Here is a 72,089-nt window from a genome sequence, read left to right as displayed (position 1 = left end):
ACATCAAGTAACTCGGAATCCTCCAAGTCAGTAGTAGCCACAGGCACCACAATAGGTTGGTTTATATGAAAGGATGAAACCACTTTTGGCAGAAATTGTGGACGGGTCCGCAATTCTGCTCTATCCGCATGGAAAACCAGATAGGGGCTTTTACGTGACAAAGCCGCTAATTCTGACACACGCCTAGCCGAAGCCAATGCTAGTAGCATGACCACCTTCCACGTGAGATATTTCAATTCCACCATTTTGAGTGGTTCAAACCAGTGGGATTTCAGGAAACTCAACACCACGTTAAGATCCCAAGGTGCCACCAGGGGCACAAAAGGGGGCTGAATACGCAGCACTCCCTTCACAAACATCTGAACTTCAGGTAGAGAAGCCAGCTCTTTTTGAAAGAAAATGGATAGGGCCGAAATCTGGACCTTAATGGAACCCAATTTTAGGCCCAAAGTCACTCCTGACCGTAGGAAGTGAAGGAAACGGCCCAGCTGGAATTCCTCCGTAGGGGCATTCCTGGCCTCACACCAAGCAACATATTTTTGCCATATACGGTGATAATGTTGAGCCATCACGTCCTTCCTAGCCTTTATCAGCGTAGGAATGACCTCATCTGGAATGCCTTTTTCCGCTAGGATCCGGCGTTCAACCGCCATGCCGTCAAACGCAGCCGCGGTAAATCTTGGAACAGACAGGGCCCTTGTTGCAACAAGTCCTGTCTTAGAGGAAGAGGCCACGGGTTCTCTGTGAGCATTTCTTGCAGATCTGGATACCAAGTCCTTCTTGGCCAATCCGGAACAATGAGTATTGTTCTCACTCCTCTTTTTCTTATGGGTATGAGAGGAAGAGGAGAAAATACATAGACCGACTGGAACACCCACGGTGTCACCAGTGCGTCCACAGCTATCGCCTGAGGGTCCCATGACCTGGCGCAATACCTCTGTAGCTTTTTGTTGAAGCGGGATGCCATCATGTCCTCCTGTGGCAGTTCCCACTGACTTGCAATCTGCGTGAAGACTTCTTGATGAAGTCCCCTCTCTCCCGGGCGTAGGTCGTGCCTGCTGAGGAAGTCTGCTTCCCAGTTGTCGACTCCCGGGATGAACACTGCTGACAGTGCGCTTACGTGATTCTCCGCCAAGCGAAGAATTCTGGTGGCTTCTGACTGAATCAGAACCGGTTGGTCGCGAAGCAGGGTCTCCGCTTGACGTTGGGCGTTGTATACGGCCCTTAGTTACAGGATGTTGATGTGAAGGCAAGTCTCCTGACTTGACCACAGACCTTGGAAATTTCTTCCCTGTGTGACTGCTCTCCACCCTCGGAGGCTTGCATCCGTGGTCACCAGGACCCAGTCCTGAATGCCGAATCTGCGGCCCTCGAGAAGGTGAGCACTCTGCAGCCACCACAGGAGAGACACCCTGGCCCTGGGGGATAGGGTGATTAACCGATGCATCTGAAGATGTGATCCGAACCACTTGTCCAATAAGTCCCATTGAAAGGTCCTCGCATGGAACCTGCCAAAGGGAATGGCCTCGTATGATGCCACCATCCTTCCCAGGACTCGAGTGCAGTGATGCACTGACACCTGTTTTGGTTTTAATAGGTTCCTGACCAGTGTCATGAGCTCCTGAGCTCTCTCTATCGTGAGATAAACCCTTTTCTGGTCTGTGTCTAGAATCATGCCTAAGAAAGGCAGACGAGCCGTAGGAACCAACTGCGACTTTGGAAAATTTAGAATCCAGCCGTGTTGCCGTTACACTTCCAGAGAAAGTGATACGCTGTTCAGCAACTGCTCTCTTGATCTCGCTTTTATGAGGAGATCGTCCAAGTACGGGATAATTGTGACACCTTGCTTCCGCAGGAGCACCACCATTTCCGCCATTACCTTGGTGAAGATTCTCGGGGCCGTGGAAAGACCAAACGGCAACGTCTGAAATTGGTAATGACAATCCTGTACCGCAAATCTGAGGTACGCCTGATGAGGTGGATAAATGGGGACATGAAGGTATGCATCCATTATGTCCAGAGACACCATAAAATCTCCCCCTTTCAGGCTTGCGATGACCGCTCTTAGCGATTCCATCTTGAACTTGAACCTTTTCAGGTATATGTTCAGGGATTTTAAACTCAATATGGGTCTGACCGAACCGTCCGGTTTCGGGACTACAACATGGCCGAATAATAACCCCCTCCTTGTTGAAGGAGGGGAACCTTGACCACCACCTGTTGAAGATACAATTTGTGAATTGCAGTTATTTCCCTCTCGTGGGGGGAAGCCGGCAGGGCCGTCGGTGAGGAGGTATCTCCTCAAAGTCCAGCTTGTATCCCTGAGACACAATATCTATTGCCCAGGGATCCAACAGGGAGTGAACCCACTTGTGGCTGAAATTACAAAGACGTGCCCCCATCGGGCCTAGCTCCACCTGTGGAGCCCCAGCGACATGCAGTGGATTTTGTAGAGGCCGGGGAGGACTTCTGTTCCAGGGAACTAGCTGTGTTATGCAGCTTCTTTCCTCTGCCCCTGCCTCTGGCAAGAAAGAACGCACCTCGGACTTTCTTGTTTCTTTGTGATCGAAAGGCTGCATTTGATAATGTCGTGCTTTCCTAGGCTGTGCAGGAATATAAGGCAAAAGATCAGAATTACCAGCTATAGCTGTGGAGACCAGGTCCGAGATCCCTTCTCCACACAATCCTCAGCCTTCCATATGCCTCTTAAGTTGGCATCACCTGTCCATTGCATATTCTACAGGACACGTCAAGCAGAAATCGACATAGCGTTGACTCTAGAACCCAGTAGACTAATGTCTCTTTGGGCATGTTTTATATATATATATATATCTTAAGAAAGCATCTTTAATATATATATCTATATATATACATATATATATACATACTAGGGCCTCAATCTCTGCTGATAAGGTACCTGTCCACGCTGCTACAGCGCTATAAACCCATGCCGACACAATCGCCGGTCTGAGTAGTGTACCAGAATGTGCACGCTATCTGCAGGATCCCTGAGGATAGCTGTTAAGTCAGGGCTACCTTTTGGGCAAACGTGACACCCTAGGGGAAGATTCCCATCATATCCTGGCCCTAGTAGGGAAAGGATACTCCCTGAGAATTCTTTGTGGGAAACTGCAGTCTCTTGTCTGGAGATTCCCGCTCTTTTTTATCATGAGAGGAGGGAAATTTACCTCAGCTTTCTTCCCCTTAAACATGTGTACCCTTGTGTCAGGGACAGATGAGTCATCAGTGACATGCAAATCATCTTTTATTACAATAATCATATATTGATTACTTTCCTGCCATTTTGGCTGTAACTTTGCATTATCGTAGTCGACACTGGAGTCAGACTCCGTGTCGATATCAGTGTCTATTATTTTGGATAGTGAGCATTGAGAGACTCTGAAGGTCTCTGCGACATAGGGACAGACATGGGTAGATTCCCTGTCTGTTCTCTAATCCTTTGTGCAATAAATTCACCTTAGCACTTAATTACACATATCCAAACAGGTGTCGGCGTTGTCGATGGAGACACCCCTCACACACACATTTGCTCCATCTCCTCCTTAGGGGAGCCTTTTACCTCAGACATGTCGACACACACGTACCGACACACCACACACTCAGGGAATGCTCATCTGAAGACAATTCCCCCACAAGGCCCTTTGGAGAGACAGAGAGAGAATATGCCAGCACACACCCTAGCGCTATTAACCCAGGAATAACACATTAACTTAATGTTAACCCAGTAGCTGCTGTTTATATTGATTTTTGTGCCTAATTATGTGCCCCCCCTCTCTTTTTACCCTCTTCTACCGTGTATCTGCAGGGGAGAGGCTGGGGAGCTTCCTCTCAGCGGTGCTGTGGAGAAAAAACATGGCGCTGGTGAGTGCTGAGGAAGAAGCCCCGCCCCCTCAGCGGCGGGCTTCTGTCCCGCTTCAATGTACAATTTTTGGCGGGGGCTCATACATATATACAGTGCCCAACTGTATATATGCTAAACTTTTGCCAAAGAGTTCTCAATTGCTGCCCAGGGCGCCCCCCCCCCCTGCTCCCTGCACCCTTACAGTGACCGGAGTATGTGAGGTGTGTGTGGGAACAATGGCGCACAGCTGCAGTGCTGTGCGCTACCTCAGTGAAGACCGGAGTCTTCTGCCGCCGATTTCGAAGTCTTCTTGCTTCTTATGCTCACCCGGCTTCTGTCTTCCAGCTCTTCGAGGGGGACGGCAGCGCGGCTCTGGGATCGGACGACGAGGGTGAGATCCTGTGTACGATCCCTCTGAAGCTAATGGTGTCCAGTATCCTAAGAAGCAGGACCTATCTTCAGAGAGTAGGGCTGCTTCTCTCCCCTCTGTCCCACGATGCAGGGAGTCTGTTGCCAGCAGAGCTCCCTGAAAATAAAAAACCTAACAAAATACTTTCTTACAGCAAGCTCAGGAGAGCTCACTGAACAGCACCCAGCTCGTCCGGGCACAGATTCAAACGGAGGTCTGGAGGAGGGACATAGAGGGAGCACACCAGAATCTAAATTCTTTCTTAAAGTGCCCATGTCTCCTGCGGAGCCCGTCTATTCCCCATGGTCCTTACGGAGTCCCCAGCATCCACTAGGACGTTAGAGAAATAATAATTATTAAAAAAAAACAAGAAGTCCAGTATCAGCTACCAGAAGTTTGGACTAGCACATGCAATCTCCACTGCCAACATACTCATCATCAACCTCCTCATTAATGATTGCAGGTAGTCCTTCCAAATAATAGTTTGTGGGGGCCCAAATAAACCAAACACAGCCTCAAAGTGACAGTCTATGCCGCTGACATGCCGCTGACGTGCTTTGTTAGACAGTGCATATCCTTTTGAATATACAGATGGAACCGCACTCATCTAGTGTGGTTCCATCGCAGACGTGCACGCCCAGCGGGACTAGGCAATCCGGCGCCTAGCCCCACTACCGGAGTGCACAGAGACGCTCCCATTAAAGTGAATGGGGTGCATGCGCGTCCGAGACGCGCATGCACCCCATTCACTTTAATGGGAGCGTTGGGCTTGCCTAGGCAGACGTGGTGATGGGCTTGCCTAGGCAGCCGCACCCAAGCACAGATGGAGCCACGATTAGCATGGCTCCATCTGTACATCATGAGGGTGGGTGGGTGTGCCCAAGGACAATTCCATCTTGTTATTATTACTCATACTCGTGCAATGGGTGTTTTATGCACACCCATACCCAGGAGGCGGAGAGGCAGTATGGCAGTATGACTCCTTATATTTGTTAGTGTGAGATTTTGCTGATTTAGACATTTCAGCTCTGCAGCACAAATATTAATTTCCTTGGCTTCTTATTCAACCATTGTCAGGAATCCTTGGCTATATTCTTTTATGAACTTCTCTCTTCTCAGATGCTGCAAAGAGACCAAATCAATGAATTTTCTAAATTAATGAATTAATAGATAGTAATTAATCAATTTAAATCAATGACATTTAATAAATTTTAATCAATCAATCCTTTTACCTGCCGCTGCATACTCCACCTTTATTTGCCTGTACTACCCTGGGGACTCTTCTTTTGAAAACATTCCTTCTATGGGGTTGTATAATTTATTTAAATGCCATCCTGTCTGCCACTGCTGTACTGCAATGTTTCATTGATGTGCTATATTTTTAAAGCAACTGCTGTGTGTTTGTGCCGCAGCGCTGTTGCATCACAAACTGGTGACAATATTGTGAGCTGTGAGGTGGTCAAAATTGACTGAAAATGACTGTAAATCAATTTTATTGAGATTAGTAATGTTGTAGAACAGAACAGGCCCAAATTACATGATTTTAACTATTTTTAGCATTTAAAAAAAAAAAAAATAATTCAGATTCAAAACCAAAACATGTGACTGGTTTTGCCAAAATCAGTAACCGAAACCAAACACGGAGATCGGTGCACATAGATAGTGCATTATCACTCACATTGGAGACAATACTCAGATGTAGAATGTGCATCTTGCATGGGGTTGGTGCAAGATTTGATGGTGTGATTGATGGTGGCATCTAAAGATGCACAAAGCAAGTGGGAGTCTGAATACTAGCCAGACCTGGACTGGCCATCTGGTAGTTCTGACAAATGCCAGAAGGGCCAATGGATAATTGTGGCTCCGTCTGTGCCTGGGTGCGCTGGGCAAGGCAGACTGCCGGCAGCGAACATGGCACGCGTGCGTCGTAGACGCGTAGGCACCCCATTCACTTTGAATGGGAGCATCTGTGTATGCTCGGCGGTGGGCCAAGGTACAGGTGCGACTAGGCATGCCGCTCGCCACCGCCTGCGAAATAGGCACACTCAATGATCTAGCCAATGTTTGCTTATTGGCAGGCCATCCTCTCTTGTGAAATTCTTATAGAACAAAGAGAGAGTCTGTTCTTTTGATGGCAGTGGTATGATCCATGGAGATCCTTAGTGCACGAACTACATCTAATGATGCATCTCCCACAGAGATCCAACAATTGGAAGGCTGGAACTACTATTTCTTCATTAAGATGGAACTTTGAGACCACCTTAGGAAGATATCCAGATTTGGTTTGGACAGTGCCCCTAAATCTGATACTCTTTTAGTTGAAGCAATTGTCAGTAGAAAGAGAACTTTACCTGTTAACCATTTGAGATCCACACGATGCAGTGGTTCAAATGGAACAACCTGAAGCACCCTGAGAACCAATCCTAGGTCCCAAGGAGCTGTTGGTGGTACAAACGGAGGCTGAATGTGAAGAATTTCTTGGAAAAAAGTGCAAACATAGGGGTATAATTATTTACTAAAATTCGTATTTTCCCGTTTGAGGTCAAAGTTCAATCACGAATGACATCGAAAGTGTAAATATGCAATTTTTTGAAATTAGTACGACTAATTTACTAAACTGCCGTATTCTGCATTTTCGGTTTTACCGATGTCGATGTCATTCGTTTTTTTAGGCAGTGTTTTACGTGAGTGACTTGTAAAACACTGCCGACTTTAATACAATGAATCTCGGCCGGATCTGAGAGATCCGTGCTGGGCTTCATTGTGCACCTTGTAAAAAAAAAAAAAATCAGTGTTAAAATCCCCAAAAAAATTGCGTGGGGTCCCCCCTCCTAAGCCAAACCAGCCTCGGGCTCTTTGAGCCGATCCTGGTTGCAAAAATATGGGAAAAAAAATGATAGAGGTTCCCCATATTTAAACAACCAGCACCGGGCTCTGCGCCTGGTCCTGGTTCCAAAAATACGGGGGACAAAAAGCGTAGGGAGCACACAGCCAATCAGGAGGGTGCCACAACGGCTATCAGCCTCCCATCCGCAGCCCTTGGATGGGGGGGACAGCCTCGGGCTTCACCCCTGGTCCTTGGGTGGCTTGATTGAAGGGGTCCCCACTCCTCCAGGGTACCCCGGCCAGGGGTGACTAGTTGGTTATGTAATGCCAGGGCCGCCGGGAGCTATATAAAAGTGTCCCCCGGCTGTGGCATTATGTATCTGGCTAGTGGAGCCCGGTGCTGGTTTCAGAAATACGGGGGACCCCTACGCTTTTTGTCCCCCGTATTTTTGGTAGCAGGACCAGGCGCAGAGCCCGGTGCTGGTTGTTTAAATATGGGGGAACCTCTATAATTTTTTCCCCCATATTTTTGCAACCAGGACCGGCTCAAAGAACCCGAGGCTGGTTTTGCTTAGGAGGGGGGACCCCACGCATTTTAAAAAAAATAAATAAACACTTTCCCATCCCCTTCCCACTGATAAACATGCACGGATCTCATGGATCCGTGCATGCCTATCCAAACACGGGATAAAAAAGCAGGTCTGTTTTTTTTTTAGCACTTTTTCACGAATTGTATTTCTGCACGGCAGTGTTTGGCTATTGTCGGCAGTGTTTGTGATTTGCACTTTTTAGTAAATTACCGATTTCTACCAAATTGCAGGCGTATTTGACCGATGGTGTATTGATTCGTGATTTTTTCCTAAGACTTCCAAAATATTACGAATGCCCTCATCACTGCCGAGATTTTTGCTTAGTAAATTACCGAAATGACACTTTGAAGAAAAAACGGCATCTCGGCCAAAATCTGGACCTTAGTAAATATACCCCATAGTGTAGATTTGCAATTTTCCTTTAGTACCAAATAGTTAATGATGATAATTGTACCTTCAGGGAAGTTATACAGAGACCTCATTCCATTCCAGATTGAAGGAACGCTAGAATTCTTGAAACTTATGAAAGATCTTAGAACATATTTTCTGGTATACCACTGAAAATATGCATGCCATATCTGGTAATAGATATGAGCTGAGGATGGTTTCCGTGCTTTATGTATCATTTCAATTACCGCTTGTGAAAAGTCCTTTGCTTTTAATATGGATATTTCAAGTGCCACACCATCAGAGACAGACGATCCAGGTGTTCGTAGAGGCATGGATCCTGAATTAGTAGATCTGGTCGTTAAGGCAGTAGGAATGTCCATGGATAGCTTCTGCAGATATGTGTACCAGTTTTGTCTGGGCCACACAGGAGCTATTAATATCACGGAGCCCCCTTCCTGTTTGAATTTTCAAATCACCCTGTGCAACAGAGAGATTGGTGGGAAGACATATGCCAGATTAACTTTCCATTTTATTGACAGGGCATCTGCGAAGATTTCTTTGGGATCCTTTGTTCTTGACCCGTATGCTGGTACCTTCTAACGTGAATGGCAGACCCCATTTGTTTACCAGAATCTGAAAGACTTTTTAGTACTCTGGGTATGAATACTGCGGACACAGCTGGATGATGAAGTTCTGCCCACCTTAATGTGCGTCTTACCTCCCTCATTGCCATCCGACAGCGAGTGCCTCCTTGATGATTGAGGCACGCTACTGCAATGGCATTGTCCCACAGAATCTGAATCGGTTTGCCGTGAATCCTTTGCCTGGGTGAGTGCCATGTACTGTATATGGCTCGAAGTTCCAGGAAATTGATTGGCAGACAACTTTCCTCCTTGGTCCAACACCCCTGGAGAGAGTATTGCTCTGTTATAGCTTCCAAGCCTTGGAGACTGGCGTCCATTGTCAGAAGCACCCAGTCTGAGATCCAAAAGGATCAACCTTTGTCTAGATGAGACGTCTGTAGCCACCAGGCTAATGACTGACAAACTTTCTGTGGAAGGGTCATTGTCTGACTTTTATTCATCTAATGCTGTCCATTCCATGTGGAGAGAATCAGATGTTGAGGGGGTCTTGAATGGAACTGGGCGTATTATACCATGTCAAATGCCAAGACCATTGATGTCAGAATCTGCATTGCTGCATGAATGGATACTATCCAATTGTGTTGTAATCTGCGAATTCTCATCTGTATTTTGGATATTTTGTCCAGAGGTAGAAAGATTCTCTGAATACTGGAATCCAATACAGCCCCTAGGTGCGTCATCCACTGGGATGGAACTTTGTCCAATTTTATCGGGCAGTACGGATGGTGTAATGGTTAGCATTACTACCTCACAGCATTGAGGTCATGGGTTCAATTCCCACCATGGCTCTAACTATGCGATCGGCATAGGAGGTTACTTCCACAAAATGTGGAGCAGATGATGTTCATCAAAATCAATTCTAAATTCCTCCAGGAAGACCTTGACCAGCAATTGCCTCCAGAAAGTACACAGGGACCTGTGATGGTAGATTCAAGTAGGGAAAAATTAATACTCTGTGAGGATGAGGATGTACACACTGAAATGGTAGAGGATTTGGAGGATGAGGATGACATCTTGCCTCTGTAGAGCCAGTTTGTGCAAGGAGAGATTAATTGCTTCTTTTTTTTGGTGGGGGGATTAATTGCTTCTTTTTTTGTGGGGGCCCAAACAAACCAATCATTTCAGCCAGTCGTGTGGCAGAGCCTGTCGCTGTAATGATTGGTTTGTTAAGTGTGCATGTCATGTTTATTCAACATGAGGGTGGGAGGGAGGACCCAAGAACAATTCCATCTAGCACCTCTTTGTTTTCTTTGCATGATGTGCTCTTTGGGGCCTATTTTTTAAAAACTGCCAGTGCCACTCCTAGATGGGCCAGGTATTTGTGTCGCTCATTTGTGTCGCTTAGCTTAGTCATCCAGCGAACTCGGTGCAACCTTTTGGCCTAAAAACAATATTGTGAGGTGTTCAGAATAGACTGGAAATGAGTGGAAATTAATGTTATTGAGGTTAATAATACTGTAGGATCAAAATTACCCCCAAATTCTGTGATGTAATTTGTTTTTTTGTTTTTTCCCAAAAAATCATCCAGATCCAAAACCAAAACCCGAAAGGGTGGTTTTGGCAAAACCAATCCAGATCCAAAACGAAACACAAAACCCGAAAAGTGTCCGCTGCACATTTCTAGTAATAATATATTGCGCTGTTATTCACTGCATCATGCAGTGTGTATGTCAGCGCAAAATATCGGACCATTAGCCATGCCATCAGCAGGCAACACTTTGTCAGTGGTGTCGAGAGGGGGGAGCAGGTACCCTTTACCAATGCCCGTGTCCCTCTACCACCCCTATACTCCTTTCCCTTTGCAGAGGTTTTGTGTGCAAGGGAGAGAGAGGACTGGCTGCTGCAGCAGTCTCTCTACCCAGCACTGCACATGGCACACGCTGTGTGCTGGGGACAAAGGCAGAAGTCAGTCTTCTTTATCCTTGCATTACGTGCAGGGGGAGTGATCACATAGCGATCGCACCCACCAGGTGCAGATTCCTCCTCCCCCGTTGCTGTCGCCCACCATTCGCCCCTAACCACTTTGGGGACTGACGCTCCCTGTATGGTTAGTGTGGCCTCTTCGCGGCTGCAGTCTCGCTCCATTCATTACTGGGGCTCAGCAAGGCTGTCGGCGTCTCTACACGTTGTCCTAGTGTGTACCCAGCCTTAGATAAATAGACCTATTGGTGGTACTTGAGGACAGGGCCGTTTCTAGACAATTTGGCACCCAGTGCGAACAGTAAAAAAAATGTGCTTCACCCCCCTCCCCATAGACATTTTAAAGTCAATTTGTTGCATGAATCACCTTGCTAAAATGGGTGTGGTCTCACTAAAATGGGTGTGGTCCCGCTAAAAATAGGCATGGCCTTGGAGGAAAAGACTACCTTGACACCCCCTGACCTCGGCAACCACAGAAAAGAAAAAAAATCACCATATTTTGCCCCCCACAGTAATGTCCCTTGCACCATATTATGGATATCAGAGTCTTTTCCCTGACAGATGCTAGTGGACCAGTAGGACCTCTAGTATCTGTCTCCTCCAAGGCGGCAGCCATTTTGGGTGGGACTTTTAAATCAGTATTCTATGCTGTCAGCTAGAGCACATAGAATACTGCTGCAGAGTCACTTGCCGCAGAGTCTAGGGCACGGCTCGCCCAGCCCTAGAAACAGCTCTGCTTGAGGAGTGGAGTTGAGAATTACTGGTCTACAGTATATAAAATTGTTTAAAGCAGAGTTTCCCAAACTGCAATTAAAGTCCAGGTTTTAAGGAGTTCCATACTTGTGTCCAGATGGTTATATCAAATTAACTGAGGTATTAATTAGGTCGCCTGTAATCAAGCCTGGATATTCTTAAAACATGGGGGCTCATTCCGACCCGTTTGCATGCAGCGGTTCTTCGCTGCGGTGCAAACGGGTCGGAAATGCGTATGCATGGCGGATGCTTTGCGCATGCGCGTCGTTGTCTGGTGACGATCGTCATCGGGCAACAACGCCGCTAGCGACAAATGTGATCGCAGCGGCGATCGCAAGAAGATGGACAGGCGGGAGGCGTTCCGGGGCGGATACTCACCGTTTCCAGACGTTTTCGAGGAGTGGTAAGAAAATCGCAGGCGTGTCCAGGCGAACGGAGGGCGGATGTCTGACGTCAAAGCCGGGACCTGCATCGCTGGATCCGTCGCACAGGGTAAGTAGTTATAGGGCTAGTCTTGTTTTGTGTGAAACCTTTTTAGCATAGCAGGGCTGCACAAGCGTTCGTAGCCCTGCTATGCTAAAATACACTCCCCCATAGGCGGAGATTAGTTGATCGCACCAGCAGCAAAAAGTTGCTTGGTGCGATCAACTAGGAATGAGGGCCATGGACTGTCATGGCTGAGTTTGGGAAATTCTGGACTCAGGAGATAGTGGAGGTGATTCAGACCTGATCACTGGGCTGCAAACTTTGCTGTCCTGCGTTCGGATAGTCACCGCTTCCAGGGGGAGTGTAAATTCGCCATGCTAGTGTGCGATTCCATGTGTACACAGAGCTGCAAAAATCCACTTTGCGCAGTCTCTGCGCAGCACAGGACTTACTGCTACAGTGCGATGAGAAGAGTCTGATCGGGGCCGGAGCTGATGTCAGACACCCTCCCTGAAAACACTTGGGCACGCCTGCATTTCTCCTGGAACTCCCAAGAAACAGTCAGTTACCACCCGCAAACAGCTTCCTCCTGTCAATCACCTTGGGAATGCCCGTGCGATCGGATTTTTCACACCATCCCGTCTCTAACCGGAGATGCCCTGTGTTGTTGTCCAACACACACGCGTGCGCATTGTAGTGCATGCGCAGTTAGGACCTGATCGCCCACTTTGCGAAAACGCACAGCAGTGATCAGGTCTGATTCACCCCAATTGCTACTTAATAACAACTGTCCCAATTACATAAATACCGACACTGAACTATCAAGCTACAGTATAAAAAGTACTAGGGGGGTAATTCCGAGTTGATCGCTAGCTGCCGTTGTTCGCAGCACCTCGATCAGGCTAAAAAATTGCATTTCTGTGCATGCGTATGCACCGTAATGCGCACGCACATCGTACGGGTACAAAGGCCATTGTGGTTGTGCACAGGTTCTAGCAAAGTTTTCAGTCGCACTGATGGCCGCAAGAAGATTGACAGGAAGGGGGCGTTTCTGGGTGTCAAATGATCGTTTTAAGGGAGTGTTTGGAAAATCGCAGGCGTGTCTGAAAAAACGCAGGCGTGGCTGGGCGTTCTCTGGGCGGGTGTATGACGTCATATCCGGACACGAATAGGCTGAAGTGATCGCAAACTCGGAATGACCCCCAATATACAGATATTGGACCGGAGTCAGATATAGCTGAGGCCGTCCCTGCATCTTTTGTTACAGTTGCACCTGAGACTTAATGTTAATACTGCTACAAAGCTTTTCCCTGGTGCACAAGTAGGTATCCAAATGCGCTATAGATAGAGATGCTAACTTGCAGCATACTGTATATGGAGGGTGGTCTTTAGGTTGCCAACTGTCGGGATCCTGGCGCACAGTATACCGGCGCCGGAATCCCGACAGCCGGCATACTGACAGATTTTCTCCCTCGTGGGGGTCCACAACCCCCCTGGAGGGAGAATAAATAGCGTGGCACGCATAGCGCGCCACCGTGCCCGCAGCGCGGCGAGCGCAGCAAGCCCGCCAGGGGCTCATTTGCGCTCGCCACGCTGTCGGTATGCCAGTGGTCGGGCTCCCGGCGCCGGTATACTGGTCGCCGGGAGCCCGGCCGCCGGCATACCATACTACACCCGTATATGGATCCTGCATTGCTGCCTGGTACGTCTTAGAAGCTCCATTGGTCGCTTCATTGAATATTGCCATAGCACTGTGATAGGTACAGTCTCTCAGTTTGTCCATCTGAGTATTATCTCTTACGTAAGTTGCTGAATGCATTCAAGTCACCACCCAGGATCTTCCACCTCTGCACTAATTCTCTGTTTGAACAGCATTGGGACGCCTGTACAGTGTTACTCAGTTGCATGCGCCTATGAAAAACATCACTCCGCTGCATCCAACATTGGGCCTAATTCAGACCTGATCACTGTTGCGCGAAATCGCACAGTGGCTGATTATGGAACGACTGCGCATGCATAAGGATTGTAATTCATCAGGCGCGACGCCAAACTGTGAAAAAATCCTGCGTCTTTTTTTATTGCTAGGCGAACACAGGCTGATTGACAGAAAGCAGACGTTTGTAGGTGGTTTTCTGGGAGTGTCAGGAAAAATGCAGGCATTGCCAAGTGTTTTCAGGGAGGGTGTGTGACGTCCAATCAGGCCCAATCAGCTTGATTCTTTTGCACTATAGGACTAAGTCCTGGGCTATGCACAGGCTGCACAGACAGGAAAAATCATTAGATGGTGAGTGAGTTGTGAGCGTATTTGCAATTGACCAGCGTTTGCAAAACTTTTCGCACGGCATATGCAGACTTGCACGGGGCAGTTTTTCACGCTTGTCTGAGTGGCGACTATCCGATCACAAACCTCTGCAAATTCGCAGAGGAGCGATCAGGTCTGAATTAGGCCCACTGCATCTGAATCAGGCACATAATGTGGAACATTACTATTTATTCATTTTACCTAAAGTTACCTAATAATAAGGTTGACATTATTTAAACTTCATAAATATACAATCAGGAAAAGAAGATGTGTTTATCAATTAATGTATTTTTTTTTTTTTACAAACATAGATCCTCTGTCTCCAACCTTCAATGCTCCAGACACTGCTTCTGAGACTGCAAATACCAGAACTGCAGCTCCAACCACTACAACTGCTACCCTGGCCACAGCAACTGCTACTTCAACCATTTCCACTGATCCAACAACTATGAGCACCGCTGATCCAATGACCAGCACTGATGCTCCAATCACAACTACAAAATCAGCTCCAACAACCACCCCTGCTCCAACTGTAAATCTTGTCACTAGCACTTCTGGTCCAACCACCACTGCTTCCTTAACGACCACCACAAAAACAACCACTGCCATTGCTCCAACCACAGTGGGCACTACAGCCCCAATCACCACCACCACTGCTCCACTGATAACCACCACAGCAACAATGACTGCTCCTTCCACAAGCACTACTGCTCCTACGACCACAGCTGCTCCAACCACCACTATTTCAGAAACCACCACCACCAATGCAGCCCCAATCATCACCACCACTGCTCCACTGATAACCACCACAGCAACAACGACTGCTCCTTCCACAAGCACTACTGCTCCTATCACCACAACTGGACCAACCACTACGTCTCCAGAAACCACCACCACCAATGCAGTCCCAATCACCACCACCACTACTCCACTGAAAACCACAACAGCAACAACGAATGCTCTTTCCACAAGCACTACTGCTCCTACCACAACAGCTGCTCCAACCACCTCCAGCACTACAGTCCCTATCACCACCACAGAAACGACGACTGCTCCTTCCACAAGCACTACTGCTCCTACAACAACAGCTGCTCCAGCCACCTCCAGCCCTACAGCCCCAATCACCACCACCACTGCTCCACTGATAACCACCACAGAAACGACAACTGCTCCTTCCATAAGCACTACTGCTCCTACCACCACAGCTGCTCCAACAACTACTTCAGAAACCACCACCACCAATGCAGCCCCAATCATCACCACCACTGCTCCACTCATAACCACCACAGCAACAACGACTGCTCCTTCCACAAGCACTACTTCTCCTACCACCACAGCTGCTCCAACCACTACGTCTCCAGAAACCACCACCACCAATGCAGCCCCAATCATCACCACCACTACTCCACTGATAACCACAACAGCAACAACGAATGCTCTTTCCACAAGCACCACTGCTCCTACCACAACAGCTGCTCCAACCACCTCCAGCACTACAGCCCCAATCACCACCACCACTGCTCCACTGATAACCACCACAGCAACAATGACTGCTCCTTCCACAAGCACTACTGCTCCTACGACCACAGCTGCTCCAACCACCACTACTTCAGAAACCACCACCACCAATGCAGCCCCAATCATCACCACCACTGCTCCACTGATAACCACCACAGCAACAACGACTGCTCCTTCCACAAGCACTACTGCTCCTACCACAACAGCTGCTCCAACCACCTCCAGCACTACAGTCCCTATCACCACCACAGAAACGACGACTGCTCCTTCCACAAGCACTACTGCTCCTACCACAACAGCTGCTCCAGCCACCTCCAGCCCTACAGCCCCAATCACCACCACCACTGCTCCACTGATAACCACCACAGAAACGACAACTGCTCCTTCCATAAGCACTACTGCTCCTACCACCACAGCTGCTCCAACCACTACTTCAGAAACCACCACCACCAATGCAGCCCCAATCATCACCACCACTGCTCCACTCATAACCACCACAGCAACAACGACTGCTCCTTCCACAAGCACTACTGCTCCTACCACCACAGCTGCTCCGACCACTACATCTCCAGAAACCACCACCACCAATGCAGCCCCAATCATCACCACCACTACTCCACTGATAACCACAACAGCAACAACGAATGCTCTTTCCACAAGCACTACTGCTCCTACCACAACAGCTGCTCCAACCACCTCCAGCACTACAGTCCCTATCACAAGCACTACTGCTCCTACCACAACAGCTGCTCCAACCACCTCCAGCCCTACAGCCCCAATCACCACCACCACTGCTCCACTGATAACCACCACAGAAACGACAACTGCTCCTTCCATAAGCACTACTGCTCCTACCACCACAGCTGCTCCAACCACTACTTCAGAAACCACCACCACCAATGCAGCCCCAATCACCACCACCACTGCTGCACTGATAACCACCACAGCAACAACGACTGCTCCTTCCACAAGCACTACTGCTCCTACCACCACAGCTGCTCCAAGCACTATGTCTCCAGAAACCACCACCACCAATGCAGTCCCAATCACCACCACCACTACTCCACTGATAACCACCACAGCAACAACGACTGCTCCTTCCACAAGCACTACTGCTCCTACGACCACAGCTGCTCCAACCACCACTACTTCAGAAACCACCACCACCAATGCAGCCCCAATCATCACCACCACTGCTCCACTGATAACCACCACAGCAACAACGACTGCTCCTTCCACAAGCACTACTGCTCCTACCACCACAGCTGCTCCAACCACTACGTCTCCAGAAACCACCACCACCAATGCAGTCCCAATCACCACCACCACTACTCCACTGATAACCACAACAGCAACAACGAATGCTCTTTCCACAAGCACTACTGCTCCTACCACAACAGCTGCTCCAACCACCTCCAGCACTACAGTCCCTATCACCACCACAGAAACGACGACTGCTCCTTCCACAAGCACTACTGCTCCTACCACAACAGCTGCTCCAACCACCTCCAGCCCTACAGCCCCAATCACCACCACCACTGCTCCACTGATAACCACCACAGAAACGACAACTGCTCCTTCCATAAGCACTACTGCTCCTACCACCACAGCTGCTCCAACCACTACTTCAGAAACCACCACCACCAATGCAGCCCCAATCACCACCACCACTGCTGCACTGATAACCACCACAGCAACAAAGACTGCTCCTTCCACAAGCACTACTGCTCCTACGACCACAGTTGCTCCAACCACCACTACTTCAGAAACCACCACCACCAATGCAGCCCCAATCATCACCACCACTGCTCCACTGATAACCACCACAGCAACGACTGCTCCTTCCACAAGCACTACTGCTCCTACCACCACAGCTGCTCCAACCACTACGTCTCCAGAAACCACCACCACCAATGCAGTCCCAATCACCACCACCACTACTCCACTGATAACCACAACAGCAACAACGAATGCTCTTTCCACAAGCACTACTGCTCCTACCACAACAGCTACTCCAACCACCTCCAGCACTACAGTCCCTATCACCACCACAGAAACGACGACTGCTCCTTCCACAAGCACTACTGCTCCTACCACAACAGCTGCTCCAACCACCTCCAGCACTACAGCCCCAATCACCACCACCACTGCTCCACTGATAACCACCACAGAAACGACAACTGCTCCTTCCATAAGCACTACTGCTCCTACCACCACAGCTGCTCCAACCACTACTTCAGAAACCACCACCACCAATGCAGCCCCAATCACCACCACCACCGCTCCACTCATAACCACCACAGCAACAACGACTGCTCCTTCCACAAGCACTACTGCTCCTACGACCACAGTTGCTCCAACCACCACTACTTCAGAAACCACCACCACCAATGCAGCCCCAATCATCACCACCACTGCTCCACTGATAACCACCACAGCAACAACGACTGCTCCTTCCACAAGCACTACTGCTCCTACCACCACAGCTGCTCCAACCACTACGTCTCCAGAAACCACCACCACCAATGCAGTCCCAATCACCACCACCACTACTCCACTGATAACCACAACAGCAACAACGAATGCTCTTTCCACAAGCACTACTGCTCCTACCACAACAGCTGCTCCAACCACCTCCAGCACTACAGTCCCTATCACCACCACAGAAACGACGACTGCTCCTTCCACAAGCACTACTGCTCCTACCACAACAGCTGCTCCAACCACCTCCAGCACTACAATCCCTATCACCACCACAGAAACGACGACTGCTCCTTCCACAAGCACTACTGCTCCTACCACAACAGCTGCTCCAACCACCTCCAGCCCTACAGCCCCAATCACCACCACCACTGCTCCACTGATAACCACCACAGAAACGACAACTGCTCCTTCCATAAGCACTACTGCTCCTACCACCACAGCTGCTCCAACCACTACTTCAGAAACCACCACCACCAATGCAGCCCCAATCACCACCACCACTGCTCCACTGATAACCACCACAGCAACAACGACTGCTCCTTCCACAAGCACTACTGCTCCACTGATAACCACCACAGAAACAACAACTGCTCCTTCCATAAGCACTACTGCTCCTACCACCACAGCTGCTCCAACCACTACTTCAGAAACCACCACCACCAATGCAGCCCCAATCACCACCACCACTGCTCCACTGATAACCACCACAGCAACAACGACTGCTCCTTCCACAAGCACTACTGCTCCACTGATAACCACCACAGAAACGACAACTGCTCCTTCCATAAGCACTACTGCTCCTACCACCACAGCTGCTCCATCCACTACTTCAGAAACCACCACCACCAATGCAGCCCCAATCACCACCACCACTGCTCCACTGATAACCACCACAGCAACAACGACTGCTCCTTCCACAAGCACTACTGCTCCTACGACCACAGTTGCTCCAACCACCACTACTTCAGAAACCACCACCACCAATGCAGCCCCAATCATCACCACCACTGCTCCACTGATAACCACCACAGCAACAACGACTGCTCCTTCCACAAGCACTACTGCTCCACTGATAACCACCACAGAAACGACAACTGCTCCTTCCATAAGCACTACTGCTCCTACCACCACAGCTGCTCCAACCACTACTTCAGAAACCACCACCACCAATGCAGCCCCAATCACCACCACCACTGCTCCACTGATAACCACCACAGCAACAACGACTGCTCCTTCCACAAGCACCACTGCTCCACTGATAACCACCACAGAAACGACAACTGCTCCTTCCATAAGCACTACTGCTCCTACCACCACAGCTGCTCCAACCACTACTTCAGAAACCACCACCACCAATGCAGCCCCAATCACCACCACCACTGCTCCACTGATAACCACCACAGCAACAACGACTGCTCCTTCCACAAGCACTACTGCTCCTACGACCACAGTTGCTCCAACCACCACTACTTCAGAAACCACCACCACCAATGCAGCCCCAATCATCACCACCACTGCTCCACTGATAACCACCACAGCAACAACGACTGCTCCTTCCACAAGCACTACTGCTCCTACGACCACAGCTGCTCCAACCACCACTACTTCAGAAACCACCACCACCAATGCAGCCCCAATCATCACCACCACTGCTCCACTGATAACCACCACAGCAACAACGACTGCTCCTTCCACAAGCACTACTGCTCCTACCACCACAGCTGCTCCAACCACTACGTCTCCAGAAACCACCACCACCAATGCAGTCCCAATCACCACCACCACTACTCCACTGATAACCACAACAGCAACAACGAATGCTCTTTCCACAAGCACTACTGCTCCTACCACAACAGCTGCTCCAACCACCTCCAGCACTACAGTCCCTATCACCACCACAGAAACGACGACTGCTCCTTCCACAAGCACTACTGCTCCTACCACAACAGCTGCTCCAACCACCTCCAGCACTACAGTCCCTATCACCACCACAGAAACGACGACTGCTCCTTCCACAAGCACTACTGCTCCTACCACAACAGCTGCTCCAACCACCTCCAGCCCTACAGCCCCAATCACCACCACCACTGCTCCACTGATAACCACCACAGAAACGACAACTGCTCCTTCCATAAGCACTACTGCTCCTACCACCACAGCTGCTCCAACCACTACTTCAGAAACCACCACCACCAATGCAGCCCCAATCACCACCACCACTGCTGCACTGATAACCACCACAGCAACAACGACTGCTCCTTCCACAAGCACTACTGCTCCTACCACCACAGCTGCTCCGACCACTACTTCTCCAGAAACCACAACCAGTACTGCGGCCCCAATCACCACCACCACTACTCCACTGATAACCACAACAGCAACAACGAATGCTCTTTCCACAAGCACTACTGCTCCTACCACAACAGCTGCTCCAACCACCTCCAGCACTACAGTCCCTATCACCACCACAGAAACGACGACTGCTCCTTCCACAAGCACTACTGCTCCTACCACAACAGCTGCTCCAACCACCTCCAGCCTTACAGCCCCAATCACCACCACCACTGCTCCACTGATAACCACCACAGAAACGCCAACTGCTCCTTCCATAAGCACTACTGCTCCTACCACCACAGCTGCTCCAACCACTACTTCAGAAACCACCACCACCAATGCAGCCCCAATCACCACCACCACTGCTCCACTGATAACCACCACAGCAACAACGACTGCTCCTTCCACAAGCACTACTGCTACTACGACCACAGCTGCTCCAACCACCACTACTTCAGAAACCACCACCACCAATGCAGCCCCAATCATCACCACCACTGCTCCACTGATAACCACCACAGCAACAACGACTGCTCCTTCCACAAGCACTACTGCTCCTACGACCACAGCTGCTCCAACCACCACTACTTCAGAAACCACCACCACCAATGCAGCCCCAATCATCACCACCACTGCTCCACTGATAACCACCACAGCAACAACGACTGCTCCTTCCACAAGCACTACTGCTCCTACCACCACGTCTCCAGAAACCACCACCACCAATGCAGTCCCAATCACCACCACCACTACTCCACTGATAACCACAACAGCAACAACGAATGCTCTTTCCACAAGCACTACTGCTCCTACGACCACAGTTGCTCCAACCACCACTACTTCAGAAACCACCACCACCAATGCAGCCCCAATCATCACCACCACTGCTCCACTGATAACCACCACAGCAACAACGACTGCTCCTTCCACAAGCACTACTGCTCCACTGATAACCACCACAGAAACGACAACTGCTCCTTCCATAAGCACTACTGCTCCTACCACCACAGCTGCTCCAACCACTACTTCAGAAACCACCACCACCAATGCAGCCCCAATCACCACCACCACTGCTCCACTGATAACCACCACAGCAACAACGACTGCTCCTTCAACAAGCACTACTGCTCCTACGACCACAGTTGCTCCAACCACCACTACTTCAGAAACCACCACCACCAATGCAGCCCCAATCATCACCACCACTGCTCCACTGATAACCACCACAGCAACAACGACTGCTCCTTCCACAAGCACTACTGCTCCACTGATAACCACCACAGAAACGACAACTGCTCCTTCCATAAGTACTACTGCTCCTACCACCACAGCTGCTCCAACCACTACTTCAGAAACCACCACCACCAATTCAGCCCCAATCACTACCACCACTGCTCCACTGATAACCACCACAGCAACAACGACTGCTCCTTCCACAAGTACCACTGCTCCACTGATAACCACCACAGAAACGACAACTGCTCCTTCCATAAGCACTACTGCTCCTACCACCACAGCTGCTCCAACCACTACTTCAGAAACCACCACCACCAATGCAGCCCCAATCACCACCACCACTGCTCCACTGATAACCACCACAGCAACAACGACTGCTCCTTCCACAAGCACTACTGCTCCTACGACCACAGTTGCTCCAACCACCACTACTTCAGAAACCACCACCACCAATGCAGCCCCAATCATCACCACCACTGCTCCACTGATAACCACCACAGCAACGACTGCTCCTTCCACAAGCACTACTGCTCCTACGACCACAGTTGCTCCAACCACCACTACTTCAGAAACCACCATCACCAATGCAGCCCCAATCATCACCACCACTGCTCCACTGATAACCACCACAGCAACAACGACTGCTCCTTCCACAAGCACTACTGCTCCACTGATAACCACCACAGAAACGACAACTGCTCCTTCCATAAGCACTACTGCTCCTACCACCACAGCTGCTCCAACCACTACTTCAGAAACCACCAGCACCAATGCAGCCCCAATCACCACCACCACTGCTCCACTGATAACCACCACAGCAACAACGACTGCTCCTTCCACAAGCACCACTGCTCCACTGATAACCACCACAGAAACGACAACTGCTCCTTCCATAAGCACTACTGCTCCTACCACCACAGCTGCTCCAACCACTACTTCAGAAACCACCACCACCAATGCAGCCCCAATCACCACCACCACTGCTCCACTGATAACCACCACAGCAACAACGACTGCTCCTTCCACAAGCACTACTGCTCCTACGACTACAGTTGCTCCAACCACCACTACTTCAGAAACCACCACCACCAATGCAGCCCCAATCATCACCACCACTGCTCCACTGATAACCACCACAGCAACAACGACTGCTCCTTCCACAAGCACTACTGCTCCTACGACCACAGCTGATCCAACCACCACTACTTCAGAAACCACCACCACCAATGCAGCCCCAATCATCACCACCACTGCTCCACTGATAACCACCACAGCAACAACGACTGCTCCTTCCACAAGCACTACTGCTCCTACCACCACAGCTGCTCCAACCACTACGTCTCCAGAAACCACCACCACCAATGCAGTCCCAATCACCACCACCACTACTCCACTGATAACCACAACAGCAACAACGAATGCTCTTTCCACAAGCACTACTGCTCCTACCACAACAGCTGCTCCAACCACCTCCAGCACTACAGTCCCTATCACCACCACAGAAACGACGACTGCTCCTTCCACAAGCACTACTGCTCCTACCACAACAGCTGCTCCAACCACCTCCAGCACTACAGTCCCTATCACCACCACAGAAACGACGACTGCTCCTTCCACAAGCACTACTGCTCCTACAACAACAGCTGCTCCAACCACCTCCAGCCCTACAGCCCCAATCACCACCACCACTGCTCCACTGATAACCACCACAGAAACGACAACTGCTCCTTCCATAAGCACTACTGCTCCTACCACCACAGCTGCTCCAACCACTACTTCAGAAACCACCACCACCAATGCAGCCCCAATCACCACCACCACTGCTGCACTGATAACCACCACAGCAACAACGACTGCTCCTTCCACAAGCACTACTGCTCCTACCACCACAGCTGCTCCGACCACTACTTCTCCAGAAACCACAACCAGTACTGCAGCCCCAATCACCACCACCACTACTCCACTGATAACCACAACAGCAACAACGAATGCTCTTTCCACAAGCACTACTGCTCCTACCACAACAGCTGCTCCAACCACCTCCAGCACTACAGTCCCTATCACCACCACAGAAACGACGACTGCTCCTTCCACAAGCACTACTGCTCCTACCACAACAGCTGCTCCAACCACCTCCAGCCCTACAGCCCCAATCACCACCACCACTGCTCCACTGATAACCACCACAGAAACGACAACTGCTCCTTCCATAAGCACTACTGCTCCTACCACCACAGCTGCTACAACCACTACTTCAGAAACCACCACCACCAATGCAGACCCAATCACCACCACCACTGCTTCACTGATAACCACCACAGCAACAACGACTGCTCCTTCCACAAGCACTACTGCTCCTACGACCACAGCTGCTCCAACCACCACTACTTCAGAAACCACCACCACCAATGCAGCCCCAATCATCACCACCACTGCTCCACTGATAACCACCACAGCAACAACGACTGCTCCTTCCACAAGCACTACTGCTCCTACGACCACAGCTGCTCCAACCACCACTACTTCAGAAACCACCACCACCAATGCAGCCCCAATCATCACCACCACTGCTCCACTGATAACCACCACAGCAACAACGACTGCTCCTTCCACAAGCACTACTGCTCCTACCACCACGTCTCCAGAAACCACCACCACCAATGCAGTCCCAATCACCACCACCACTACTCCACTGATAACCACAACAGCAACAACGAATGCTCTTTCCACAAGCACTACTGCTCTTACCACAACAGCTGCTCCAACCACCTCCAGCACTACAGTCCCTATCACCACCACAGAAACGACGACTGCTCCATCCACAAGCACTACTGCTCCTACCACAACAGCTGCTCCAACCACCTACAGCCCTACAGCCCCAATCACCACCACCACTGCTCCACTGATAACCACCACAAAAACGACAACTGCTCCTTCCATAAGCACTACTGCTCCTACCACCACAGCTGCTCCAAGCACTACGTCTCCAGAAACCACCACCACCAATGCAGTCCCAATCACCACCACCACTACTCCACTGATAACCACCACAGCAACAACGACTGCTCCTTCCACAAGCACTACTGCTCCTACGACCACAGCTGCTCCAACCACCACTACTTCAGAAACCACCACCACCAATGCAGCCCCAATCATCACCACCACTGCTCCACTGATAACCACCACAGCAACAACGACTGCTCCTTCCACAAGCACTACTGCTCCTACCACCACAGCTGCTCCAACCACTACGTCTCCAGAAACCACCACCACCAATGCAGTCCCAATCACCACCACCACTACTCCACTGATAACCACAACAGCAACAACGAATGCTCTTTCCACAAGCACTACTGCTCCTACCACAACAGCTGCTCCAACCACCTCCAGCACTACAGTCCCTATCAACACCACAGAAACGACGACTGCTCCTTCCACAAGCACTACTGCTCCAACCACAACAGCTGCTCCAACCACCTCCAGCACTACAGTCCCTATCACCACCACAGAAACGACGACTGCTCCTTCCACAAGCACTACTGCTCCTACCACAACAGCTGCTCCAACCACCTCCAGCCCTACAGCCCCAATCACCACCACCACTGCTCCACTGATAACCACCACAGAAACGACAACTGCTCCTTCCATAAGCACTACTGCTCCTACCACCACAGCTGCTCCAACCACTACTTCAGAAACCACCACCACCAATGCAGCCCCAATCACCACCACCACTGCTGCACTGATAACCACCACAGCAACAACGACTGCTCCTTCCACAAGCACTACTGCTCCTACCACCACAGCTGCTCCGACCACTACTTCTCCAGAAACCACAACCAGTACTGCAGCCCCAATCACCACCACCACTACTCCACTGATAACCACAACAGCAACAACGAATGCTCTTTCCACAAGCACTACTGCAACTACCACAACTGCTGCTCCAACCACCTCCAGCACTACAGTCCCTATCACCACCACAGAAACGACGACTGCTCCTTCCACAAGCACTACTGCTCCTAACACAACAGCTGCTCCAACCACCTCCAGCCCTACAGCCCCAATCACCACCACCACTGCTCCACTGATAACCACCACAGAAACGACAACTGCTCCTTCCATAAGCACTACTGCTCCTACCACCACAGCTGCTCCAACCACTACTTCAGAAACCACCACCACCAATGCAGCCCCAATCACCACCACCACTGCTCCACTGATAACCACCACAGCAACAACGGCTGCTCCTTCCACAAGCACTACTGCTCCTACGACCACAGCTGCTCCAACCACCACTACTTCAGAAACCACCACCACCAATGCAGCCCCAATCATCACCACCACTGCTCCACTGATAACCACCACAGCAACAACGACTGCTCCTTCCACAAGCACTACTGCTCCTACGACCACAGCTGCTCCAACCACCACTACTTCAGAAACCACCACCACCAATGCAGCCCCAATCATCACCACCACTGCTCCACTGATAACCACCACAGCAACAACGATTGCTCCTTCCACAAGCACTACTGCTCCTACCACCACGTCTCCAGAAACCACCACCACCAATGCAGTCCCAATCACCACCACCACTACTCCACTGATAACCACAACAGCAACAACGAATGCTCTTTCCACAAGCACTACTGCTCTTACCACAACAGCTGCTCCAACCACCTCCAGCACTACAGTCCCTATCACCACCACAGAAACGACGACTGCTCCTTCCACAAGCACTACTGCTCCTACCACAACAGCTGCTCCAACCACCTCCAGCCCTACAGCCCCAATCACCACCACCACTGCTCCACTGATAACCACCACAAAAACGACAACTGCTCCTTCCATAAGCACTACTGCTCCTACCACCACAGCTGCTCCAACCACTACTTCAGAAACCACCACCACCAATGCAGCCCCAATCACCACCACCACTGCTGCACTGATAACCACCACAGCAACAACGACAGCTCCTTCCACAAGCACTACTGCTCCTTCCACCACAGCTGCTCCAACCACTAAGTCTCCAGAAACCACCACCACCAATGCAGTCCCAATCACCACCACCACTACTCCACTGATAACCACAACAGCAACAACGAATGCTCTTTCCACAAGCACTACTGCTCCTACCACAACAGCTGCTCCAACCACCTCCAGCACTACAGCCCCAATCACCACCACCACTGCTCCACTGATAACCACCACAGCAACAACGACTGCTCCTTCCACAAGCACTACTGCTCCTACCACCACAGCTGCTCCAAGCACTACGTCTCCAGAAACCACCACCACCAATGCAGTCCCAATCACCACCACCACTACTCCACTGATAACCACCACAGCAACAACGACTGCTCCTTCCACAAGCACTACTGCTCCTACGACCACAGCTGCTCCAACCACCACTACTTCAGAAACCACCACCACCAATGCAGCCCCAATCATCACCACCACTGCTCCACTGATAACCACCACAGCAACAACGACTGCTCCTTCCACAAGCACTACTGCTCCTACCACCACAGCTGCTCCAACCACTACGTCTCCAGAAACCACCACCACCAATGCAGTCCCAATCACCACCACCACTACTCCACTGATAACCACAACAGCAACAACGAATGCTCTTTCCACAAGCACTACTGCTCCTACCACAACAGCTGCTCCAACCACCTCCAGCACTACAGTCCCTATCACCACCACAGAAATGACGACTGCTCCTTCCACAAGCACTACTGCTCCTACCACAACAGCTGCTCCAACCACCTCCAGCCCTACAGCCCCAATCACCACCACCACTGCTCCACTGATAACCACCACAGAAACGACAACTGCTCCTTCCATAAGCACTACTGCTCCTACCACCACAGCTGCTCCAACCACTACTTCAGAAACCACCACCACCAATGCAGCCCCAATCACCACCACCACTGCTCCACTGATAACCACCACAGCAACAACGACTGCTCCTTCCATAAGCACTACTGCTCCTACGACCACAGCTGCTCCAACCACCACTACTTCAGAAACCACCACCACCAATGCAGCCCCAATCATCACCACCACTGCTCCACTGATAACCACCACAGCAACAACGACTGCTCCTTCCACAAGCACTACTGCTCCTACGACAACAGCTGCTCCAACCACCTCCAGCCCTACAGCCCCAATCACCACCACCACTGCTCCACTGATAACCACCAAAGAAACGACAACTGCTCCTTCCATAAGCACTACTGCTCCTACCACCACAGCGGCTCCAACCACTACTTCAGAAACCACCACCACCAATGCAGCCCCAATCACCACCACCACTGCTGCACTGATAACCACCACAGCAACAACGACTGCTCCTTCCACAAGCACTACTGCTCCTACCACCACAGCTGCTCCGACCACTACTTCTCCAGAAACCACAACCAGTACTGCAGCCCCAATCACCACCACCACTACTCCACTGATAACCACAACAGCAACAACGAATGCTCTTTCCACAAGCACTACTGCTCCTACCACAACAGCTGCTCCAACCACCTCCAGCACTACAGTCCCTATCACCACCACAGAAACGACGACTGCTCCTTCCACAAGCACTACTGCTCCTACCACAACAGCTGCTCCAACCACCTCCAGCCCTACAGCCCCAATCACCACCACCACTGCTCCACTGATAACCACCACAGAAACGACAACTGCTCCTTCCATAAGCACTACTGCTCCTACCACCACAGCTGCTCCAACCACTACTTCAGAAACCACCACCACCAATGCAGCCCCAATCACCACCACCACTGCTGCACTGATAACCACCACAGCAACAACGACTGCTCCTTCCACAAGCACTACTGCTCCTACCACCACAGCTGCTCCGACCACTACTTCTCCAGAAACCACAACCAGTACTGCAGCCCCAATCACCACCACCACTACTCCACTGATAACCACAACAGCAACAACGAATGCTCTTTCCACAAGCACTACTGCTCCTACCACAACAGCTGCTCCAACCACCTCCAGCACTACAGTCCCTACCACCACCACCACAGAAACGACGACTGCTCCTTCCACAAGCACTACTGCTCCTACCACAACAGCTGCTCCAACCACCTCCAGCACTACATCCCCAACCACCACCACTGCTCCACTGATAACCACAACAGCAACGACTACTGCTCCTTCCACAAGCACTAATGCTCCTACCACCACAGCTGCTCCAACCACTACTTCTTCAGAAACCACCACCACCAATGCAGTCCCAATTACCACAACCACTGCTCCACTGATAACGACAACAGCAACAACGAATGCTCTTTCCACAAGCACTACTGCTCCTACCACAACAGCTGCTCCAACCACCTCCAGCACTACAGCCCCAATCACCACCACCACTGCTCCACTGATAACCACCACAGCAACAATGACTGCTCCTTCCACAAGCACTACTGCTCCTACAACCACAGCTGCTCCAACCACCAATACTTCAGATACCACCACCACCAATGCAGCCCCAATCATCACCACCACTGCTCCACTGATAACCACCACAGCAACAACGACTGCTCCTTCCACAAGCACTACTGCTCCTACCACCAGAGCTGCTCCAACCACTACGTCTCCAGAAACCACCACCACCAATGCAGTCCCAATCACCACCACCACTACTCCACTGATAACCACAACAGCAACAACGAATGCTCTTTCCACAAGCACTACTGCTCCTACCACAACAGCTGCTCCAACCACCTCCAGCACTACAGTCCCTACCACCACCACAGAAACGACGACTGCTCCTTCCACAAGCACTACTGCTCCTACCACAACAGCTGCTCCAACCACCTCCAGCCCTACAGCCCCAATCACCACCACCACTGCTCCACTGATAACCACCACAGAAACGACAACTGCTCCTTCCATAAGCACTACTGCTCCTACCACCACAGCTGCTCCAACCACTACTTCAGAAACCACCACCACCAATGCAGCCCCAATCACCACCACCACTGCTGCACTGATAACCACCACAGCAACAACGACTGCTCCTTCCACAAGCACTACTGCTCCTACCACCACAGCTGCTCCGACCACTACTTCTCCAGAAACCACAACCAGTACTGCAGCCCCAATCACCACCACCACTACTCCACTGATAACCACCACAGCAACAACGAATGCTCTTTCCACAAGCACTCCTGCTCCTACTACAACAGCTGCTCCAATCACCTCCAGCACTACAGTCCCTATCACCACCACAGAAACGACGACTGCTCCTTCCACAAGCACTACTGCTCCTACCACAACAGCTACTCCAACCACCTACAGCCCTACAGCCCCAATCACCACCACCACTGCTCCACTGATAACCACCACAGAAACGACAACTGCTCCTTCCATAAGCACTACTGCTCCTACCACCACAGCTGCTCCAACCACTACTTCAGAAACCACCACCACCAATGCAGCCCCAATCACCACCACCACTGCTGCACTGATAACCACCACAGCAACAACGACTGCTCCTTCGACAAGCACTACTGCTCCTACCACAACAGCTGCTCCAACCACTACGTCTCCAGAAACCACCACCACCAATGCAGTCCCAATCACCACCACCACTACTCCACTGATAACCACAACAGCAACAACGAATGCTCTTTCCACAAGCACTACTGCTCCTACCACAACAGCTGCTCCAACCACCTCCAGCACTACAGCCCCAATTACCACCACCACTGCTCCACTGATAACCACCAGAGCAACAACGACTGCTCCTTCCACAAGCACTACTGCTCCTACCACCACAGCTGCTCCAACCACTACGTCTCCAGAAACCACCACCACCAATGCAGTCCCAATCACCACCACCACTACTCCACTGATAACCACAACAGCAACAACGAATGCTCTTTCCACAAGCACTACTGCTCCTACCACAACAGCTGCTCCAACCACCTCCAGCACTACAGTCCCTATCACCACCACAGAAACGACGACTGCTCCTTCTACAAGCACTACTGCTCCTACCACAACAGCTGCTCCAACCACCTCCAGCCCTACAGCCCCAATCACCATCACCACTGCTCCACTGATTACCACCACAGCAACAATGACTGCTCCTTCCACAAGCACTACTGCTCCTACGAGCACAGCTGCTCCAACTACCACTACTTCAGAAACCACCACCACCAATGCAGCCCCAATCATCACCACCACTGCTCCACTGATAACTACCACAGCAACAACGACTGCTCCTTCCACAAGCACTACTGCTCCTACCACCACAGCTGCTCCAACCACTACGTCTCCAGAAACCACCACCACCAATGCAGTCCCAATCACCACCACCACTACTCCACTGATAACCACAACAGCAACAACGAATGCTCTTTCCAAGAGCACTACTGCTCCTACCACAACAGCTGCTCCAACCACCTCCAGCACTACAGTCCCTATCACCACCACAGAAACGACGACTGCTCCTTCCACAAGCACTACTGCTCCTACCACAACAGCTGCTCCAACCACCTCCAGCCCTACAGCCCCAATCACCACCACCACTGCTCCACTGATAACCACCACAAAAACGACAACTGCTCCTTCCATAAGCACTACTGCTCCTACCACCACAGCTGCTCCAACCACTACTTCAGAAATCACCACCACCAATGCAGCCCCAATCACCACCACCACTGCTGTACTGATAACCACCACAGCAACAACGACTGCTCCTTCCACAAGCACTACTGCTCCTACCACCACAGCTGCTCCAACCACTACGTCTCCAGAAACCACCACCACCAATGCAGTCCCAATCACCACCACCACTACTCCACTGATAACCACCACAGCAACAACGAATGTTCTTTCCACAGGCACTACTGCTCCTACTACAACAGCTGCTCCAACCACCTCCAGCACTACATCCCCAATCACCACCACTGCTCCACTGATAACCACAACAGCAACGACTACTGCTCCTTCCACAAGCACTACTGCTCCTACCACCACAGCTGCTCCCACCACTACTTCTTCAGAAACCACCACCACCAATGCAGTCCCAATTACCACAACCACTGCTCCACTGATAACCACAACAGCAACAACGAATGCTCTTTCCACAAGCACTACTGCTCCTACCACAACAGCTGCTCCAACCACCTCCAGCACTACAGCACCAATCACCACCACCACTGCTCCACTGATAACCACCACAGTAACAACGACTGCTCCTTCCACAAGCACTACTGCTCCTACGACCACAGCTGCTCCAACCACCACTACTTCAGAAACCACCACCACCAATGCAGCCCCAATCACCACCACTGCTCCACTGATAACCACCACAGTAACAACGACTGCTCCTTACACAAGCACTACTGCTCCTACCACCACAGCTGCTCCAACCACTACGTCTCCAGAAACCACCACCACCAATGCAGTCCCAATCACCACCACCACTACTCCACTGATAACCACAACAGCAACAACGAATGCTCTTTCCACAAGCACTACTGCTCCTACCACAACAGCTGCTCCATCCACCTCCAGCACTACAGTCCCTATCACCACCACCACAGAAACAACGACTGCTCCTTCCACAAGCACTACTGCTCCTACCACAACAGCTGCTCCAACCACCTCCAGCCCTACAGCCCCAATCACCACCACCACTGCTCCACTGATAACCACCACAGAAACGACAACTGCTCCTTCCATAAGCACTACTGCTCCTACCACCACAGCTGCTCCAACCTCTACTTCAGAAACCACCACCACCAATGCAGCCCCAATCACCACCACCACTGCTGCACTGATAACCACCACAGCAACAACGACTGCTTCTTCCACAAGCACTACTGCTCCTACCACCACAGCTGCTCCGACCACTACTTCTCCAGAAACCACAACCAGTACTGCAGCACCAATCACCACCACCACTACTCCACTGATAACCACCACAGCAACAATGAATGCTCTTTCCACAAGCACTACTGCTCCTACTACATCAGCTGCTCCAACCACCTCCAGCACTAAATCCCCAACCACCACCACTGCTCCACTGATAACCACAACAGCAACGACTACTTCTCCTTCCACAAGCACTACTGCTCCTACCACCACAGCTGCTCCAACCACTACTTCTTCAGAAACCACCACCACCAATGCAGTCCCAATCACCACAACCACTGCTCCACTGATAACCACAACAGCAACAACGAATGCTCTTTCCACAAGCACTATTGCTCCTACCACAACAGCTGTTCCAACCACCCCCAGCACTACAGTCTCAATCACCACCACAGAAACAACGACTGCTCCTTCCATAAGCACTACTTCAGAAACCACCACCAGCACTGCAGTCCTAATCACTACCACAACTGCAACAACAAATGCTCATTCCACAAGCACTACTGCTCCTACCACAACAGCTGCTCCAACCAGCTCCAGCACTACAGCCCCAATTTCCACCACCACTGCTCCACTGATAACCACAACAGCAACAACTACTGCTCCTTCCACAAGTACTACTGCTCCTACCACAACAGCTGCTCCAACCACCTCCAGCACTACAGCCCAAATCACCACCACCACTGCTCCACTGATAACCACCTCAGAAACGACAACTGCTACTTCCACAAGCACTACTGCTCCTACCACCACAGCTGCTCCAACCACTACATCAGAAACCACCACCACCAATGCAGCCCCAATCACCACTACCACTGCTGCACTGATAACCACCACAGCAACAACGACTGCTCCTTCCACAAGCACTACTGCTCCTACTACAACAGCTGCTCCAACCACCTCCAGCACTACAGCCCCAACCACCACCACCACTGCTCCACTGATAACCACAACAGCAACAACTACTTCTCCTTCCACAAGTACTACTGCTCCTACCACCACAGGTGCCCCAACCACTACTTCTCCAGAAACCACAACCAGTACTGCAGCCCCAATCACCACCACCACTTCCCCACTGATAACCACAACAGCAACAACGAATGCTCTTTCCTCAAGCACTACTGCTCCTACCACAACAGCTGCTCCAATCACCTCCAGCACGACAGCCCTAATCACCACCACCACTGCTCCACTGATAACCACAACAGCAACGACTACTGCTCCTTCCCTAAGCACTACTACTTCTACCACAACAGCTGCTCCAACCACCTCCAGCACTACAGCCCCAATCACCACCACCACTGCTCCACTAATAACTACCACAGAAATGACAATTGCTCCTTCCATAAGCACTACTGCTCCTACCACCACAACTGCTCAGACCACTACTTCAGAGACCACCACTAACAATGCAACCCCAATCACCACCACCACTGCTGCACTGATAACCACCACAGCAACAACGACTGCTCCTTCCACTAGCACTACTGTTCCTACCACAACAGCTGCTCCAACCAGCTCTAGCACTACAGCCCCAACCACCACCACCAATGCTCCACCTGTAACCACAACAGCAACGACTACTGCTCTTTCAACAAGTACTACTGCTGCTACCACCACAGCTGCTCCATCCACTACTTCTCCAGAAACCACCACCAGCACTGCAGCCCTAATCACTACCACCAATACTCCACTGATAACCACCACCGCAACAACGAATGCTCTTTCCACAAGCACTACTGCTCCTACCACAACAGCTGCTCCAACCACCTCCAGCACTACAGCCCCTATAACCACTACCACTACTCCAAATATAACCACCACAGAAACAACGACTGCTCCTTCCACAAGCACTACTGCTCCTACCACAACAGCTGCTCCAACCACCTCCAGCACTACAGCCCCAATGACCACCACCACTGCTCCACTAATAACTACCACAGAAACAACAATTGCTCCTTCCATAAGCACTACTGCTCCTACCACCACAACTGCTCAGACCACTACTTCAGAAACCACCATCACCACCAATCTAGCCCTAATCACCACCACCACTGCTGCACTGATAACCACCACAGAAACGACAACTGCTCCTTCCATAAGCACTACTGCTCCTACCACCACAGCTGCTCCATCCACTACTTCAAAAACCACCACCACCAATCCAGAACTAATCACCACCACCACTGCTGCACTGATAACCACCACAGCAACAACGACTGCTCCTTCCACAGGCACTACTGCTCCTACCACCACAGCTGCTCCAACCAGCTCCAGCACTATAGCCCCAATTTCCACCACCACTGCTCCACTGATAACCACAACAGCAACGACTACTGCTCCTTCCACAATTACTACTGCTCCTACCACCACAGCTTCTCCAACCACTACTTCTCCGGAAACCACAACCAGTACTGCAGCCCCAATTACCACCACCACTGCTCCACTGATAACCACTACAGAAACGACGACTGCGCCTTCCGCAAGCACTACTGCTCTTACCACAACCTCTGCTCCAACCACCTCCAGCACTACAGCCCCAATCCCCACCACCACTGCTCCACTGATAACCACAACAGCAACGACTACTGCTCCTACCACCACAGCTGCTCCAACCACTACTTCTCCAGAAACCACAACCAGTACTGCAGCCCCAATCACCACTACCACTACTCCACTGATAACCACAACAGCAACAACGAATGCTCTTTCCACAAGCACTACTGCTCCTACCACAACAGCTGCTCCAACCAGCTCCATCACTACAGTGCCTATCACCACCACAGAAACGACGACTGCTCCTTCCACAAGCACTACTGCTCCTACCACAACAGCTGCTCCAACCACCTTCAGCACTATAGCCCCAATCACCACAAGCACTGCTCCACTGATAACCACTACAGAAACGCCGGCTCCTTCCAGAAGTACTACTGCTCCTACCACAACCTCTGCTCCATTCACCTCCAGCACTACAGCCCCAATCACCACCACCACTGCTCCACTGATAACCACCACAGCATTTACAACTGCTCCTTCCACAAGTACTACTGCTCCAACCACTACTTCTCCAATATCCACCACCAGCACTGCAGCCCTAATTTCCACCACTGCTCCATCTTTCAGCACTACTTCTCCAACAACGATTACCACAACTCTATACACCAGCACTGCTGTTCCATTAACCACAACTGCTACTTCCATTAGCACTTCCACTCCAACCAGCATTCCCAGCAGTAGTACTTTAACAACCACAACTGTTGCTCCATCCACCATCAGTGCCACTTCAGCCATCACAACCACCACTACTGCAGCCTTCATCAGCAAATTTTCAGTTGCACCAATTAACGCTGCTCCTGTAACAACCACAGTTCCAACAGAAATTACAACCTCTTCATCTTATAACACAAATACACAGTTTACTAACACAAGTACACAAGAGGTTGTGATACCAACACAAATCTATACTGAAGAGAACATAACCATCACAGCAGTACGAAGTAGTAGTATATTAAGTGTCCGCATTTTATCACAATTAATAAACAATAAAGAGGTAAAAAGCTTAGAAATAAATGAAACCTATACTATTAATTTTGAAATGAAAACCATCAGTGCTAATGAAATATACATTAAAACTACAAACTCTGTCTTTCCTACTACACTCCTAATTAATGTTGGAGGTTTGGAATCTTTTATTAACCAAACAGATACTCTGATTACAACAACTGAAACCACAAGTCCAAACACAGAAAAGTTTTATCCTGATGCCTACTGCAGTAAACCAGCTAAGATCAACACAGTAACAGAAACATCTGCCAATGTTAGAAAGACTTGCTCCAACTTTACATCAACTTTCGCCAAAACAACAATTACTACTGAGGAAATTATTGTCCTGGGTTCTGATGGATCGCCAAAAGGTTGCACTCATTACTAACTCAATTACTATTATTGTTTTTGACAGCTTAAACAGGTGGAAGTTTAGCAGAATGTAATAGTTTTCCTTTTAAAAGGGTAGATTCAAGGTAACTGCTTTTTTCTTGTTTCATTAAAGATACTGTTGACATACTTTTGGAGTGTACAGTAGGTTATTGTATGATGTAGTAAAGGTATTCTAAAATCCTAAACAATGTTAAACCATGCCTAGTACATGAATGCTGCTTTAAAAAAAAATGTCCGAGTTTGGCTGGCATCCCACACGACCGCCAACCTCGGACTTCATTACATCCTGGCCAAAGTTTTATGAATATTATATATGGAATAAATGTCCATTTTAATAGCATCCTTTTTTTTTCATGGTTTTGGTCGAATGTACTTTATAGCATTAGACATTTTGGTAAAATAAATGTAAAGCAATAGTATAAGGCAATTTATACAGAGAGTAACAAATCTGGTATTACTGTAGGATTTCTGAAACATGCCCTCATATCTCGTTCCTCTTATTACAAATTGGATTTCTTTAAAATACACAGGAGATGTTCAAGATTCCATCCAAACACGGAAATATGAAGTAACTTCTAACATCTATACAATCTAAAAAAGAGAATAAATTATTTTGTAATTATTTTAGAATTCAGTTCTAATGACATTCCTAAGAATCTATGTACTGTAGTATATGTACTCTACTATATTATTTACACAAGTCTTTTTCTTGCTCCTCACAAGATATTAAATCGCTACAGTGTCTATATGTAGTTTTTTTGGCGAGTGAGTAGTTTGTATATAGTTTGAATAGAACAAGAGAAAATGCTTTTGAAGGAGATGGATATTTGTTTGTATTGTTTAAAATATCTGTCTATTGCCATTTTGTAGCATGGACATTAATTTCTGTTAGTATGATTTTCTTGCATAAATGTTAATAATCTTTCTGGGTACAAATAAAAAGTACAGTAACTTTCAAACTTATGCTTGTCTGACTACTCATACTTAAATTTCCTTACATCAGATCCCTTTTATCAGTACGACTGTTTTATTATTCCATTACCCTCTAATTTATCTCTTTATTTTGTACTGTTTAATTATGGTATTATATTGTCATCTTCCCTACTTCTCTAAACCCTTTAAATGCATATGCCAACTAAGTACTTTTAGACAGTGTAATAAATTTACTAAGAATCGTGGTTCGTCAAATTGATATTATTGTGTGAGTTTAGCCTGTTTACAAAATCCAAACACGGATGTAAAAACTTGATCCAAATAGAAATATACAGCCAACATGCAAACAAAAGTCAATGGACCATCAAACCAACTCACAAGTACTTTCCATAGAAATGAATACAACGCATGTATTTTTTAAGATATATATTTAAACACAGAGCAACTTGGACTAGAAGAGAAGAATCAAATAGATCTGTCTGTGAGCAGCATTTTCTGCAGATCAGGGAACATGGTTGACAGGGTCCCATGACTAAAACATTATTCTTCCCTAACATGTCAGCCCAGGTTAGGGATTTCTGTGGAAGTATGGACCCCCCAATAAAAGGGGGTATATACAGAGAACTTGGACGTTTAATCAAATTGCTCCATGTTAAGTATTATTTATAAATGTTAGCTGATTTATTGAACATAAAGAAAACATAGATACTATGGGGTCATTCAGATCTTATCGCTGCTGTGCATTTCACTGAAAATTATTGCCAATTCAAGATGGCTAAAACAATGGAAGTTATTAAAAAATATATTTTTTATTATATGAATAAAGCATCATTTTTCAAAGTTAAAAAGCTTTTAATTATTATTTTATATTTTTTATAATTTTCTTTTCCTTTACAATTTTGACTTTTTGTTATCATAATTGTCAGTGACGTGCGTTGGGGTGAGGCAGGTGAGGCAGAGCCTTTCCTCTCATACTAACGTTTGCACCAGAGTTTTGACTATATAAAGTATATAAAAAATACAAAGAATATGTTTGAAATATCTTCTTTGCATTATTCTAATAATTTTTATAGCCATAACTCTAGAGTGAAAAGGTTATGGCAGGTGAGGCAGTGCTTATATTTTCCACACATCTTTAATCAAAACTCACCAAATTTCCAGGAGTTTATACTGCTGCACCTGTGTATAATGCCCAGATGTACCCTTTGGCTAATATATTGTGTGTAAATCCTGCTCTGGTGCTAGTCAATGCCTCCTGAGCCATTTAGCTCTCTGCATATCCCTGATTATTATTTTATTTACTAGTTACCAGTAGAGATGAGCGCCTGAAATTTTTCGGGTTTTGTGTTTTGGTTTTGGGTTCGGTTCCGCGGCCGTGTTTTGGGTTCGACCGCGTTTTGGCAAAACCTCACCGAATTTTTTTTGTCGGATTCGGGTGTGTTTTGAATTCGGGTGTTTTTTTCAAAAAACCCTAAAAAACAGCTTAAATCATAGAATTTGGGGGTCATTTTGATCCCATATTATTATTAACCTCAAAAACCATAATTTCCACTCATTTTCAGTCTATTCTGAATACCTCACACCTCACAATATTATTTTTAGTCCTAAAATTTGCACCGAGGTCGCTGGATGACTAAGCTAAGCGACCCTAGTGGCCGACACAAACACCTGGCCCATCTAGGAGTGGCACTGCAGTGTCACGCAGGATGTCCTTTCCAAAAAACCCTCCCCAAACAGCACATGACGCAAAGAAAAAAAGAGGCGCAATGAGGTAGCTGACTGTGTGAGTAAGATAAGCGACCCTAGTGGCCGACACAAACACCGGGCCCATCTAGGAGTGGCACTGCAGTGTCACGCAGGATGGCCCTTCCAAAAAACCCTCCCCAAACAGCACATGACGCAAAGAAAAAAAGAGGCGCAATGAGGTAGCTGACTGTGTGAGTAAGATAAGCGACCCTAGTGGCCGACACAAACACCGGGCCCATTTAGGAGTGTCACTGCAGTGTCACGCAGGATGTCCCTTCCAAAAAACCCTCCCCAAACAGCACATGACGCAAAGAAAATAAGAGGCGCAATGAGGTAGCTGTGTGAGTAAGATTAGCGACCCTAGTGGCCGACACAAACACCGGGCCCATCTAGGAGTGGCACTGCAGTGTCACGCAGGATGTCCCTTCCAAAAAACCCTCCCCAAACAGCACATGACGCAAAGAAAAAAAGAGGCGCAATGAGGTAGCTGTGTGAGTAAGATTAGCGACCCTAGTGGCCGACACAAACACCGGGCCCATTTAGGAGTGTCACTGCAGTGTCACGCAGGATGTCCCTTCCAAAAAACCCTCCCCAAACAGCACATGACGCAAAGAAAATAAGAGGCGCAAAGAGGTAGCTGTGTGAGTAAGATTAGCGACCCTAGTGGCCGACACAAACACCGGGCCCATTTAGGAGTGTCACTGCAGTGTCACGCAGGATGTCCCTTCCAAAAAACCCTCCCCAAACAGCACATGACGCAAAGAAAATAAGAGGCGCAATGAGGTAGCTGTGTGAGTAAGATTAGCGACCCTAGTGGCCGACACAAACACCGGGCCCATTTAGGAGTGGCACTGCAGTGTCACGCAGGATGTCCCTTCCAAAAAACCCTCCCCAAACAGCACATGACGCAAAGAAAATAAGAGGCGCAATGAGGTAGCTGTGTGAGTAAGATTAGCGACCCTAGTGGCCGACACAAACACCGGGCCCATTTAGGAGTGGCACTGCAGTGTCACGCAGGATGTCCCTTCCAAAAAACCCTCCCCAAACAGCACATGACGCAAAGAAAAAAAGAGGCGCAATGAGGTAGCTGTGTGAGTAAGATTAGCGACCCTAGTGGCCAACACAAACACCGTGCCCATCTAGGAGTGGCACTGCAGTGTCACGCAGGATGGCCCTTCCAAAAAACACTCCCCAAACAGCACATGACGCAAAGAAAAAAAGGGGCGCAATGAGGTAGCTGTGTGAGTAAGATTAGCGACCCAAGTGGCCGACACAAACACCGGGCCCATCTAGGAGTGGCACTGCAGTGTCACGCAGGATGGCCCTTCCAAAAAACACTCCCCAAACAGCACATGACGCAAAGAAAAAAAGAGGCGCAATGAGGTAGCTGTGTGAGTAAGATTAGCGACCCTAGTGGCCGACACAAACACCGGGCCCATCTAGGAGTGGCACTGCAGTGTCACGCAGGATGGCCCTTCCAAAAAACACTCCCCAAACAGCACATGACGCAAAGAAAAAAAGAGGCGCAATGAGGTAGCTGACTGTGTGAGTAAGATAAGCGACCCTAGTGGCCGACACAAACACCGGGCCCATTTAGGAGTGGCACTGCAGTGTCACGCAGGATGTCCCTTCCAAAAAACCCTCCCCAAACAGCACATGACGCAAAGAAAAATAAAAGAAAAAAGAGGTGCAAGATGGAATTGTCCTTGGGCCCTCCCACCCACCCTTATGTTGTATAAACAAAACAGGACATGCACACTTTAACCAACCCATCATTTCAGTGACAGGGTCTGCCACACGACTGTGACTGATATGACGGGTTGGTTTGGACCCCCCCCAAAAAAGAAGCAATTAATCTCTCCTTGCACAAACTGGCTCTACAGAGGCAAGATGTCCACCTCATCATCATCCTCCGATATATCACCGTGTTCATCCCCCTCCTCACAGATTATCAATTCGTCCCCACTGGAATCCACCATCTCAGCTCCCTGTGTACTTTGTGGAGGCAATTGCTGCTGGTCAATGTCTCCGCGGAGGAATTGATTATAATTCATTTTAATGAACATCATCTTCTCCACATTTTCTGGATGTAACCTCGTACGCCGATTGCTGACAAGGTGAGCGGCGGCACTAAACACTCTTTCGGAGTACACACTTGTGGGAGGGCAACTTAGGTAGAATAAAGCCAGTTTGTGCAATGGCCTCCAAATTGCCTCTTTTTCCAGCCAGTATAAGTATGGACTGTGTGACGTGCCTACTTGGATGCGTCACTCATATAATCCTCCACCATTCTTTCAATGGTGAGAGAATCATATGCAGTGACAGTAGACGACATGTCCGTAATCGTTGTCAGGTCCTTCAGTCCGGACCAGATGTCAGCATCAGCAGTCGCTCCAGACTGCCCTGCATCACCGCCAGCGGGTGGGCTCGGAATTCTGAGCCTTTTCCTCGCACCCCCAGTTGCGGGAGAATGTGAAGGAGGAGATGTTGACAGGTCGCGTTCCGCTTGACTTGACAATTTTCTCACCAGCAGGTCTTTCAACCCCAGCAGACTTGTGTCTGCCGGAAAGAGAGATCCAAGGTAGGCTTTAAATCTAGGATCGAGCACGGTGGCCAAAATGTAGTGCTCTGATTTCAACAGATTGACCACCCGTGAATCCTTGTTAAGCGAATTAAGGGCTCCATCCACAAGTCCCACATGCCTAGCGGAATCGCTCCGTGTTAGCTCCTCCTTCAATGTCTCCAGCTTCTTCTGCAAAAGCCTGATGAGGGGAATGACCTGACTCAGGCTGGCAGTGTCTGAACTGACTTCACGTGTGGCAAGTTCAAAGGGCAGCAGAACCTTGCACAACGTTGAAATCATTCTCCACTGCGCTTGAGACAGGTGCATTCCACCTCCTATATCGTGCTCAATTGTATAGGCTTGAATGGCCTTTTGCTGCTCCTCCAACCTCTGAAGCATATAGAGAGTTGAATTCCACCTCGTTACCACTTCTTGCTTCAGATGATGGCAGGGCAGGTTCAGTAGTTTTTGGTGGTGCTCCAGTCTTCTGTATGTGGTGCCTGTACGCCGAAAGTGTCCCGCAATTCTTCTGGCCACCGACAGCATCTCTTGCACGCCCCTGTCGTTTTTTAAATAATTCTGCACCACCAAATTCAAGGTATGTGCAAAACATGGGACGTGCTGGAATTTGCCCATATTTAATGCACACACAATATTGCTGGCGTTGTCCGATGCCACAAATCCACAGGAGAGTCCAATTGGGGTAAGCCATTCCGCGATAATCTTCCTCAGTTGCCGTAAGAGGTTTTCAGCTGTGTGCGTATTCTGGAAACCGGTGATACAAAGCGTAGCCTGCCTAGGAAAGAGTTGGCGTTTGCGAGATGCTGCTACTGGTGCTGCCGCTGCTGTTCTTGCGGCGGGAGTCCATACATCTACCCAGTGGGCTGTCACAGTCATATAGTCCTGACCCTGCCCTGCTCCACTTGTCCACATGTCCGTGGTTAAGTGGACATTGGGTACAGCTGCATTTTTTAGGACACTGGTGACTCTTTTTCTGAGGTCTGTGTAAATTTTCGGTATCGCCTGCCTAGAGAAATGGAACCTAGATGGTATTTGGTACCAGGGACACAGTACCTCCAACAAGTCTCTAGTTGGCTCTGCAGTAATGATGGATACCGGAACCACGGTTCTCACCACCCAGGATGCCAAGGCCTCAGTTATCCGCTTTGCAGTAGGATGACTGCTGTGATATTTCATCTTCCTCGCAAAGGACTGTTGGACAGTCAATTGCTTGGTGGAAGTAGTAAAAGTGGTCTTACGACTTCCCCTCTGGGATGACCATCGACTCCCAGCAGCAACAACAGCAGCGCCAGCAGCAGTAGGCGTTACACGCAAGGATGCATCGGAGGAATCCCAGGCAGGAGAGGAATCGTCAGAATTGCCAGTGACATGGCCTGCAGGACTATTGGCATTCCTGGGGAAGGAGGAAATTGACACTGAGGGAGTTGGTGGGGTGGTTTGCGTGAGCTTGGTTACAAGAGGAAGGGATTTACTGGTCAGTGGACTGCTTCCGCTGTCACCCAAAGTTTTTGAACTTGTCACTGACTTATTATGAATGCGCTGCAGGTGACGTATAAGGGAGGATGTTCCGAGGTGGTTAACGTCCTTACCCCTACTTATTACAGCTTGACAAAGGGAACACACGGCTTGACACCTGTTGTCCGCATTTCTGTTGAAATACCTCCACACCGAAGAGCTGATTTTTTTGGTATTTTCACCAGGCATGTCAACGGCCATATTCCTCCCACGGACAACAGGTGTCTCCCCGGGTGCCTGACTTAAACAAATCACCTCACCATCAGAATCCTCCTGGTCAATTTCCTCCCCAGCGCCAGCAACACCCATATCCTCCTCATCCTGGTGTACTTCAACACTGACATCTTCAATCTGACTATCAGGAACTGGACTGCGGGTGCTTCTTCCAGCACTTGCAGGGGGCGTGCAAATGGTGGAAGGCGCATGCTCTTCACGTCCAGTGTTGGGAAGGTCAGGCATCGCAACCGACACAATTGGACTCTCCTTGTGGATTTGGGATTTCGAAGAACGCACAGTTCTTTGCGGTGCTACTGCTTTTGCCAGCTTGAGTCTTTTCATTTTTCTAGCGAGAGGCTGAGTGCCTCCATCCTCATGTGAAGCTGAACCACTAGCCATGAACATAGGCCAGGGCCTCAGCCGTTCCTTGCCACTCCGTGTGGTAAATGGCATATTGGCAAGTTTACGCTTCTCCTCCGACAATTTTATTTTAGATTTTGGAGTCCTTTTTTTACTGATATTTGGTGTTTTGGATTTGACATGCTCTGTACTATGACATTGGGCATCGGCCTTGGCAGACGACGTTGCTGGCATTTCATCGTCTCGGCCATGACTAGTGGCAGCAGCTTCAGCACGAGGTGGAAGTGGATCTTGATCTTTCCCTAATTTTGGAACCTCAACATTTTTGTTCTCCATATTTTAATAGGCACAACTAAAAGGCACCTCAGGTAAACAATGGAGATGGATGGATACTAGTATACAATTATGGACGGACTGCCGAGTGCCGACACAGAGGTAGCTACAGCCGTGAACTACCGTACTGTACTGTGTCTGCTGCTAATATAGACTGGTTGATAAAGAGATGTAGTAGTATGTATGTATAAAGAAGAAAGAAAAAAAAACCACGGGTAGGTGGTATACAATTATGGACGGACTGCCGAGTGCCGACACAGAGGTAGCTACAGCCGTGAACTACCGTACTGTACTGTGTCTGCTGCTAATATAGACTGGTTGATAAAGAGATGTAGTAGTATGTATGTATAAAGAAGAAAGAAAAAAAAACCACGGGTAGGTGGTATACAATTATGGACGGACTGCCGAGTGCCGACACAGAGGTAGCTACAGCCGTGAACTACCGTACTGTACTGTGTCTGCTGCTAATATAGACTGGTTGATAAAGAGATGTAGTAGTATGTATGTATAAAGAAGAAAGAAAAAAAAACCTCGGGTAGGTGGTATACAATTATGGACGGACTGCCGAGTGCCGACACAGAGGTAGCTACAGCCGTGGACTACCATACTGTACTGTGTCTGCTGCTAATATAGACTGGTTGATAAAGAGATGTAGTAGTATGTATGTATAAAGAAGAAAGAAAAAAAAACCACGGGTAGGTGGTATACAATTATGGATGGACTGCCGAGTGCCGACACAGAGGTAGCTACAGCCGTGAACTACCGTACTGTACTGTGTCTGCTGCTAATATAGACTGGTTGATAAAGAGATGTAGTAGTATGTATGTATAAAGAAGAAAGAAAAAAATAAACCTCGGGTAGGTGGTATACAATTATGGACGGACTGCCGAGTGCCGACACAGAGGTAGCTACAGCCGTGGACTACCGTACTGTACTGTGTCTGCTGCTAATATAGACTGGTTGATAAAGAGATGTAGTAGTATGTATGTATAAAGAAGAAAGAAAAAAAAACCACGGGTAGGTGGTATACAATTATGGACGGGCTGCCGAGTGCCGACACAGAGGTAGCTACAGCCGTGAACTACCGTACTGTGTCTGCTGCTAATATAGACTGGTTGATAAAGAGATGTAGTAGTATGTATGTATAAAGAAGAAAGAAAAAAAAACCACGGGTAGGTGGTATACAATTATGGACGGACTGCCGAGTGCCGACACAGAGGTAGCTACAGCCGTGAACTACCGTACTGTGTCTGCTGCTAATATAGACCGGTTGATAAAGAGATGTAGTAGTATGTATGTATAAAGAAGAAAGAAAAAAAAACCACGGGTAGGTGGTATACAATTATGGACGGACTGCTGAGTGCCGACACAGAGGTAGCTACAGCCGTGAACTACCGTACTGTACTGTGTCTGCTGCTAATATAGACTGGTTGATAAAGAGATGTAGTAGTATGTATGTATAAAGAAGAAAGAAAAAAAAACCACGGGTAGGTGGTATACAATTATGGACGGACTGTCGAGTGCCGACACAGAGGTAGCTACAGCCGTGAACTACCGTACTGTACTGTGTCTGCTGCTAATATAGACTGGTTGATAAAGAGATGTAGTAGTATGTATGTATAAAGAAGAAAGAAAAAAAAAACACGGGTAGGTGGTATACAATTATGGACGGACAGCCGAGTGCCGACACAGAGGTAGCTACAGCCGTGAACTACCGTACTGTGTCTGCTGCTAATATAGACTGGTTGATAAAGAGATGTAGTAGTATGTATGTATAAAGAAGAAAGAAAAAAAAACCACGGGTAGGTGGTATACAATTATGGACGGACTGCCGAGTGCCGACACAGAGGTAGCTACAGCCGTGAACTACCGTACTGTACTGTGTCTGCTGCTAATATAGACTGGTTGATAAAGAGATGTAGTAGTATGTATGTATAAAGAAGAAAGAAAAAAAAACCACGGGTAGGTGGTATACAATTATGGACGGACTGCCGAGTGCCGACACAGAGGTAGCTACAGCCGTGAACTACCGTACTGTGTCTGCTGCTAATATAGACTGGTTGATAAAGAGATGTAGTAGTATGTATGTATAAAGAAGAAAGAAAAAAAAACCTCGGGTAGGTGGTATACAATTATGGACGGACTGCCGAGTGCCGACACAGAGGTAGCTACAGCCGTGAACTACCGTACTGTGTCTGCTGCGACTGGATGATAAATAATGATATAAAAAATATATATATATCACTACTGCAGCCGGACAGGTATATATTATATAATGACGGACCTGCTGGACACTGTCTGTCAGCAGAATGAGTTTTTTATAGAATAAAAAAAAAAACACCACACAAGTGAAGTCACACGACGAGTGTTTAACTTTTTCAGGCAATCACACAATATAGTATACTACTAACTATACTGGTGGTCAGTGTGGTCAGGTCACTGGTCAGTCACACCGGCAGTGGCACTCCTGCAGCAAAAGTGTGCACTGTTTAATTTTAATATAATATGTACTCCTGGCTCCTGCTATAACCTATAACTATTAACTGGCACTGCAGTGCTCCCCAGTCTCCCCCACAATTATAAGCTGTGTGAGCTGAGCACAGTCAGATATATATACATAGATGATGCAGCACACTGGGCTGAGCAGTGCACACAGATATGGTATGTGACTGAGTCACTGTGTGTATCGTTTTTTTCAGGCAGAGAACGGATATATTAAATAAAACTGCACTGTCTGGTGGTCACTGTGGTCAGTCACTAGTAAACTCTGCACTCTCTACACTTCTACAGTACTCCTAAGCTCCAGTAAATCAGGTCAATCTCTCTCTCTCTCTTCTAATCTAAATGGAGAGGACGCCAGCCACGTCCTCTCCCTATCAATCTCAATGCACGTGTGAAAATGGCGGCGACGCGCGGCTCCTTATATAGAATCCGAGTCTCGCGAGAATCCGACAGCGTCATGATGACGTTCGGGCGCGCTCGGGTTAACCGAGCAAGGCGGGAAGATCCGAGTCGCTCGGACCCGTGAAAAAAAAACATGAAGTTCGTGCGGGTTCGGATTCAGAGAAACCGAACCCGCTCATCTCTAGTTACCAGTCCATCAAACTGATGGAACAACATAATTGTAATATCAGATCATTTGAATTTCTCCACTGGGAAGCGTCATCTAGTGGCCGCCGGTGCGCAAAACACTTGAATTCCCTCCATAGAGGTGATGAACAGCATTAGCCTTATATTATTTAAGATTAACATTTATTTTATATACACACATATATAACACCAGCATGCTCATTTGCTACTTACAATTGGGAACAAAACAGTAATAAAACAAAACTGGGCAATAACAGACAGATAAACATGCATTAGTAGAACAGAAAGAGCAAATCTGGGCTTTCCGTCCCAATCAGTTACAATGAACACTCCAGGTGCAGTAACAAGTTATTATGTTTCTGGCCAGCACCAACAGGGCCACCAAATAACATGATAAATTGCAGAAATAATTGTTTTTTTTTAATCATACTCATGCTGTACATATTGGCCCTCATTCCGAGTTGTTCGCTCGGTAAAAATCTTCGCATCACAGCGATTTTCCGTTTAATGCGCAAGCGCAATGTCCGCACTGCGACTGCGCCAAGTAAATTTGCTATGCAGTTAGGATTTTTACTCACGGCTTTTTCATCGTTCTGGCGATCGTAATGTGATTGACAGGAAATGGGTGTTACTGGGCGGAAACAGGCCGTTTTATTGGCGTGTGGGAAAAAACGCTACCGTTTCCGGAAAAAACGCAGGAGTGGCCAGAGAAACGGAGGAGTGTTTGGGCGAACGCTGGGTGTGTTTGTGACGTCAAACCAGGGACGACAAGCACTGAACTGATCGCAGATGCCGAGTAAGTCTGGAGCTACTCAGAAACTGCTACGAGGTGTGTAATCGCAATATTGCGAATACATCGTTCGCATTTTTAAGATGCTAAGATTCACTCCCAGTAGGCGGCGGCTTAGCCTGAGCAAATCTGCTAAAATCCGCTTGCGAGCGAACAACTCGGAATGAGGGCCATAATTTTGGTTCCAGGATTCTGACGTTCCATCAAAATGCAAAAAGTTATTGTAGACCTTGTGGTGCCTAGGGAGAATGTTTCTTTTGCCCCCACCCCTTCAAAACAGGGACAGTGTGTGCCCAGGCTTGCGTAAAAAATGTAGTGCCATGGCTTCATGGGGAGGGGGCGAGGCCGCAGAATAGTACACTGCACAATACTGTCCGTTAGTCACATTACCCCACACAGTAGTACCTCTTATACACATTATGCCATGTTAGAGCCCCATACTTGCATTACACCACAGTAGAGCAGAGCCCCTTATACATATTACACCAGGTAGAGCAACTTTTATGCACATTACACCAGGTAGAGCCCCTTTATGCATGTTACACAAGTAGCGCTCCATACACACATTATGCCAGGTAGAGCCCCTTACACACATTGCTCCAGGTAGAGCCCAATACACACATTGCATTAGGTAGAGCCCCTTACACATGTTGTGCCAGGTAGAGTCCCCTTACAGATGTTGTGCCAGGCAGAGCCCCTTACACATGTTACACCAATTAGATCCCATATATGGAGAGAAATAGTGTGTTTGTCTGTGGGTCCCCTGGCTCCTGATCATCTATGCGGCTGCTTCAGACCTAGCTTCCGCCCAATGTGAAGCTGGGCGGAAGTCAGTAGCGGGATGCACCCAGCTGGAGATGGACAGCACAGTGGAGGCAGCAGGCAGGCACTGGTGGGGTGACCACAGCCACACCCTTGGGCAGCCACCCTGCTTGCCCGCACCTAAAACTGCCACTGTTTATTGTTATACATTCTGTTGTGAGATGAAAGACAAAACATCCCAACACATTTCTTGGTCATTCTGCCTTTCAATGGCTTATATGTGCTTTAGAAGACACTATGACTGAGGTTCAATTGTTGTGGGCACCCCCTACTGGGCGCACTAACCACTTCCCTAGACTGGTCTATTCCGGTGCATTTAAGCATGTCAATACTAATGGGCGCCTGAACAGAGAAAAAATTGAATTGCTCCTTTGGGCACCTATTTGTATAGATGCCCGGGGTGTCTGGTCAGGATCTTGGCGTTCAAGATCCCAACAGTCAGAATACCGATGCTGGAATCCCAGACACTCAGAATACCGCTGCCGGGATACCAACATGGATCGCAATGCTGGTGCCGGAATCCCGAATACTGGGATCCTGAACACATTTCTGCAGGTACTTCACAGAGGTAAGTCTCTGGGGGACAGGATGGTAGGTTTAGGCTGTGGGGAGAAGGTTAGGGTTAGGCTGCAGGGGTGGAAGGTTAGGCTGCAGTGGTGGAGGGTTATGGTGAGGCACCAACAGAGAGGGTTAAGGTTAAGCTGCGTTAGAGGCAAAGTTAGGATTAGGCACCACCGGGGAGGGTTACAGTTAGGTTGCATGCTAGGGAGGGTTAGATTTAGGCTGTGGGGAGGGGGGTTAGGGTACGTAGGGGAGAGGAACAGCATACTTACCAAGTGCAAGGATCCTGATTCCATCCAATGCCCAGCAGGGGGCGCCCACAATAATTGAATTGCCACCTATGTGAAACATGTAATAAACATGATTACAAAAGTAAAGATCTCAGGGGGGTAATTCATACCTGATCGCCAGGCTACGTTTTCTCACAGTCTGCGATCAGGTCCGAACTGCGCATGCACATGCACTGCAATGCCCAGGCGCAACCAGAGGAGGATTTACCTAGTGATGAGCACCGGAAATTTTTCGGGTTTTGTGTTTTGGTTTTGGGTTCGGTTCCGCGGCCGTGTTTTGGGTTCGAACGCGTTTTGGCAAAACCTCACCGAATTTTTTTTGTCGGATTCCGGTGTGTTTTGGATTCTGGTGTTTTTTTCAAAAAACCCTAAAAAACAGCTTAAATCATAGAATTTGGGGGTCATTTTGATCCCAAAGTATTATTAACCTCAATAACCATAATTTCCACTCATTTTCAGTCTATTCTGAACACCTCACACCTCACAATATTATTTTTAGTCCTAAAATTTGCACCGAGGTCGCTGGATGACTAAGCTCAGCGACCCAAGTGGCCGACACAAACACCTGGCCCATCTAGGAGTGGCACTGCAGTGTCACGCAGGATGGCCCTTCCAAAAAACACCCCCCAAACAGTACATGACGCAAAGAAGAAAAAAAAGAGGCGCAATGAGGTAGCTGTGTGAGTAAGCTAAGCGACCCTAGTGGCCGACACAAACACCTGGCCCATCTAGGAGTGGCACTGCAGTGTCACGCAGGATGGCCCTTCCAAAAAACACCCCCCAAATAGCACATGACGCAAAGAAAAAAAGATGCGCAATGAGGTAGCTGTGTGACTAAGATAAGCGACCCAAGTGGCCGACACAAACACCTGGCCCATCTAGGAGTGGCACTGCAGTGTCACGCAGGATGGCCCTTCCAAAAACTACTCCCCAAACAGCACATGACGCAAAGAAAAATGAAAGAAAAAAGAGGTGCAAGATGGAATTGTCCTTGGGCCCTCCCACCCACCCTTATGTTGTATAAACAGGACATGCACACTTTAATCAACCCATCATTTCAGTGACAGGGTCTGCCACACGACTGTGACTGAAATGACGGGTTGGTTTGGACCCCCACCAAAAAAGAAGCAATTAATCTCTCCTTGCACAAACTGGCTCTACAGAGGCAAGATGTCCACCTCATCATCATCCTCCGATATATCACCGTGTACATCCCCCTCCTCACAGATTATCAATTCGTCCCCACTGGAATCCACCATCTCAGCTCCCTGTGTACTTTGTGGAGGCAATTGCTGCTGGTGAATGTCTCCACGGAGGAATTGATTATAATTCATTTTAATGAACATCATCTTCTCCACATTTTCTGGATGTAACCTCGTACGCCGATTGCTGACAAGGTGAGCGGCGGCACTAAACACTCTTTCGGAGTACACACTTGTGGGAGGGCAACTTAGGTAGAATAAAGCCAGTTTGTGCAAGGGCCTCCAAATTGCCTCTTTTTCCTGCCAGTATAAGTACGGACTGTCTGACGTGCCTACTTGGATGCGGTCACTCATATAATCCTCCACCATTCTTTCAATGGGGAGAGAATCATATGCAGTGACAGTAGACGACATGTCCGTAATCGTTGTCAGGTCCTTTAGTCCGGACCAGATGTCAGCATCAGCAGTCGCTCCAGACTGCCCTGCATCACCGCCAGCGGGTGGGCTCGGAATTCTGAGCCTTTTCCTCGCACCCCCAGTTGCGGGAGAATGTGAAGGAGGAGATGTTGACAGGTCGCGTTCCGCTTGACTTGACAATTTTCTCACCAGCAGTTCCTTGAACCCCAGCAGACTTGTGTCTGCCGGAAAGAGAGATCCAAGGTAGGTTTTGAATCTAGGATCGAGCACGGTGGCCAAAATGTAGTGCTCTGATTTCAACAGATTGACCACCCGTGAATCCTTGTTAAGCGAATTAAGGGCTCCATCCACAAGTCCCACATGCCTAGCGGAATCGCTCTGTGTTAGCTCCTCCTTCAATGTCTCCAGCTTCTTCTGCAAAAGCCTGATGAGGGGAATGACCTGACTCAGGCTGGCAGTGTCTGAACTGACTTCACGTGTGGCAAGTTCAAAAGGTTGCAGAACCTTGCACAACGTTGAAATCATTCTCCACTGCGCTTGAGACAGGTGCATTCCACCTCCTATATCGTGCTCAGTTGTATAGGCTTGAATGGCCTTTTGCTGCTCCTCCAACCTCTGAAGCATATAGAGGGTTGAATTCCACCTCGTTACCACTTCTTGCTTCAGATGATGGCAGGGCAGGTTCAGGCGTTTTTGGTGGTGCTCCAGTCTTCTGTACGTGGTGCCTGTACGCCGAAAGTGTGCCGCAATTCTTCGGGCCACCGACAGCATCTCTTGCATGCCCCTGTCGTTTTTTAAATAATTCTGCACCACCAAATTCAAGGTATGTGCAAAACATGGGACGTGCTGGAATTTGCCCAGATTTAATGCACACACAATATTGCTGGCGTTGTCCGATGCCACAAATCCACAGGAGAGTCCAATTGGGGTAAGCCATTCTGCGATGATCTTCCTCAGTTGCCGTAAGAGGTTTTCAGCTGTGTGCGTATTCTGGAAAGCGGTGATACAAAGCGTAGCCTGCCTAGGAAAGAGTTGGCGTTTGCGAGATGCTGCTACTGGTGCCGCCGCTGCTGTTCTTGCGGTGGGAGTCAATACATCTACCCAGTGGGCTGTCACAGTCATATAGTCCTGAGTCTGCCCTGCTCCACTTGTCCACATGTCCGTGGTTAAGTGGACATTGGGTACAACTGCATTTTTTAGGACACTGGTGAGTCTTTTTCTGAGGTCTGTGTACATTTTCGGTATCGCCTGCCTAGAGAAATGGAACCTAGATGGTATTTGGTACCGGGGACACAGTACCTCCAACAAGTCTCTAGTTGGCTCTGCAGTAATGATGGATACCGGAACCACGTTTCTCACCGCCCAGGATGCCAAGGCCTCAGTTATCCGCTTTGCAGCAGGATGACTGCTGTGATATTTCATCTTCCTCGCAAAGGACTGTTGGACAGTCAATTGCTTGGTGGAAGTAGTAAAAGTGGTCTTACGACTTCCCCTCTGGGATGACGATCGACTCCCAGCAGCAACAACAGCAGCGCCAGCAGCAGTAGGCGTTACACGCAAGGATGCATCGGAGGAATCCCAGGCAGGAGAGGGCTCGTCAGAATTGCCAGTGACATGGCCTGCAGGACTATTGGCATTCCTGGGGAAGGAGGAAATTGACACTGAGGGAGTTGGTGGGGTGGTTTGCGTGAGCTTGGTTACAAGAGGAAGGGATTTACTGGTCAGTGGACTGCTTCCGCTGTCGCCCAAAGTTTTTGAACTTGTCACTGACTTATGATGAATGCGCTGCAGGTGACGTATAAGGGAGGATGTTCCGAGGTGGTTAACGTCCTTACCCCTACTTATTACAGCTTGACAAAGGCAACACACGGCTTGACAAATGTTGTCTGCATTTCTGTTGAAATACTTCCACACTGAAGAGCTGATTTTTTTGGTATTTTCACCAGGCATGTCAATGGCCATATTCCTCCCACGGACAACAGGTGTCTCCCCGGGTGCCTGACTTAAACAAACCACCTCACCATCAGAATCCTCCTGGTCAATTTCCTCCCCAGCGCCAGCAACACCCATATCCTCCTCATCCTGGTGTACTTCAACACTGACATCTTCAATCTGACTATCAGGAACTGGACTGCGGGTGCTCCTTCCAGCACTTGCAGGGGGCGTGCAAATGGTGGAAGGCGCATGCCCTTCACGTCCAGTGTTGGGAAGGTCAGGCATCGCAACCGACACAATTGGACTCTCCTTGTGGATTTGTGATTTCGAAGAACGCACAGTTCTTTGCTGTGCTTTTGCCAGCTTAAGTCTTTTCATTTTTCTAGCGAGAGGCTGAGTGCTTCCATCCTCATGTGAAGCTGAACCACTAGCCATGAACATAGGCCAGGGCCTCAGCCGTTCCTTGCCACTCCGTGTGGTAAATGGCATATTGGCAAGTTTACGCTTCTCCTCCGACGATTTTATTTTAGATTTTTTAGTCCTTTTTTTTACTGATATTTGGTGTTTTGGATTTTACATGCTCTGTACTATGACATTGGGCATCGGCCTTGGCAGACGACGTTGATGGCATTTCATCGTCTCGGCCATGACTAGTGGCAGCAGCTTCAGCACGAGGTGGAAGTGGATCTTGATCTTTCCCTATTTTTGGAACCTCAACATTTTTGTTCTCCATATTTTAATAGGCACAACTAAAAGGCACCTCAGGTAAACAATGGAGATGGATGGATACTAGTATACTTATGGATGACGAGCGACTGCCGACACAGAGGTAGCTACAGCCGTGGACTACCGTACTGCGTCTGCTAGTATAGACTGGATGATAATGATATAAAATATATATATATATATATCACTACTGCAGGACAGGTATATATTGTATAATGACGGACCTGCTGGACACTGTCAGCACTGCAGACTCCTAAACTACTAGTATGAAGAAGATAGAAAAAAAAAAACCACCACAGGTAGGTATACAATTATGGACGAGCGACTGCCAGTGCCGACACAGAGGTAGCTACAGCCGTGGACTACCGTACTGCGTCTGCTAGTATAGACTGGATGATAATGATATAAAAAATATATATATATCACTACTGCAGGACAGGTATATATTGTATAATGACGGACCTGCTGGACACTGTCAGCACTGCAGACTCCTAAACTACTAGTATGAAGAAGATAGAAAAAAAAAAAACACCACAGGTAGGTATACAATTATGGACGAGCGACTGCCAGTGCCGACACAGAGGTAGCTACAGCCGTGGACTACTGTACTGCGTCTGCTAGTATAGACTGGATGATAATGATATAAAAAATATATATATATCACTACTGCAGGACAGGTATATATTGTATAATGACGGACCTGCTGGACACTGTCAGCACTGCAGACTCCTAAACTACTAGTATGAAGAAGATAGAAAAAAAAAAAACCACCACAGATAGGTATACAATTATGGACGAGCGACTGCCAGTGCCGACACAGAGGTAGCTACAGCCGTGGACTACCGTACTGTGTCTGCTAGTATAGACTGGATGATAATGATATAAAAAATATATAAATATCACTACTGCAGGACAGGTATATATTATATAATGACAGACCTGCTGGACACTGTCAGCACTGCAGACTCCTAAACTACTAGTATGAAGAAGATAGGAAAAAAAAACCCACCACAGGTAGGTATACAATTATGGACGAGCGACTGCCAGTGCCGACACAGAGGTAGCTACAGCCGTGGACTACCGTACTGCGTCTGCTAGTATAGACTGGATGATAATGATATAAAAAATATATATATATCACTACTGCAGGACAGGTATATATTGTATAATGACGGACCTGCTGGACACTGTCAGCACTGCAGACTCCTAAACTACTAGTATGAAGAAGATAGAAAAAAAAAAACCACCACAGGTAGGTATACAATTATGGACGAGCGACTGCCAGTGCCGACACAGAGGTAGCTACAGCCGTGGACTACCGTACTGCGTCTGCTAGTATAGACTGGATGATAATGATATAAAATATATATATATATCATTACTGCATGACAGGTATATATTGTATAATGACGGACCTGCTGGACACTGTCAGCACTGCAGACTCCTAAACTACTAGTATGAAGAAGATAGAAAAAAAAACCACCACAGGTAGGTATACAATTATGGACGAGCGACTGCCAGTGCCGACACAGAGGTAGCTACAGCCGTGGACTACCGTACTGCGTCTGCTAGTATAGACTGGATGATAATGATATAAAAAATGTATATATATCACTACTGCAGGACAGGTATATATTGTATAATGACGGACCTGCTGGACACTGTCAGCACTGCAGACTCCTAAACTACTAGTATGAAGAATATAGAAAAAAAAAAAACACCACAGGTAGGTATACAATTATGGACGAGCGACTGCCAGTGCCGACACAGAGGTAGCTACAGCCGTGGACTACCGTACTGCCTCTGCTAGTATAGACTGGATGATAATGATATAAAATATATATATATCACTACTGCAGGACAGGTATATATTATATAATGACAGACCTGCTGGACACTGTCAGCACTGCAGACTCCTAAACTACTAGTATGAAGAAGATAGAAAAAAAAAAACCCACCACAGGTAGGTATACAATTATGGACGAGCGACTGCCAGTGCCGACACAGAGGTAGCTACAGCCGTGGACTACCGTACTGCGTCTGCTAGTATAGACTGGATGATAATGATATAAAAAATATATATATATCACTACTGCAGGACAGGTATATATTGTATAATGACGGACCTGCTGGACACTGTCAGCACTGCAGACTCCTAAACTACTAGTATGAAGAAGATAGAAAAAAAAAACCCACCACAGGTAGGTATACAATTATGGACGAGCGACTGCCAGTGCCGACACAGAGGTAGCTACAGCCGTGGACTACCGTACTGCGTCTGCTAGTATAGACTGGATGATAATGATATAAAAAATATATATATATATCACTACTGCAGGAAAGGTATATATTATATAATGACGGACCTGCTGGACACTGTCAGCACTGCAGACTCCTAAACTACTAGTATGAAGAAGATAGAAATATAATGAATGACGGACCTGCTGGACACTGTCAGCAGAATGCGTTTATAGAATAAAAAAAAAAAACACCACACGAGTGTTTAACTTTTTCAGGCAGACAATATACTGGTGGTCACTGCTGGTCAGTCACACTGGCACTCTGGCAGCAAAAGTGTGCACTGTTAAATATGTACTCCTGCTATAACTGCTCCCCAGTCTCCCCCACAATTAAGCTGTGTGAGCAGTGAGCACTACTCAGCACAGTCAGATATACATAGATGATATTATCATGCAGCACACTGAGGCTGAGCACAGATATGGTATGTGACTGTGTATCGTTTTTTTTCAGGCAGAGAACGGATTATATTAAATAATAAATAAAACTGGTGGTCACTAGTATAACTATCAACAAAACTCTGCACTCTCTGAGTACTCCTAATGCTCCAGTAAATCAAGTGTGTCACTCTCTATCTAAACGGAGAGGATGCCAGCCACGTCCTCTCCCTATCAATCTCAATGCACGTGTGAAAATGGCGGCGACGCGCGGCTCCTTATATAGAATCCGAGTCTCGCGATAGAATACGAGCCTCGCGAGAATCCGACAGCGGGATGATGACGTTCGGGCGCGCTCGGGTTAGCCGAGCAAGGCGGGAAGATCCGAGTCTGCCTCGGACCCGTGTAAAAAGCGTGAAGTTCGGGGGGGTTCGGTTTCCGAGAAACCGAACCCGCTCATCACTAGATTTACCACAAGGCAACCAAGGCAGCCCTGTGGGTCCCATGAGGGCCCGCAGATAAGGCTGTATGGAGGGCATTTACAGTGGACCGCGACCTACGCTGAAAATGTCTGCGCTCAGGTCTTGCTGAATACTCCCGGCAAGCTACAAGTGATGAGACAGCTGTTGGGTGTCGGGTCCAGCGCACTCCTGTGTCTCCAGTCCTGCAGTATTGTGCGTGTGACCCATCATGACACATGTGTTTATGACATCACACACGCAGAGAGAAGCCGAGACGTGCACAGAGAAATACATGAGGTCTTCCAATGTTCTTTATTACAGTATTTTTGTCAATTTTGTATAACATCCACCTACTTCAAATTCCAATCGGGGCAGGGTGGACAGTGTTATTTTAAGTACAGTGTATAACACCCACCTGCTACAATCAGGGGTGTGTGTGCGTTGGGGGGGGGGGGGATAACTGACTGATGATATACCAATATGCTATTATACTCTATTTTAATCACTACTGTGTATAGGTGATGGGGTCCTGCCTGCTACAATCAGTAGGGCACTAATATATAATCAATGCAGTCACACTGACTGAAGGAGGTAATAATGGGTATTATAAAATTCTAATATAAAATGCAGTCAGTGAGTAGATGTGGTGCAATCAGTGAAGGCGGAAAGTAGTATACTATAATAGAATATAAGGAGGAAAAACAACAAATAATGTGGGAGGCATAAATCAGGAATGAAAATGCAATGCTATGGATTGTTTGAAGGATGGGGGCCCTAAATCGGTATCTTCCTTAGGGCCTCATGAGGTCTAAAGCCACCACTGGGCGCAACGGACCGCAGCAACGGGGATCACTGCATAGCGATGGGATGGTGCGAAAAAAGCGATTGCACGGTGATCGCAAGGTGGCTTACAGGAAGAGAGCATTTGTGGGTGGCAACTGACCATTTTCAGAAAGTGTCTGGAAAAACACAGGCATGTCCAAGCGTTAGAAGGGAGGGTGCCTGACGTCAATTCCGGCCCAGTGGCAGCAGAGTTTCCTACATGTGCTGTGCGTGGATCTGAGTGCTCAGTCATCACACATGAGAGAATCTGACAGTCCACAAATGCGACACACAGTCCATTCTCTCCTGAACTGCACCCATTTGTCAGTGATATTTTCATCAAACACGAGGGGGTCGATGCGGCAGAGTCCTTGAGCCATGGTATCCCACTCTGTTACCAAGTAGATGTGTAGTGAATCAATGACCAGGAGGGAGGAGTAGGAAGAAGGAAGGAAACCAGTGGTTAGAAAAAGATACCTTTATGTGGAAGACGACACTTCATTCCCTTAAGGTTCAGTGAAAAGATACCTTTATGAGATTTATACAGTTTTGATTATAGTAAGTAAGGTACGGTTTGACACCATACTTTTATATCCTTCACTGTGGTGGACCTTTTTAAAGGAGATTCACACCCTTCTGAGAGATAAGGTGACGGACCCACCTTTTTTGACCTATTAAGGGGTTGGAGAAAGAAAGGAATAAGGAGAATCCCCATCTCCAGACCTACTATAATTCCTGTTCCCCTCTCTGTCTTGCTATCCTCATTGATCGAGACTGGAATAACCACCAGGCGATAGAAGTACAGAAAGGAAGAGAGTGGAAATAAAGATACCTTTATGTGGAAGACTACTCCTGAAAAATAGTGAGTCGGGTACGCCTCATATCATCTCATCCCTCCAAAGATTTGGTGAAAAGATACCTTTATGGGATTTGCACAGATTCTTCATTAGTAAGTTAGGTACGGGCTGGCACCCTACCTACTTATCTTTCACTGTGGTGGACCCCTAAAGGAGAGATACACCCTTTCTGAAAAAAAGTATAAAGAACAATCAGAATATTCCCTCTCCTGTGTTAAGGAGAATAGGGTGACGGACCTACCCTGTTTGATCCTTTTCGGGGGCGGATAAAAGGGGAGAAGAGATTTTCACCTTCAGGGTTCACTACAATCTTGTTTCCCTTTGTTTTTTCCCTTTAACTCGAGAAATCAAGTTATGCGGGACTGAGAAGAAATTGTGGATATCCTGTCAGTCAGACCAGTGAAGAACATTCAAGGACTATCTCCCAGCCTATGAGTATTAACTCTTATGTATGGTTACATTTATGGTTTGTAAAAGATCTGAAGTGAGCGCTGTCTAAGGTGGTTTCCAATTTTGACGTCAATTCTGGTCCGGGCATGCTGAAGTGATCGCAGTGGCTCAGGCTGAGTTAGTCCTGGGCTGCGCAGAGACTGCACAAAATCAGTTTGTGCAGCTCTGCTACACATGCTTTCGCACACTTGCACAGCTAAAATACACTCCCCCAGTAGGCAGCGACTATCTGATCGCAGTGCTGCAAAAATCGCTGCCCAGCGATCAGGTCTGAATTAGGCCCTCAGAGCGGTAGCAAATATATGATGCGTGCATGTGCATGTCATCCACACAGTCAGTGCCAGATTAAGGTCCACATGGGCCTGTAGCTGAAAATCAGGAAAGGCCTATTGCATGCCGCAATGTGACTAGCGCTGTGGCAGTATGACTAGTGATGTGGAGGTGTGGTCTATATAGGGGATGTGGCCTGTGCCATGGGTATCTCCATACTTCTATTAGTGTTCATCCCTCATACCTAGCCACAACAGTAAATTAACTAAATTAATAATGCAGAGATCATTGCAGTGACCGCCATATAAATTAGAGAGCATTGCAGTCAATGCCATATAATACAGAGCTCACTACAGTAATGGCTAGATAATAAGGAGAACATTACAGTGACATTCAAATTATTTAGAGAGCATCCAAGTGACCGCCATACAATGCAAAGACAATTGTAATGAGTACCATATAAAATAGATAACTCCAACTACCACCACAAAATACAGAAGACGTCACAGCCACACACTATTGCCTGTGATCTGGAATTAAATAAATCAGACTGCAAGTATATCTACCGTGTCTATCTATAATAGGATATTATTGGAATTCACACTTTTTAGCATTGGGCACTGGCAGTGGCTTTGGTCACACACCTCACTGGAAGAATGCTTGGATAAACAAGGCACACCAGGCACAGTACCACCTCTCTTCTCTGGTCTTTACTCCCGCCTCTGTCCTCCTGGCTCCCTTTATACTGTGTGCTCCAGAGATAGTGGGGGAGATGTATAATTCTGACATGGATCGTGCAGGAATGGGATGCAGTTAAAATGCTGGCTGTTGGGATCCCAGCGTTCAGGATACCGACGTTGAAATGCCGACAGCTGCAATCCCGGCGCACTAGGGCTATTCCCACTTGTGTGTGTCCATGACACCCACAGAGTGGGAACAGATCCTGTGGCGAGCGCTCCACAGTAATACATGGGGGAGAAGCGGAGTCAGCGTGCATAACATGCCCTGATACCACTTCTCCCCTATAACGACTAATCTTACATCTACTCCAGTGTGTCAGCACAAACACACCGAGCCTGCGCTGTAGTAAAGCAGAGCCAAGGCAGGACCAGCCGCGGTCCACATCACCTATACGCCGCAGCTCACTCCCAGCCACCCTGTTCTCCATCACCTTGGTGACATGCCCCACCCATCCCTTACAGCCCAGCATCGTGCGTTCCACCCGCGATCCCGCCGGAAGTTAGACTTTTGTATTCCAGGGTGCATTCCAAATGTCCCATTGTAGCGCTTCTGAAGAACTTAGCACTCCAAATCACTTGAAAGTCCTTAGAATGTCCACAACAGGAGTAGAGATCATAAAATCCACAACAGTATATACCCAAAATAAAAACAAACATAAGAATATATTAAAACAATAATAAATTAAAACATCATAAAAACCACTTAAGTTCAAACTCAGAATTTAAGCCCTTGGGGATTAATGAATTCAATTTAAACATCCATTTCATCTCCGCTTTAGCCAAATTAATCTCTAAATTACGATTTCTCCAATTCTGCTGCACCCCAAATCTAGGAATAGGTGAGTGCCATGGATTAGTGCTTTATATGGGATGTGGTTATGTTACCAGCAGTCAGCATGCCAACGCTGGAATCCCGAACGCTAAAAATGCCGGCAGACGGAATGACCCACAGGGACTATTCCCACTCATGGATATCCATGACACCCATAAAGTGGGAATAGAACCTGTGGCGAGAGTAGCGAGCCTGTAAGGGGCTTTGCTGCCCTCACCCATCCCCCCATCGGCATTCAGCTGCCGAGATCCCGGTGCCGGTATGCTGACCGCTGGGATTCTGGCAGCCGGCAATGCATACCCAACGCCTTTATATATATATATATATATATATATATATATACACACACAGTGCATCCGGAAAGTATTCACAGCCAGAGGCGTAACTAGGGTTTTTGGAGCCCAGGGCAAGATCAGGGTGTGTGTGTATAGATGTAGGTGCAGTGGATAAAGTGGAATGTTTGAAGGGGGAATTAAAAAGTGTAGGTAGCAATTATGCGCACTCCGAAGGTGCGCGCGCTCCGGAAAAGGGGGTGTGGTCACTCAAAAGGGGCGTGTCCTTCAGTGTAGTAGGACCCCATATACTATCTAGTACTGGTGCCCATTTCACATTATAGCACACGGTATGAGCCGAAATTCACATTATAGCACACAGTATGAGCCGAAATTCACATTATAGCACACGGTATAAGCCGGAATTCACATTATAGCACACAGTATGAGCCGAAATTCACATTATAGCACATGGTATGAGCCAAAATTCACGTTACACCACATGGTATGAGCCAAAATTCACATTATGCCACACGGTATGAGCCAAAATTTACATTATGCCACACGGTATGAGCCAAAATTCACATTACCCCACACAGTATGAGCCAAAATTCACATTACGCCACACGGTATGAGCCAAAATTCACATTACGCCACACAGTATGAACCAAAATTCATGCTACACCACACAGTATGAGTCAAACTTTACATTATGCCACATAGTATGAGCCGAAATTCACCCTATGCCACACAATACGAGCTGAAATTCACCCTATGCCACACGGTATGAGCTGAAATTCATGCTATGCTACACGGTATGCTCCCAGCAATGCCAGATACACATCATGACCCCAGCAGTGCGATATATGTAATACCCCCAGTAGTGCTCACTGCTGCTGGACTTCTGGGTGCCGCTGCTGTTCCAGTTTGAGGGGAGGAAATTAGAGAAGAGAGCATAGAGCGTACCTGTCCTGAGTCCTGCCCCTCACGGAAGTCCTCTGGCGGCCATTTGAAATATGGCGATGGCTCATGGGCAAACCTAAGCTTGCGGTCTGACAGCCAATCAGGAGCCAATGCTGCCGGCCTGCAACCTCCGATTGGCTGACGGTCGACACCAAATGCTGCGCGCAGCAGGGGGAGGAATCGATCTGCACGCTAGGCAAGGGCCAGACATTGCGCACGCCTATGCATAGTATACGTATATAATATTCATATGGATAGAGGTACTGTAAGTTTTAATTTTCAATGTATGTACAGTACACACACAGAGAGCCCTAGTGACAAGTGCACAGTGAGGCAGCAGCCTGCAGTGATCACTGTAAATAAAGGACACAGTGCAGAATGATGCCCGATAGTGCACAACCCCATACCCTGATATCAGACACCTGTCGGCAGCAGCTCGGGACGGGCGCTCGCTGCACTGTACCTGCTCCCGGACCCTGCCTCCGGCTGCAGTAGCTGCGGGGCAGCCTGCTTTCTGTGCTCCCGGACTGTCGGACCCTCCGCCATAAACAAGACGTTCCCGCTGCACCCCCGGCTCCATACGCTCCGCTCCACAGCATGCAGAGGGCAGGAGAATAGAGCCGGTAGTCTCCGGTGATCTTCTGACCTCATCATTCCCTGGGGAAGGGGAGGGGGAGGCGGGGATGATGGCGCCACTGTCGGGCAGTACTGCTACAGAAATTTTACATGAGGGGGGAGAGCTACTCCGCTGAGTGGACGCGGTGGGAGTACTCTGCTGGGATGACACTACAGTGACACTAACCTGGCCGGCGGTACCCCCCCTCAGGCGGATCTGCCACAGCGCCCAGGGCATTCGCCCTGCTCGCCCTGCCCTTGTTACACCTCTGTTCACAGCGCTTCACTCTTTCCACATTTTTGTTGTTACAGCCTTATTCCAAAATGGAATAAATTCATTTTTTCCATCAAAATTCTACACACAATACCCCATAATGACAACGTGAATAAAGTTTTTTTGAGATTTTTTGCAAATCGCTGTGAATACTTTCCGGATGCACGGTATATATATCAATGTCCTGGCGAAGGAGGAGTAAAGTCCCTCCGAAACGTTGATCATATATATATATATATATCAACATATATATATATATATGTAGGGAGAGGGATAGGGGTATCAGCGACCGACAGTGTCTGATAAAATATGTTAAAAATATGAAGAAACTTGCTGGATACGTAAAAAAATAACAATATATTTATTTATACAATTTAAAAAAATGAGTAGGGTGGGTTAAAAGCTGGAGGATATATACTGCTAAATGATACCAGGTAAAAGATAGCTAAAAAGCTAGATTAAATACATACAGTAAAAAAGAGAGTGCTGCTAATCTTAAAAATGGAGAGTCAATAGAGGTACATCCAACGCGTTTCGTCCATCAGACTTCCCAATGGGACGAGATGCAGAAAGTGGAAAATTGCAGCCAGACCTCCAAAAATGCAGTTTCTGGAGGTTTGGCCGTGTGCTGCATATGCACCAAGCCATAGAATGCTTGAATGTGGTGGGCAACGCCATTTTCAGATGAGAGGGATCAAACCGGACACCCCACGGCATGCGTCACTCAACACATACGCAGATAGGACTCCGGGTACTAAACCCAGAAGTCCTATCATCACAAAGGGCAGCTCTTACAGAGAGATGTCCATTGTAATTTTCTTCATGCATACAGTGTTTGTAAAAGCCGATATGCATGCTTGCTGCGTGATGCCCATATATCTCTATATATACTACACACACTGTATTGTATATAAATGCCAGGGCTTAAAGAAGGGCAGGGCAGAGTAAGCCATACTCATTCGCAGTGGCGTAACTAGAAATTTTTCTCCCTCAAGCCAAAGTGAAGAATTTGCACGCGCCGTAGCCAAAAGGGGTGTTGCTTCACCAAAATGGGTGTGGCTTCACGGAAAGGGACGTGGCATTGCAGGAAAAGACTACCTTATTCCCCAGTTTTGCAACCTGCATGTCGAGACATTGGCGATCACAGGGAAAAAAAAGTCTTCATCCTGACTGGATGGACCTCCCCTGAGATACCAGGGTGATGGCTGACTTCAGTTCTCTCATGCCTGGCATTAGATTACAACAGACGCCTGGGTGCAGGAAGTGGTCTCTCCTGGGTACTCTCTCTCTACAAGTGATGTCCTCCCAGACAGTACTTTCATACCAGCAGTCCAAAAGACATCAGCAAATTCAAAGCTCTACAGACAGCTGTTCACCCCTTACTAACGTCAGAAGTGATAATCCCAGTCCCTACCTCCTAACGGAGCAAGGGCTTTTACTCAACATTCTGGCTCAGAAACCTAATGGGTCTTATCGTCCCATCATAAATCTCAAGTTAGTGAACAAATATCTCAGTGCCCATGTTCCATATGGAAACTCTCCTTTCTATTGTCCTGGCTATGCATCCTGGGGACTTTATGGTCTCCCTGGACACTCAGGACGCATACCTTCATGTACCTATTATGTCCTCCGATCAGCATTATCTCTGGTTTGCTCCTACTAGCACACTCTCTGGAGGTCCTCAACCACCATCTTCAGGTGACCATATCCTTCCTATAGGGTCACTTATGGATAATCAACTGGAACAAGTCATCCCTTGTTCCCACTCACAAGATGCTACATCTCGGAGCTCTTCTAGACACTCACTTGCAGAGATTCTCCCTATCTATGGACCAGGTTGTGACACTGTACCTGTGCATTTGTCAGTTGCTTCACTCTCAGGGTGTCCATTCATTCCACAATACGGACCCTGGGGTCCATGATATCCACATTCGGCATGGTGGAATACGCTCAGTTCCACTCATGGTCTCTGCAATGCCTGATACTCAGCAGGTGGAACATACACACCAAGCATCTCAAATCTCAGATGATGATTCTCCCTCTGGTTGTCTGGAAGTCCCTCTCCTGGTAGTTGCAAACCTCCAAGCTAGACACATGTCACCGATTCTGGATCTAGAACTGGATTCTTCTCACTACGGATGCAAGCCTCCATGCTTTGGGGTTGGTAACCAGAAATCACATCTTTCATGGCCGTTGGACCTCAGCGGAAAGGGTTCTCCCAATCAGTTTACTGGAACTTTGGGCAGTCTATAAATCCCTCACTCTTGGTCAGGATCTTTTACACATTTCTACTGTCCAAGTCCAGTCAGACAATACTATAGCAGTAGCTTATCTCACTCATAAGGGAGGCACTCACAGTGTCTCAACAATGACCAATGTGACATAGATTCTCTCCTGGGCAGAATTCCATCTCCTGGCCACCTCTGCGGTCTTTATCCTGGGAGTCCTCAACTGGGCAGTAAACTTCCGCCAGGCTTCCTCAGTCGCCAGGACTTACACGCCGGAGAATGGTCCCTGAATCCAGAAGTCTTTCAGCTTCTGGTGGACAAATGGTAGTGGACCTCATGGCCTTCAGACACAACTACAAATTGCCAGTTTACAGGTCCAGGACAAGGGATCCAGTGGCTGCCTTTGTGGATACATTAGTTATCACAAAGCCTTTCCAACTGGCATACCTCTTCCCTTCCGGTATCCCTCCGTCCAAGTGTACTTTGCAAATTGAAGCCAGAAGGTGGCACTGTGATCCTGATAGCTCCAACCTGGCCCAGGCGCCATTGGCTCACGGATCTACACAGTCTATCCCAAGATGTGCCCTTCCTCTACGACCAGACCTCTTGTCTACGGGTCCCTGTCTACACCCGGACCTAGTTTGTTTGTCTTTGATGGCATGGCTATTGAATCATCACTCTTAAGGTTTAAAGGGTTCTCCCCTACAGTGTTTCAGACTATGTTCAGAGCACAGAGGCCAGCCTCAGCCCACATTTGGAGCAGCATTGGGCATACTTACTTCCAGTGGTGTGCTCAGTGACATTATGATCCTCAGATGTTTCGGATTTCCAGGATCCTGGTCTTTCTCCAGGCAGACTTGGATCTTTACCTCCGCCTAGCCTTTCTCTTAAAGTGCAGATATCGGCTCTATCTGTGTGGTTCCGGAAAGGATTGCTCAGTTGCCGGATGCTTACCTTCAGGGGGTACTCCGTATTCAACCTTATTTGTCCTGCTGGTGGCTCCATGGAATTTATCTTGTGTTCTTTCAGGGACTTCAAAAGTCACTGGGCCTAATTAAGATATGATCGCAGCAGCAAATTTGTTTGCTAATGGGCAAAACAAAGGGGGTTATTCAGACCTGATCGCTGCTGTGTGTTTTCGCACAGCGGGAGATCAGATCTTAACTGTGCATGCGTATGCACCGCAATGCACCGGCGTGTCGGTTGACTGCACCAGGCATCGGTGCCTAGCGACAGGTTGGTGCAAAAAAAGTAATTGTAAGAAGATTTACAGGAAGAGGGCGTTTGTGGGTGGCAACTGACCGTTTTGCAGGAGTATCCGGAAAAATGCAGGTGGGCTTAGGCATTTGGAGGGAGGGTGTCCGACGTCAGCTCCAGCCCCGATCACCATCAATCCATCGCAGCGGCAGATTAAGTTCTGGGCTGAGCAGAGACTGCACAAACTGATGTTTGTGCAGGTCAGCTAGAAAAGTAATCACATACCTGCACAACACTTTTCCCCTCCCCCTGTAGGTGGCGACTACCTGATTGCAAGGCTGCAAAAAACACACCCGAGCGATCAGGTCTGAATTACCCCCCATGTACACTGCAGGGGGAGGTGGGGGGGGGGGTTAGATATAACATGTACAGCGAGAGTTAGATTTGGGTGAGTTATATTGTTTCTGTGCAGGGTAAATACTGGCTGCTTTATTATTACACTGCAATTTAGTTTTCAGTTTGAACACATCCCACCCAAATCTATCTCTGCACATGTTATATCTGCCTCCCCAGCTGTGCACACGGGGGTCATTCTGACCTGATCGCACGTTGCCATTCATCGCAGCATTGCGATTAGGTCAGAAGTGCGCATGTGACGACGCATGGCTGACAGCTGACGGCTGTCGTTGCCTAGCGTTCGCCTCTGCCTGATTGACAGGCAGATGTGGTCGCTGGGTGGGAGGGGGTGGCATGGCAGCGTTTGGCCGCCGTTTTGTGGGCGTGGTCCAGCCAACGCAGTCGTGGCTGGACCGTGCGCGGTGTGGGCCGCAGTGGCTGCGTGATGTCACACGCAGCCGATGCGACCTGGGCAGTGATGAGTAGCTCCCGGCCAGCGCGCAAAAGCTGCGCTGGCCGGTAGTTACTCCTGAAGTGCAAAAGCATTGCCGCTGTGCCATGCTTTTGTACTTCTGCGGGGACGGGGGATGGGTGCGGGCCTGACAAGCGAGGCGGACTATCCCTGTGCAGGGCTACGATCAGGTCTGAATTAGGCCTGCGGTTTTGCCCGTTTGCTAACAAATTTGCTGCAGTGATCAGATCTGAATTAGTCCCACTGATTGAACCTCTGAAATCTATTGACCTTAAATGGTTAACAGCAAAGACTCTATAGGTTAAATGTAAAAGGGTGCGATTTCGGAAAACGTGCAATTTTTACTGCAAATTTACACGTTTTACGAAAATCGCAAATGTAATACCAAAAATCGCAAGTGAAAAATCGCATCCAGATTTTTTCCCATTGAAAAGAATGAAAATTGCAAATGTCATAGGATGCGATTTTTTTCACTTGCACACAAAACCTTACCACAAACTGTTAGAATAATAGACCAGGTTTAGACTGGCGATTTTTGGTGAAGCATGCACAGATCATTGTGATCCGTGCATGCTTCAATGGAACATTAAGTAAAGTGTTATAAAAAAAAAAAAAACCCGACGTGCAGGTCCCCCCCAAAAGCATAACCAGCCTCGGGCTCTTAAAGCCGCTCCTGGTTACAAAAAATTTTGGGGGGAAATTTACTGGGGGTTCCCGTATTGGAGTAACCGGCACTGGGCTCTTGGACCGGTCCTGGTTACAAACACATGGGGGATAAAAAATGTAGGGGTTCCCCAGATTTTTAAAACCAGCACCAGGCTCCGCTAACCAGGGATGTGATGCCACAGCCACAGGGCCAGATTAATAATGGGGCGGATGGAGCTGCAGCTCCAGGCCCCCCATTAAAAATAGGCCCACAGGTTCCCCTATAACGCAGCCAGTGTTGACAGGAAAAAAAAATTCCTGTCATCATCAGCGCAGCTCACTCGCCCAGTGGTCACTGGAAATAACATGTCATCATAACCCCAGCTGGCCAACAGAAGCCCCTCCTGCGCAGAAGCACAGCCCCTGGACCCCGCCAAAGAACAACCTCAATTACCTGTTAGATTCCCCATCCCGTGCTGCCAGAAGCCCCACCTCCCGGACTGATCTGAAGCCCCATCTCCCGGATCGATCCAAAGCCCCGCCTCCCATACCTGTCCAAAGCTCCGCCTCCCATAGCCATCCGAAGATCAGGCTCAGCCTGCATGCCGTGAGTATTTCCGAACTGCTACTTTCAAAGCAGCTGTACTGGCAGTAGAGGCTTAGAGCTGGTGGCCAGTGGGGACGCCGGAGGAGGGGGGGTGGGATAATTGACATTAATAACAGACATTATGCATCAGTTACCACAAGAGTCGCAGATTTTCACGTTCAACACCAGACCCCATTTCTGTTCTTCCCCCTGTCCTCTGCTGCCCTGTGACTGGAGCAGGTAGTGGGAAATATGTACCATCCGGTTAAGTTTTCCCTGAATGGCCTGGGACATCAGATATGGCTGCAGAAAACTACAGTATGCCCCTTCCCCTCCCGCGTCTCTACCCCCAGCACATCTGTGTCTCGGCCCCCTCTCCACCTGCATCTCTACGCCCTCCCCACCTGCGTCTCTGCCCACTCCCCACCTGCGTCTCTGCCCTTAGCACATTTGCGTCTCTGCCCTCTCTCCACCTGTGTCTCTGTCCCCTCCCTACCCGCATATCAGCTCCTGTGTCTCTGCCTCCACACCCCCATGTCCACACAGCGAGAAATTATCTGTGGCACTGATCACACCCACTGCACGGCAACAATAGGCCCTTCATAAATTTCAACTCCAGGCCAATGTGGACCTTAATCTTGCACTGCGCAGCCGGGGCCACTTTTATATAGGTCCCTGCAGCCGCAGCATCACTCCCCCCAACTAGACATCACTGGCCAGGGTTCCATGGGGGAGTGGGGACCCCTTAAATCAAGGGGTCCCCCCTTCCAGGCACCCAAGGTCCAGGGGTGTGTCAGGACAGGCTGTGTTTGTGGATCCGTTGGACTCAGTCCACCCGAAGGAGGGGATGCCGCTGTGTGCTGGAAACAAGGAGGACGAAGATAAATCCTTCTCATATATTTATTAAGACAACAGAACTGAGAAGCTGAGGCAAAAGTTCAGGATTAGGGAACTGTAGGAAAGGAAGTCACTGAATGAAGAACTGTAACCACTGGATCCTGGATGATGTGAAGACGTGGATGAAGAACTGTGGAACTGGACGCTGGACGATATGAAGACGTGGACGAAGAGCTGTGAAAACTGGATGCTGGATGATATGAAGACGTGGACGAAGAACTGTGAAAACTGGATGCTGGATGATATGAAGACGTGGATGAAGAACTGTGGAAACTGGATGTGGGATGATATGAAGACGTGGATGAAGAACTGTGACAGCTGAATGCTGGATGATATGAAGACGTGGATGAAGAACTGTGGAAACTGGATGCGGGATGATATGAAGACGTGGATGAAGAACTGTGAAAGCTGGATGCTGGATGATATGAAGACGTGGATGAAGGACTGTGAGACCTGGATGCGGGAGCTAGTGATCCGCCACGAGAATCCTGCGGAACCCGAAGGTACTGGTGGGAGAGCGGTCGACCGTTACTGCACCGTGGAGAGCTGGTGGGCTTTGTACAGCGAGAGTCGGCTGAGAATTCGGAGATCCTGATGGAACCAATTAAAAGAGACGCACAGAACAACTGCGGGAGCACAGAGCTAGGTACAGAGTAACCACAACAAAGCACTGGCACAGAATGCAATAATCCCAGCTTATTTATAGGTAACAGGAGAACAGGATTGGCTGGCACTCACCCTTCACGCTAATTAGTGCTACCCTTGGTCTCCAACATGGCCGCTCCCAGCACTGCAGACACGCCAGGGAGCTGCTGGCCACTAGGTCCTCCTCCAGCCTCCAGGAAGCCGCACTCATGCTGCCCGACCCAGCTGCATCCATGTGCAGCCACGGAGCCGCCGCAGACAGCCCACCGGCAATGGCTGAACAGTGGGACCCGCGGTGGTAAGCGCACGCTGCCTGACAGTACCCCTCCTTCTAAGGGTGGTCTCCGAACACCTTCGAGCTTTGTTAGGATTTTTGGAGTAAAAGTTCTGGATTAATCTTGGAGCATGGACCTCCTCAGCGAAAACCCAAGACCTTTCCTTGGGTCCATACCCTTTCCAGTAGAGGAGATATTGAAGACGTCCATAATGATGACGAGAGTCCAAAATTTCTTTAACCTCAAATTCCTCATCCTGTAATCTGCGAATTTTAGGAGGTTTGGGTAAGGCTGTGCGAAATTTGTTGAGGATCAAAGGCTTTAGGAGTGAAATGTGAAAGGCATTAGGGATCTTGAAGAAAGGCAGCAGTTTGACTTTGAAAAATACAGGGTTAAGAACTCTTTCTATAGGGAAAGGTCCAATGTACCTGGGGGCAAACTTCATGGAGGGTACTTTGAACTTGAGATTGTGAGTGGATATCCAAACTTGGTCCCCCACCTTGTAACTGGGCAATGCCTTTCGTTTTTTATCAGCTAAAGATTTATAAACGTAAGGAGGGTTTAATTAAAGACTTGCGTACTTGAGTCCAAATATTGGAAAGTTGCTTGAGAACTAAGTCTGCCGCTGGCACTTCTTGAGTCGGGAGAGGTTGAAACACCATTACTCGTGGATGGAAACCATAGTTGACATAGAATGGCGTGGATTCTGAAGAAGAGTGGAAAAGATTGTTATGAGCGAACTCTGCTAGCGGAAGAAAGTCCGACCAATCATCTTGAGATGAGGAAATATATAAACAAAGGAAGGTTTCCAGATCTTGGTTTACTCGTTCTGTTTGTCCATCCGACTGGGGGTGATATGCTGAAGAATGACACCGTTTGATACCTAGGGTACAACAAAGTGCTTTCATAAATTTGGCCACAAATTACATGCCCCGATCTGAAATGATTTCTAAAGGGAGATCATGCAACCTGAAGATCTCAGAGATGAATAATTTGGCAACTACTGGGGCCGAGGGTAGTCCAGTTAGAGGGATGAAATGCGCCATTTTTGAAAATCAATGCACCACTACCCAGATGGTATTTTGTCCCTTCGATGGGGGTTACTCAGTTATAAAGTCCATTGAACTATGGGTCCAAGGCTATTCGGGTATGGATAACGGAAGAAGCAACCCAGGTGACGGGCCCTTGGGGTTCTTGTGTTGGGCGCATTTTGAACAAGCGGCTACAAATTCTTGAACATCAGTTCTAAGGCGTGGCCACCAGTAGGACCGTTGAATGAATTCAAGAGTCTTGCGGATCCCAGGATGACCCATAAAAGATTAAGCATGGGCCCAAGACAATAGCCGTTTCCGGAGATTTGGGGCAACAAATGTTTTTCCAGGCAGAGGTACAGGAGCTGAAGAAATTTGAGTTGTTAAAAAAGAATTTGGGCTTAAAATAGCTTGTTTATCCT

At 48.4% G+C, this 72,089-nt stretch overlaps 1 protein-coding gene across 1 annotated transcript; it reads left to right on the top strand.

The window, feature by feature from the left end:
• Positions 1-22,670: 22,670 nt before the first annotated feature.
• LOC135003759 (mucin-19-like) lies at positions 22,671-36,539 on the top strand (the record flags this gene model as incomplete). The annotated part of the gene is made up of 4 exons (XM_063951759.1): positions 22,671-23,118; positions 23,539-25,344; positions 25,501-30,021; positions 30,205-36,539. Coding segments are annotated over 4 exons (13,110 nt in total), but the record flags the coding sequence as incomplete, so codon positions are not given.
• Positions 36,540-72,089: the final 35,550 nt, after the last annotated feature.

The sequence above is a fragment of the Pseudophryne corroboree genome, chromosome 2 (genome assembly GCF_028390025.1).
Source record: "Pseudophryne corroboree isolate aPseCor3 chromosome 2, aPseCor3.hap2, whole genome shotgun sequence".
NCBI lineage: Eukaryota > Metazoa > Chordata > Amphibia > Anura > Myobatrachidae > Pseudophryne > Pseudophryne corroboree.
This window is presented reverse-complemented; position numbering and strand designations above follow the sequence as displayed.